At 44.1% G+C, this 72089-nt stretch overlaps 2 protein-coding genes across 4 annotated transcripts in view; both read right to left on the bottom strand.

Annotated features, from left to right (window-relative positions):
- Positions 1-12207: 12207 nt before the first annotated feature.
- Positions 12208-35291, bottom strand: FEM1C (fem-1 homolog C). Its single transcript, XM_045794898.2, has 3 exons — positions 35058-35291; positions 33479-34209; positions 12208-15628 (listed from the first exon to the last, which is right to left on the bottom strand). The coding sequence occupies exons 2-3, from the start codon at positions 34020-34022 to the stop codon at positions 14319-14321; spliced, it is 1854 nt and encodes a 617-aa protein (XP_045650854.1). The 5' UTR covers positions 34023-34209; positions 35058-35291; the 3' UTR covers positions 12208-14318.
- Positions 35292-65953: 30662 nt separating this feature from the next.
- TICAM2 (TIR domain containing adaptor molecule 2) overlaps positions 65954-72089 on the bottom strand; it is a 19900-nt gene continuing 13764 nt past the window's right edge. For all 3 annotated transcript variants that reach the window (XM_045794895.2, XM_045794894.2, XM_045794896.2), the window contains one exon: positions 65954-68595. In XM_045794895.2, the coding sequence (XP_045650851.1) occupies positions 67832-68536 (705 nt within the window). In that variant the 5' untranslated portion in view covers positions 68537-68595 and the 3' untranslated portion in view covers positions 65954-67831. The remainder of the gene's footprint in view (positions 68596-72089) is intronic.

Below are 72089 nucleotides of genomic sequence, written 5' to 3'. Positions count from 1 at the left end.
CTCTCAAATAAATAAATAAAATCAAAAAGAAAGAAAGAAAGAAAGAAAGAAAGAAAGAAAGAAAGAAAGAAAGAGAGAGAGAGAGAGAGAGAGAAAGGAAGGAAGGAAGGAAGGAAGGAAGGAAGGAAGGAAGGAAGAAAGAAAAAGAAAGAAAGAAAGAAAGAAAGAAAGAAAGAAAGAAAGAAAGAAAGAAAGAAAGAAAGAAAGAAAGAGGGGCGCCTGGGTGGCACAGCAGTTGAGCATCTGCCTTCGGCTCAGGGCGTGATCCTGGCGTTATGGGATTGAGCCCCACATCAGGCTCCTCTGCTATGGGCCTGCTTCTTCTTCTCCTACTCCCCTTGCTTGTGTTCCCTCTCTTGCTGGCTGTCTCTATCTCTGTCAAATAAATAAATAAAATCTTTTAAAAAAGAAAGAAAGAAGAAAGAAAGAAAGAAAGAAAGAAAGAAAGAAAGAAAGAAAGAAAGAAAGAAAAAGAAAAACTCTTAAGTTTCAGAAATGAAGAGGGGATTCAAAGCCAGAGACTGAGTGCACAAGCTAATACCAACACGGATGGTTTGGGGGGGGTCTCATGGCTAGGGATCGAGGGTTCCACACCCACAGAAGGCAGCTCCCTGAGTCCCTGTTAGACCCGGAGCTGAAACTGAATTCTGCACATAACGTCAGGAACCCTGGAAGACTAGTCCTTGAGTAGAAGAGACCAAGAAAACCTCAGCCTCCTAGTCCAGAGAGGTAGCAAGGAGGCTTCATTGTGCGTTCATTACTCCACATCAGGTTAAATAGCAAAATGCTCTCGTGTGAAACTAGCTTGAAGCCCACATGCTGTGCACAGGATCCAAATTAATTCCACCCTCTTTGTATAAGGTGCTCGGGCTGAAAACTTAATGTAAAAATGAATTCTGGAACCCCTGGGGCCCTGGTTGCTCTGTAGGGATATTTCCTGGATGCATAGGTCTTGCACCTGAAGAATTACCACCTGCTGAGGACAGCTATAAAAATAAAATTACACCCTTCGGGGCGGGGGGGAAGGAGGCGTCACTGAGAGAGCACCGTACACAGCAGGATTTGCACCCCACGAACTCGAGACACTCTAACGAAAAGGAATCGTGAAGCAGGAATGTTAACACAGTGGTCAGGAGAAACTGAAAAAAGGACCAAGGATACTTGAACAACAGAGAACTTCTAGAAGTAAAAATAGATGCAGTGAAATGTAAAAACTTAATAGTCTGGACAGCAGATGTATCTAGGAGATCTCAGAATTAGTGAAGGGAGAACAGTTCAGGAAAACAAGTCTAGTACAGAGACAGTGAAGAGGTAAGAAAAGAGACAAAGAAGAGATCACAAAAGTCCCACAATAGGTCCCATTGGACTTCCAGAAGGGAAGAAGACAGAGAATGAGGCAGAGTCAACACACAAAGGTACAATGGGTGATAATTTTCCAGAACTGGGGAAAGACAGGAGTCCACAGATTGAAGAATCATAGTGAGTCACAGGCAGGATAAATAAATCCCAACCTAGTCACATCATCCAGAAACTGCAAAATGCTGAAGACACAAAATCTCAAAGTAAATGAGAGAAAAAAAGACCCCAAATCGATCACCCACAGTGGAACAAAGAATGACGGAACTTCTCAGCAACTTTAGAGGCCAGAAGACAATGGAAGAGTGTCTTCAAAATGCTGAGGGGGAACGCTGTCCATAGAAAAGCTGTTCATATACATCTTCAAAGTGTCTTCTGGGATGCCTGGGTGGCTCAGTCGGTTAAGCGTCTCCTTCAGCTCAGGTTATGATCTCAGAGTCCTGGGATCAAGCCCCACGTCCGGCTCCCTGCTCAGTGGGGAGTCTGCTTGTCCCCTTCCCTCTGCCCCTGCTCCTGCTCTCACGCTCTCCTGCGCACACACTCTCTCATAAATACATAAAATCTTTTTTAAAAAAAATAAAAGTGTCTTCTGTACGCTAGGAAGAATTTTTCCCGGAAGGAAAAAAATGGGCTGCAGGTAATGAATAGTGCTGTTTGCAAAACTGGTAAATAAGCATGTTGGAACACAAAGGAAGACAAGAAAATAATTGACATGTATGGGAGGAGTGTTAAATCCCAGGTGGGCCATCCTCTTAGGTGGGCAGAGACCAGAAATTTGAGAGGGAGGGGACAGGAGCGCAGACATCCCAGGACGTGCGGTATTAAGCCGGCATACATGCTGTTTGCATTTTCTAGGGCTGCTGCAGCGATTTACCACAAACCCGGCTTCAAATGACAGCGACTGACCCTCCCACAGTCGTGGCAGGCAGAGTCCAAAAGCAAAGTGTCAAGAGGATTAGTTCCTTCTGGAGGATCCGAGGAGGAATCAATTTCCGTGCCCCCGTCCCAGTTCTGGGTGGCTGCCCCCAGCCCTTGGCGTTCCTTAACCTGCAGCTACAGCCCTCTGATCTCTGCCCTCAATGTCACATCTCCGTGCACGTGGCTCTGACTTCACATGGCTTTCTCCCTTCCTGTCTCTCATAAGGACACTCTTCATTGGATTTAGAGCCCATCCTAATCCAGGATGATCTCATCTTGAAATCCTTGCCCTATAAATGTATCTGCAAAGACCCTTATTCCAAATAAGGTCACCATCTGAGGTTCTGAGCGGACATATAGTTTGGGGTGACAATTCAGTCTGGTATACATGCTTAAAAAATGTAAAAGTAGTCACTAACAAAGTTTAGTTTAATTTTTCTTTTAAGCGGAATGTAAAAATTCTAAACAAATAGAGGGAATAAGAAATAAAGAGAACAAGCTCCCTGAAGGGAGGAAAGGAGACACAAAAACCAAGTGAAAGTATGGTAAAAGAAGACGGTAGAGATCCAAATGAATTAGAAATTACTTTACATGTAAGTAAGTTATGATGCAATTGTTACAAGACAGATTCAGATTAGGTTAAAAATGAAACAAACCCAAACCGACATACACCATTGCTGATGAAAATATTTACAGACTTGGGCAATAGTCTCTTTCCTATCTTCCATAGCTTAGCAGTACTCCATTCTCATTGGACGAATGTCCTGAAATCATTTTTACTTGTGTCAACATTAAGAACAGACTATAGGGGCGCCCAGGTGGCACAGCTGGTTAAGCGTCCGACTCTTGGTTTCAGCTCAGATCGTGATCTCGGGGTCGTGAGATTGAGCCCCGTGTCCAGCTCTGCACTCAGCACGGAGTCTGCGTGAGATTCTCTCTCCCTCTCCCTCTGCCCCCGAAAGCTCTTTCTCTCTCTCCCTCTCTCTCTCAAATCATAAATCATTAAAAAAAAGACTATAAACAGAAGCTACAGAACAGAAAAGAGGAAAAACATTGCTTTCAAACCAAAATTCCCCCATTCTAATCATAGCTAAGAAGTTACTTTTTCTGGATCAGTTTCGAGATCGTTTAAAAGTAGTTTTAGATGGCTTAAAAGACTAACAAAAGGTTAAAGCCGCGAGATGTATTTTTTGATCCCTCATTCATCTTTATTCTTCCTCCAATTCTACATCTTAGTTTAAAAAAAAAAAAAAATTCTCTGAAATTCCAGACTACAGAGAACAGATCTTGTTACCAAACCTGGTAGACTGACTGATTTTCAATAGTGGTGAGCACACTTTCTGAATGCACAGTATGGGCCAGATTTAATGAGTGCAGAATACAAAAAAGGTCACTTGCCTGCACACGCACATATTCAGAGGATAGCTCCTATGATTTTATGTAAGAAAAAGTACACATTTCCAATAAGATATAAAGTACAAATTTTAGCTCCATAATGGTGTCAAAGAGATGAAGAAAATTCAGTTGGTTGCACTATGTACTCTTCCTCTAAACCTCATTTTGATAAAAAGATAAAAGGGCCAGTCCTAACAGCGTGAACTACGCTTTGATGGTGGGGGGGCAGGGAAGGTGCTCAAGGTAATACAGAAGCAATTTCCATTCAAGATCTATCTCAATTTTTATTAAACCTAAAAGTCAGGGGGCGCCTGGGTGGCACAGCGGTTAAGCGTCTGCCTTCGGCTCAGGGCGTGATCCCGGCGTTATGGGATCGAGCCCCACATCAGGCTCCTCCGCTAGGAGCCTGCTTCTTCCTCTCCCACTCCCCCTGCTTGTGTTCCCTCTCTCGCTGGCTGTCTCTCTCTGTCAAATAAATAAATAAAATCTTTAAAAAAACCAAAAAACAAAACAAAAAAACCCCCCTAAAAGTCAGAAAAACCCTCGGCCCTCCAGAACTGTTGAAAATTGGCTTTGTTTGCCTTTCCCCAAAGACGGCTCCCTCTTCAACAGCAGGGCTGTGTTTGGAATGTTCATATCCCTGGCTCACCCTGTCGTGCTTGATGGTCAACACGTTTCCCGAACGTGTGAATTTATGCGATAAATTGCCCCCAAATTTATTTTCCTTCCGCCATAAAGACTCCTTCTCTTAACCTTTCGGTACATTGACAGGCTGGAGGGGTTTAGGTTCTGAGAGTCGGACCCAACAGTGTTCCTTCATGTCGGGGTGCATACACCGTATGCATGGTCGGGACCCCAAGAAAAGCCAGTTAGTGCAGAGCGCCATGTGTTGTGAGGATTGCTAACAATTCTCTTATTTTGGCTTTCAGCACAAGCTGCCTAAGGTGCTGGCGTGTGCAATCACGGAGGATACGATCATTGTAATAAATACTCTTGGAAAGCTCATTAAAAAAAAGACTCTTCCCTCACCTTGCCCCCCACCTACTCCCAACCACCCTCAAACATCACTTCGTTGTTAAGGCCTATTCACATGGCAGGAAGACCAATTTCAGCATCTGGAACTTGCGATTCTATTTCCGTAATCACGACTTCTAAATTGAACGTGAAAAAGCGAGGAAATCAGCAAAAGCAGTGAAAAGATAGTAGAGTCAGATCTGCTGAGCCACCAGCGGAGACAGGGAGAACAGTGTGGGTTGGCAACAGGTTAAACGTTTATATTTCTGCTTTTGTACATTACGTCTCTTCTACATTTCCTTGTTTTTGATGGGGGGGCCACAGCTTTGCAGTCCGACTCTTCCATCACACGCGAGTTTTGTTGAGCAAGAACAGTGTTGCCTTAAGTAACCGTGGAAAATGATCATTTGACTGGATACTGCAAGGCCAAGGATAAAAAGAAATAAAGAAGAAATGTATAGGAGCCCTGTATTCTGGGAGGTCGATCTCTTGCAGGGGTATTGGGTTAGCGTTTCTGAAACCGCTTTAGATGTATTCCAGGGTTGAAAAAAATAAGTAAATAAATTACAGATAATAGGAGTCGGGTTTCTCACGGACGGAGAAAGAAGCTGCAAAGAAGCAAAGGGAGAAAGCTGGGATGAATGCTGGGGTGCTGCAGGAGGAGCTGGAGACAGAAGCATGAACTCAGATTTATTTTCAGCACTGCTGACAGAGACATAACACTAGATACATGTGTGTCCCTGGGTCAATATATATCCAACAAGCACATCCACTCCGGAAAACGGTGTGGAAGTTCCTCAAGACGTTAAAAATAGAGCTACCCTACAGCCCAGCCATTGCACTACCGGGTATTTACCCCAAAGATACAGACGTAGTGAAGAGAAGGGCCATATGCACCCCAATGTTCATGGCAGCATTGTCCACAATAGCTAAATCGCCGAGATGCCCTTCAACAGATGACTGGATAAAGAAGATGTGGTTCATACATACAATGGACTATTACTCAGCCATCAGAAAGGATGAATACCCACCACTTGCATCAACATGGATGGAACTGGAGGGGACTATGCTAAGTGAAATAAGTCAATCAGAGAAAAACAGTTATCATGTAGTTTCACTCATCTGTGGAACATGAGGAATAGCACAGAGGACAGGGGAAACTGAATGCGAAGAAATCAGAGAGGGAGACAAACCATGAGAGACTCTGGACCCCTGGAAACAAACTGAGGGTTTCAGAGGGTAGCGTGTGGGGAAGGGGTAACCGGGTGATGAGTATTAAGGAGGGCGCGTGTTGTGACGAGCACTGGGTGTTCTACACAACTAATGAATCGTTGAACACTACATCAAAGACTAATGATGTACTATATTTCAGCTATTTGAACATAATAAATAAATAAATAAATAAATAAATAAATAAATAAATAAATAAAAGAGAGTCAAGGCAGAGATATGCCCTCTTTAGAAGACAGGAGGACCAGCCTTCTCATTATAACAACCCCGTGGGAGGGGAAATGGAGAATCAAGCCAAAGAGGGGACATAATCCAAAAGATCCACCAGAACATGACTTTCCAACGGGATTATGTGGGTCTATAAACGTGTTATCCTGTATCTGGAAGTTTTCCAGAAGGGTGTTCCCTTAATTTTATTTTTATGTCATCTGTAACCTAAAATAAATTAATAGACAGTAAACATAAAAAACAAAAAAACAATAACAACAACAACAACGACAAAAGAAGAGCATCTGACCACCAAGTCTTAGGTTCTGAATACCATTCCCCAATAAAAGGAACGGGGCTCCTTGGAGACATGGCTGGTTCTAGGGCTGGGGTGGAGAATGCAAGATGAGCCTGGAGTATTTTGTAGTGTCAGAAAATAAGGAAGCCTCAAAAGAAAAAAAAAATCAAAAAGACGTGGCTCGCAATGTCCAAAGCTGGAATGATCTGAGCGATGAAACATTAGTTATAGTATTTGACTGTAACACACAAAAACACATATCCATGAGCCTGTGCTGAAAAATGACTGAATAAGGGAGAAGGGACCAGTTTCCCTTCTACTAAGAATTCTAAATAATAGGGGCACCTGGGTGGTTCAGTTGGTTAAGCATCCAACTCTTGCTCTCAGCTCAGGTCTTGATCTCAGGGTCATGAGTTCAAGCCCTTCGTTGGGCTCCATGATAGGCATGGAGCCTACTTAAAAAAAAAAAAAAAAGAATTCCAAATGATATATGCAGATAGCCCCCTCTGGGAAGTGGAGCTTAATTCCCCTTCTCCTTGAGCAAGACTTGAGCTTAGCCACTCACTTCTAAAAAATAGCATATGGAATAGAAAAATGGTAAGTCTCCAACAGAGAAAGAAATCTGGCAGACACCAGTGTAACCAAATGTTCAAGGTTAATATCACCAGTGCTAAGTCACATCGGCATCATGAACCCTTGATGAGACGTGGTCTATCACCTCTGTGGTATTCTTCCCTAGAAAATCACAATCCCAGGAAAACATGAGAAAGCATCAGACAGGTCCACATTGAAGCACTTTCTATAAAATATCTGACCACTACTCGTGAATCATGTCAAGGTCTAGGGAAACAATTAAAGGTTGAGAAACTGTTATGGACAAAGGAGACATGATGACCAAATGCAACGTGGTATCTTGGATTGGGCCCAGGGACAGAAAAAGGACTTTACTGGAAAAACTGAAATACTAATTAAGTCCGTAGATTTGGCTCTCTGTATTGTACCAATACTAATTTCTTAGCGTTGAAAACTAGATTTTCATAAGCAGGTACTGTGTGTGTCGGGTGTTAATATCAGGGGAAACTACATGAGGAGTTCGCACAGAAATACTTGCATACCACCTTCGCAACTTTTCTGTAAATACAAAATTACTCCAAGATTTTAGAAAGTTTTGTTGGAGTATTCAAAGAAAAATATCCTACAGTTCTCACTAATTTGTACGCGTCATCTGTGAAATAAACAATATTCACAATTCGACTATGTATCAAGACCCTGAGAGGGTGTGGGGGAATATCTCTAATTTTCCCTTAACGCTCCCGTATAAACAGGTCACACTCATTTAAATTCATTCTTGACCTGATTCTATTTTCGGCATCTCCCGAATTGTAGCTACCATCCACTATTTTAAGAATTTACTTGTCCTGAAAGGATTTAAGACTTAAAACGGTACAATAAAGGATCAAAAACACACCTTAGCATTAACTGTGTCTAACCGGGAGGCAAGACGGGTGGTTTTCTTTTTGCTTATTTCCCAAAGCCTTCGATAGTGAGCAGATATCATCATCATCATTTGGCATAGTGCCTGGTACAGCAGAAATCCGATATTATCAACTCAACACGGAACTGGTATGCCAGGTACTATTAAAGAATCAACGTGGGGGTGGTCCCAGAACCGTGCCCCAGCCTCCGGCCATAAAGGACCAGCCGCTCAGGGTGCCCTGTGGACCAGAGGCTCTGGTAGGAGCCAATGATCCTCTGGAAGCCCAGCAACAAGGGAATTTCTGCCTTCTCTCCATCAGACCATCTCTGCAAATGGGTGGGGACTGTTCACGGAAGAGTCTGGGGAGACCTGACGTAGCAGCTCTCCCTGGGGGTCCCCACTGGCTGCTGTCACAGTGTGCCCGTGGGGGAAGCCCCCAAGCCCTGCGACCGCCACCACAGGGACACCACAGTCACCGCTGCCTGGACATTCTGGAGGATGCAGGGTGGGGGGGGGGGGGACTGGCCTGTGTAATGTTAAGGACCATCCAGGTCTCCAAGCAGAGCCTGCTGGGAGGACCCAACACTGGCAGTCTTTTGTGAACACAGGCTGCTAAGTTCTGGAAACACCCACAACCTTGAAGTATCTGCAAGAAACGTCCTCAGAGCAGGTGTCCCTGCAAGAGCCCTGACCCTGGCTGTCCAGCCTCACTATGTTGTCTTTTTATTTTTCCCTAGATGGTCTGCACAGGACTCTTATTTCAAGCTGTGATGTAATTTTTCTCCTTTTGGTTTTTTAATAGTCTCCAGTTGAGCCCTTGTAATGAATATATTAAACACATTTTTTAAAAGAGAATCAGTGTCAGGTATCTGCTAAGTTTTTTTTTAACTTTTAAAATACATTTATTTATTTGAGAGAGAGGGCACATGTGCGGGGGAGGGACAGAGGCAGAGGCAGAGGGAGAGAGATAATCTCAAGCAGGCTCCACGCTCAGCACAGAGCCGGAAAGGGGCTTGATCTCACAACCCTGAGATCATGACCTGAGCCCAAATCAAGACGACGCTTGACCAACTGAGCCATCCAGGGGCCCCCACAGTGCCCACTAAGTTTTAGAACTAAGTATCATCACAAGTGATATTATCATCTACAAAGACATTCAATTAGAAGGATGAAAATATTTTAAAAATATCACTCCTAGAATCAATTAGTCCTGGTTATCTGTTATGTAAACAAGGGAAACCTGCCATTAACAAAGCTATGTATGGTCTTTCGGAAAAGGAAAAGAGTAAATTAATAGATAAGGTTCACATAGATCTAAAATAACCAAGGAGACCTCACGTTACAGGAGACTGATTACTGGGAAGTTTTGCGTATAATTTTTCTGTAACAGACGCAATCATTTTTTTTCCCATTTAAAAATTTTTGGCAAAAATGTCAAATACTTTAAACCACTCCACTCCCTGACTCACACCAAAGTATACAGTGGTTCATAACCACCCAAGATGTTTTAGGGGAACTACTACTCACCAAATCCTTCTTCAATACGAATAGGTCTGAAATGTATCCTTTTGTAAGTTTAAATTTTCAATTTTTTAAGGCAGGGATCTGTATTCACTTTTGAAATCAGACATAAATATTAGATTAGGAAACTAAAACTGAGATAATTCTATTAAGCTGAGTTAATCTTAGGAGAGCAAATCTTAAACGTACCTTTACAATAAAATGTAAGGTAACACGGTGGCACCCTGGAACCAATGATTTTACAACTCCCACAACCCCAAATTACTTAAGAGAGAACATTCTGGAGGGTATCGTGCTAAGTGAAGTCAGTCAGGAAGACAAATACCGTCTGACAACACTTCTCTGTGAAATCTAAACAAAACAGACATTCTTAAAGGCAGAGAACAGACTGGTGGTTGCCGGAGGGGAGGAGAGTGGAGGCAGGCAAAATAGATAAGGGAGATTAAGAAGAAAGAAAAAAAAAAAAGAACATTCTGATAGTACAGAGATGGGAAAAAAGGATAAAAAGTATCTTGAAGAAACAGTATCCTTAGGACATAAGACTTCTTGTTCAAATCCTTAAAAACATAATTTTCTTATCCTTATACATTTGGAAGATTTTTCTCTTCAATACTGGCGGTGGTCAGGGAACAGCCATTGAACCAAGGGTAAGGAAGACTAAGGTTTAAAAGGGTTCCGTCAGAAAGACGACAAAGTTTGTACTTGTTACTGGTAAAGCAGGTTAATGATTCAAGTAGGGAAAGCCTATACAGCTGGATATTTCGATTTACGGCGAGAGTTCAGAAATTATGGCCGGAGCAGTTTCCGGACCTATTAAAACTTCTTTATATTAGGAAACTTACATACAAGAAAAAGGCAAGGACTACCCAGATTTTACGATGTAAAAGTGGTGGACATGAACTGATGAAATTCGCCTTCACAGTAATGTACTTATGACATACTTCCGATACGTAAAACCAAACCAGTTACAATACAAGAGTAAGCCTTCAAAGCAGCCCCTCTCCCATGCAATGAACAACAGAAGTCTTTCTGTATCTTAGTTTCTGTGGTCGTCACTGGAAAAGAAATTAGAACAAACTGTACAAAAACCATCTTTGTTTTTTACATAGAAGTATGAACAAGAAATGCTATCTCTAACAGCTCTAACGGACCATAAATTACCAACTAGGTGTTTTTTGCAACAAGAGCACACTGTCAAAGCATTAAGATGTCATTAGTCAAGTATGAAGAGTTAATATGAGGGGTGCCCGGGGGGCTCAGTGGGTTGAGCACCCGACTTTGTTTGGCTCAGATCATGATCTCAGGGTCATGACATGGAGCCCCAGGAGTCTGGCTCTGTGCTCGGCAGGGGAATCTCCTTGAGATTCTCTCCCTCTCCCTCTGCGCCAGGACCCCCGCTCTCTCTCTCTGATAAAATCTTGAAAGAAGAAGAGTTAACACAAATACGCTTGTATTTGGTGCAAATTTAATTTTATTAAACCTTACAATGAATGTTGTGGCGTATCATTTTCCATTATGTGACAATTTATTGGCTGGCATCTGAACACAGTACTTCTTCTGAAAAATACACAATGGGAAGTGACAAAAGGGAGAAACTAGTTGTTTAGTGATATATGAGGGCAAAAAAAGAAAAAGAAAAAAAAGAAAAGAGAAAAAAGGATGACGACCAATTAGTTTCTTAGGATCTAACTCTAAAATGGTTAAAGTTCCAAGCAACAATAATGCTGCCGCTGTGTGCGAGAATATGGTTATTATCTCATCTGGCCCCCACAACTCTGATAATTACAAGGATCATTTTACCTGTAAAAGTCAACCTAAGGTTTCAGCTGGGTGATAGGATTTTGAAGAGTGACTTTTTCACATATAATTTAAAGAATTTTCCCAAGTCACAGGAGATGGGGGTCTCTAAAATATTATACATTAAGGTAGGCGCTTTACAAGTGAGCAATCACTTAACTTCAGAATCAGAATGGGCACCAAGTTTATTTTTTGCTGATTTGGGTTTTATGCCCTGTCAGGTTTATGGATAAGAAAATGACTCTTCTTTAAAATCTATAATCCACCTGTCTTTATAAAGTAGACTGGTATCTAATCTGAGTAAAATGACCATTTCTTTTCCAGGAATGATCAACAGTGGAACATCTAAAATTCAGCCAGCCTTACAAGGCATTTTTACAGAAACGTAATCAAAATTTTATAAACTCCAGCCAACATCACCTTGCAACAGTGTATAGTTTAGTTCAGTTCGACTCACATGAGTACAATTAGCTCATTAAGTTATTAAAGTACTCGCTTGTGGTTAAAAAAGTAACAAACGGATGTATCTTTTTAATTCAGTCAACAACAATTTTGAGACTACTCTCTGACAAAGGCCTTAACAGTGCCTGAGGTCACGTTTATTAACCAACCCCCTCCAAAATAAAATCGTGGACAATTTTGAGCTATCAGGCCAACTGATTGGTCAGGGGGTGTGGCAAACAGAGAAGCGTGTCCGAACTGAAATAAGGCATTTCAGTTGCTCGAGACTGAAGAACGGTTTTAAGCGATCCATCTTTAGCGGTACAAGAGGCTTTGTGAAGAAACCCTTAGTTCCACTGGAGTTGTGCGGTGTGGGGTCACCTGTCAGGCAGTGTGAGGTGTGCCTTACCAAACGAGCATGTGAGCCCTCTTATAAACCCGCCCAGAAAAGGAGTGGGAAATATTAAATCACTGAAAAATCCAGTTGCTCATCTTTTACCCCCAAACTACTGAGATCTCCTAGTGTCGACTTACTGCACATACAGAGTTTCCCTTTTAAAAAAAAAAAAAGTAGCTCATGCATACGTACCACAAGGTTAGAGGCAAATGATTTCAAAATGTTGATGATCTATTTCTAGAATGTGTGTCTAAATCACAAATTGTTAATATAGGTGGCAGCTCAAATGTTCCACCGAATTTGCCCGTGGTAAATACAGGGTTTAAAGCCTCTTCATCAAAAGGCTGGAGAGCGACCATGACCAGTTACATCCCATTCACCCTTTTCAACGGTGAAATTCAATTCACAACCTAGTAAAATAAGGCTATCTTTAAAAAAAAAAAAAAATTAAACCTCAATTATTTAACCAGAAAGTAAGTCTAATGCTTTTTTATTTACTACTATTCATCACGTGTTTTGTTTGTTTGTTTGTTTGTTTGTTTTTTTGTTTTACTGAATAAAGATGAAATAAACCTAAGGTGATTCTTTGCAGTGATGACACCGTAAAGACCATGACATCAACCCTCAGGATAAAATGCGAGCAAAAACCCAAGTGGATCCAGCTCATTCAACTCACAGGTACACTTGAGTTTTTTTCCTCAAACAAATAAGGAGCTTTTTATTCAGAACAATTTCATTAAGACATTTGCAGGGCAAATGTGCCGTCATAAATTTTATTCTGAGTAACAATAAAGTGCTGAAGGATAATTACCTGAATCTTTTTTAGTACTTTTCACTTAATCTTTTCTTAAAAGAGCCCTTTCTGTGGCATTAGCGAAGCTGTGTGGAAGAAAAAAACCAAACCAAACCAAACCAAAAACAAAACAAAACAAAACAAACCGTAGAGAAAGAAAAGCAGAGCAAAGCTAACTTTCAGTAAGGGGACAGGAAGCACGGCAACCTTCTGTGTTTAACTAGGGTGGCGAATAACTGAGACCAAAGTAATTCATGCAAGTTATCTTGAAAGGTATACTCAAGCTGGAAGAAAGAAAGGACACTGCTACTGACCTTGGATACTAAGGCAGTAAATTGCATACGAAAATACCTTAATTATCCTAAATGCCTAGATCGGGCTCGGCAAGCATCATGCCACTGACATGCTGTAGCTCTTTTTTGTAACTAAAAGTGATCTGCGGTTCGATCGCTGAAGAGTTCAGTGTGACTCATTAAAGCGGTGTGATAAACTTTGAGGTTAAATCGAAGCGAGTTCTCTACACCTAATCACATCATCAGCACAAGCAGGACAACGCTGGCGCAGCATGAAAGGTGGATCACTTTATAAAGATTCTTCCTTTTACTGCATGATATATTAAGATGACAGACCTAAATTTCAACTGGGTTAATGAGTTCGAAGAGATCTGTTTCCCAAATTTAGCACACAATAATTTCCGTGGATTAGAGAGAGAAACCTCAGAAGGTGGCAAAACAAAAAAAACAAAACAAAAAACCCAACAAACAGAAAAGCCTGAGCTCAGGGAGCTAACCTGTAGCTCTGTCATGCTACAAAGAGTACTACTTTCAAAAAATCAACTTTGTAACAAACGTAACAGTGTTTTGAGTCGAAGTTGACCAACTGCTGCATAGAAAAATGTGCTAACATACAACAGTCAAGTTTAAGCCGGTGCATAGAGAAGATAAAGCACTTATGGTAACTGCAAATGGTAACAGGTCCATAAAGGGTATACAGCCTAAGCAGGGGTCCATCAGGGGGTAAAAACCTGTAAGTAGAAATGGTGAGGAAAAAAATCAAGTGGAAAGAGGGAAGAAGCTTGGACAAGAGAAGGAAGCAGCAGGGGAAAAAAAAAAAAAGACCTTCAATTGTATAAAATTCACAAACCAGTCAAGTATAAAGACACCACTGAATAACGGTGAACTCTGCCCCAAACACCCAACAGCAAACAGAACCAGAACAGAGAAGCCTTTGGCAGACAATTTTAGAAATTCGAATAGGACATTACATTTCTCAATAATTCACAAACAATATATTATATGGTATATTTATATTAAATACTGGGAAACCAATCCTGGACAGCTGATGCTTCTAATGCTTTAGCCAATGAGAGCACGAGAATATCAAGCTAAGTGAATGCTGGTGTTCTCACAACAGTGCTCACTGATGAGGCAACTGTCAGCGATCCGTGCTTTCAACAGTGTGACCAGACAGATTATCATCTGTGAAGGGAAACAAAGGTCTCTAGCTTTTCTGGGATATGCCCTTTATAATATATTCTATGATTCACTATGACACGAGCAGCAAGACACTGCAGGGTGGTATGATTTATGGGCTGGATCAAATTTTTAGCAATTTCCTTCTCGTCCAGCAAGTCACTAGCAGTCTGTTTGTGCAAGTTTGTGGCATCGAAATGTGCACCTGATTTAATAAGGAGATTCATGATGTCGGGATGGTTGTTCAGAGCAGCGATGTGCAGGGGGCTGTTGTCGTCGGAGTCTCTGACGTTCACGTCGGCGCCACACTCAATCAGTATGGCTGTGACTTGCAGAGACGGGAATTTACACACGGGGTACCGCCCTACACAGGTAGTATTCTTGTCCACGGCCAGATGAAGAGGGCTGAAGTTGTTCTTCCCCCTCGGATGCAGCTTAAGAAACCTGTAGATAGTCTGCTTTTTGAAATGGTCCTGTTCTAGGGTACACGGAACTTTTTCTAACAAGCAAATCAAGTGCAAAATAATGGAAAGAGCCTTATTTAACTGTAAAGGGTCAGCTGGACACTGAGTTTGTTTGATAGCTCGCTCTATTTCAAGGACACTTTTGCACAGGATGCCCATAAGATCATCAAATGTAACGGTGGTGCCCAGCAGGCCTTTAGCCCTATCCTGGAGCATGAAAGAGAACAGTTCTGCAAAAGATAACAAGCTGCTGGCGGTCATGGGGCTTAAAGGGTCCAAATTGTTCTGCTGCATATCCAAAGCATACTTCCAGAGGTTGATGCATCGTTTGAAATTTCCAGAATCCGCATAGACAGCGCCTCTGTATCTAATATAATAAGAGGTATCAGGATGAGAAGGACCAAGAATACGTTCTCTAATTAAGAGTGCCTGCATTCTCATCTCATCAGGGTCAGCGATAAGACCTTCTAGCTCTTCAGCACTGTTCACCTCCTTGGCATAATCGTAAGCCATTATTAGTGTCTGTGGTACCGGTTTGCTAATTATATTAGTCCTATCACTGTACCTCATGTTCATTGCCTTTTTCCAGTACTTCAAGGCCCCAAGCAGATCTCTCTTTTTGTCTACAAATGTAGCTCCCAGAAGCTCTAGAGCATTGATCCGTTCTGTCTTGCTGGTCTGCGCATGGTGAGTCAGAAAATCCACAATATTTGTGTGACCAGTAACACTTGCTGAGAGAAGGGGAGTCATTCCATAACCATCCTTTTCCATCTTGGCACAATACATAAGCAGCATCTTCATGATGTCCAGACTCCCAGATTCTGCGCAATCATGCAATGCAGTATTACCTTGAGGAGAGGAAAAAAAGAGATAACATGTTTTCAGGGACCAGGAGACAATGGAGTACATGGATGTAGCTTAGGAACCTCACGAAAAGCAGGCCGCTCCAGGCTGACCTTAATGGGACGTACTTTAATCTGAATACAAATGAGAAAAAAAACGATCCTCGGCCCCTAAAACTAGTGTGACACATTGCGGGGCTTAAATAAATACTTGTTAAGTTTGTTGAATAAATGACCAAATTAGGCATGAAAAGATCATCAAAGTCACTAATGAAATTCAAAATGAATCCATAGCCTCTTGAATTTTTTCAGCAGCGTTTTCAAGTGCATATCCTATGACTAAAAAGCGATGAAATGCAATTAACCGGCTATTCAGCTTTGCAGACAGTCACTTAACTTTCTGGGTCAGCTTCCACTTTTATAAGCGAGAACTCTAATCTACGACATCTAAGATTCTCCAGTTTGATTCTACTAGGAGTCAGAAATTATTTTTCCCGTATTTCTGATTGCCAAATGTACTTCAGCTGTCTTAGTCAAAATTCTCGGTGACAAAGTACTTTGCTCAGAAAGCTCCCAGGAGAAAAACAAATCCAGTAAAATGTGAAAAAAAAAATATGTGGGTGGTTCAACTGGAAATTTAAAAGGAGCCATCTGAAGTGTCCTTTCGTAATGGATTATTTCCCATTGTAATTTAACTTTCTAAAACGTTCTCTGAAGACGCACTAAATGTTCCAACGCTGTCGTGATCTTCCCACACGTGGATTCAAGTGGACAAGAGACACTGGCACATCGGGAAAAGCTCACATGCAACACGGGAAGACATTATAACCACGCAGGTATTTTAGCTGCCCAAGTTTAATGCCAAACGTTTCACCACTTATCATAACAGAAATTACCACGTGGACCTTTGATATTTACCTACGGTGTTTACAGAAAATTTCAATAGTGAGTCACTGCAGGCGCGAGCGCAGCGGAGAGTTACTGTCACCGGCCGACACCGGGACCCTTGCAAAGAGCTGCCCGCTCGGGGCCAGCCCTCAGCTGACATGGGAGAACACGTCTGCCTGGTAAACAGTTCAGAACACTTTCCCTCTGTGGTAAGGGGGGCTCACTGTCTGTATGAACAATACAGTTTGTGTGCGAAATAACTGCTTTCCTTCTGGGAGTCTGGAATTTGGGGTATCTCAGGGAAGGGTGCCTACGTGAACAGCATCCAATAAAAACCTGGGGCTCTGAGTCTCCTAATGGGTTTTCCGGGACAGAAACCTCTGTGTCACTTCTTATGAGGGGACAGCATAAAAAAAGCCTGCACACGGACTCCTCTAGGCCCCACCTGTGCCCTTCCCCTTGGGATGCCGCCGCATGTCCTCATCACACCACTGTAATAAACATTAGCCATGATTACCATTACATGCTGACTCACCTCCAGAGACGGGGAAGGCCTTGGGGGACCCCTGACACAGCATGCGTACTAGAAAGCAGTTTAAACCTGAACGCTTCACGTAACAAGTCTGCAACTAAATTTCGAAAGAGCCAGTTACTCCACATTGGGACTTAACTCTCTTCACAGGTTCACCCTGTCTTTGGTCCTCCAGAACACCTACAGGAAGTACATATTATCCGCATACACTGATTCTGACTCAGGATTTCTAAGGTCTATAATGGAACGGTGTCTGAAGGAATGTTCTAGCAATGTGTCTGTAACCAAGCACTGAGAGAGCAAGCCCAGAACTCCTGCCTACTAATACTAATGTTCATTGTTCAAAATAATTTCAAGTAAACACAGCTATCACTAAATGTACTTTTTTTTTAAAGATTTTATTTATTTATTCGACAGAGATAGAGACAGCCAGCGAGAGAGGGAACACAAGCAGGGGGAGTGGGAGAGGAAGAAGCAGGCTCATAGTGGAGGAGCCTGATGTGGGGCTCGATCCTATAATGCTGGGATCACGCCCTGAGCCGAAGGCAGACGCTTAACCGCTGCGCCACCCAGGCGCCCCTACTAAATGTACTTTTTAAAGCTCTTTTAAAATAAGAATCCCTTTTCCTCTAAGAAAGAGACAATATAAGAGAAATGGGAGTCTTCTCCATTCAGTCACATAAAATCAAAAGTAAGAATGCAAGAGAAGCCAGTTTTTTCTTAATTAACCGAACTGCTATATTAGAATACACCAAACACTGAAAAAAATGTTGTTTTTTTAATAAAAAACCTATAGAGTAGTTTCACATCCAGTAATGGCAGAAGTGATATGATCACCCTCCCCGTACTAACTTAAGCTGAAAAATTTCTTTTTAAAAAATCTGTTTGACAGCATGTAAGGAGCTAAAAAAGAGGACAACATCCAGAAGAAGAAAGAAAATCAGAGAAGTCCAGAATTTAGGGACGCTTCCCCCAGTGGCCTCTTCCGATTCTGGAAGCAGCAGCTAAAAAACTGAGTGGAGTTTTTGACAGCTGAGCAGGGCCAGAGGAGGAAACTGGAGTCCCAAACCCACTAAGACAGGAACTCTGAAACCGCCCCCCCAAGTTTGAGTTAGAGCTCTGAAGGGCTGCACCCTAGTACTTAAAGACAAACTACAAACAGACAAGCTATTGGAGGAACCAAAATCCAATTTAAGATCATGTCAATACCGAATTAAAGAAATTCAGGATTGCTAGTGAAAGTAGCCAAAAGCCAAAAGCAAATATTACTTATAGAAATTTACTTACAGAAAATATTATCTAGATATTACCTATTTACTAGGGCTCAAATTATTTTTCATATTCTTTATAGCTAATGTTTGGTATCCAGCCAAAGGAAATGCAACACAAAACCAAAGGAAGTAAGAGCTGATGGAAAAGCCCAACAGAAGATCCAGATCATACAATCATCAGACAGACTTTAAAACAGTAATTATGCTGAGCAAAGTAAGAGAGATTAAAAAACAATTCTGAGAATTAGAAAACTGGAAACTACAAAAAGGAACAAAATGGATGTTCTAGAACTGAAAACCTCAGTGGGTGGCTTTACAAGCAGATTACGCACAGCTGAACAGAGAATGAGTGACTGGAAAATCAGTCAGATGAAAATATACAGGAAGAAGCATGGAGGGAACAGACTGGCAAAGCAGACACAGTGAGAGACAGAGGAACGATGTCAGAAGGTTAACACTCTGAAAGCCAGAATTCTAGAGGAAGAAAATGGGCCCAAAGCAATAGGTGAAAGATAAAGTCTGAGAAATTTCTGAAGCTGGTAAAGTATTAACGTATAAATTTAAGTAAGTTTTACAAACACCAAGAAAGAGAAATACAAAGAGATTCCCCCTGAGGCACACTCCAGCGAAACTGCTGAGCACTCAGGCAAAGAGAAAAATTTTACACCAGAGAACAGGTGGAAAGGACCTGCATAAGAGCAACAGTTCAGCTGATGGCAAAGCTCTCACCAGGAACAGGAAGCTGGAGGACAAGAGAATGGTAGCTTGCAAGCGCTAAAGGAAAATAACTGCCAACGGAGAATTTTACACCCAGAGCAAGAATCAATGTGAATGAAGGACTGTTTCAGGTGAGAACAAAAAGAGAAAACCTAAGGTATTTATTACCGGCAGACGTAGTACTACAGGGTGTTCTCCAGGCAAAAGCAGGATGAGCCGCATGGAAGCAGGGAGATACGGACAAAGCATCCACAAAAGGGGTAAATCTGGGAGAAATACTGACTTTGAAAATAACAAGTGTCTCATAGGGCTTGAAATACATACAGAAGTCAAATGCTTGACAGCAAGAGCATAAAAGTACGGAGGGCAATTGGAATTAAAGTATTCTAAAGATTTTTGCGTTACGTGGACAGAGATAAACTCAGAAATTTATGTTATTCCATTGGGAAGTCAAAGTAGTACAGTAACCACTAAAATAACAGAGGGTATGCATCTCATTACCATATACTCTCTAATACAGAGAAAAAAATGAAATAAGAAAAAATAATTCAAACACAGACCAAACAAAATGAGAGTCAAAGAACACAAACCAGGCAGGACAAATAAAAATCAGAAAGTAGGAGAGTAAAACCTAAATATATCAGCAATTACATTAAATGCAAGCAAACTAAGTGTTCCCATTAAAAGACACAAACTGTCAGACTGGAAACAGAAATATGTAAAACTCAACTACATGCTGCTTAGAGGAGACACAATCTTCAATACAAGATAGAAAGAGGCTGAAGTGAAAAAAATTATACCCTATGCAGAAATGAACCATAAATAAGAAAGGTATCTGATATTAAGATATCAGACCAAGGAGACTTCAAGGCAAAAAGCATGGTTAGAGATAAAGGGAAACATTTTACAAGGATATAAAATCCAAAACAACACCAAGATACAGTATTTCCAAATTTATTTTTACCTAAAAACATAGGTTTGAATTATTTGGAGCAAAAATCGAGAGAACTATGAGGAGAATCAGACAAACCCACCATCACTGGACACTTGGACACACCCTTCCCAGTAGAGAACAAAACACTATGGGTAGAGAAGATTTGAACACAACGAACCCACTTGATTGAGGGAAGTGTATAAAGGAACAGTGGACTCAACATGTATAGAATACCACTTTCTTTCAAGGATACAGAAAAGAATAGACACACTGACCACATTCTGGCCACAAAGAGAGACTCACAGAAAGAGCAAGGGGCAGATATCACTGATTATCTTCTAAGTCCACAATGCAAGTTAGAAATCACACACACACACACACACACCAGCAACAACAACAAGACCACCACCACCACACTAGAAAAATCTATACAGACTTGAAAATTTAAATACATACTGCTAAATAACCTATGGGTCAAAGAAGAAACCCCAATGGAAAAACAGAAAATATTTATAACCGGGTGAAAATGAAAACCTTAAGGAAAAAATCCTGTGGGACGTGGCTGAAACTGTGCTTCAATGTGCACCCTAGAAAAGAAAGGCTTTGAGAAGATGGCTCAGTTTCCATCTCAAGAAACTGAAGGAGAAAAACAGTAAATTAAACCCAGAGAAAGCTGAAGCAAATCATAAAAGCAGACATTAAGGGAGAAGAAAAAGACATCTATACGTTAGCACAGCATTCTTTCCTTTTCCTGAGTGGTATGTATTAGCGGTTGTCCCTTCGTAATCTTATATACGTAACTACGCAAAGCAGAGGAAATACTTATTCTACAAACAGAAAGCAGGGAAACTGGTACTAAAACATAAACCCATGTCTCCCAATCGTCACTGCACTGTACTCTGCATTCCTGGGGTCCTATTTTAAATACTAGTCAGACTAGAATCTGATGAGTAAGTTCTATCTAAGCCAAACCTCATAATGGAACTCCACCGATCACGTTACTTTCCAACTCAAAACCTTTCATGCTTCCTCTAAAGAAACAGCTGAAAACCTTATAGATGGCTTTCAAAATTCTACAACACTGATTTTCAAAGCACCATCTGTGTAAGGCAGGAGGGCAACGGGGAAGAAATCCAGAGTTTCAGGAAACATACGAAGTAAAGCTTAATCTTGGTTAGTGGGAACACACAAGGTACACGATGAGAAATGGATTTTAAAAGACTGAGACATTATTTACCTACCCTACTTGTCTAGCCTCATTTCTCATTGTGTGTGACGGGAATGCTGCACTGTGAATCTCACCAGGAGTTGGCAAACTTTTTCTATAAAGGGCTCGATGGTATTTTTAGGTCTTGCAAACTGTTACGTCTCCACTGTAACCACTCAACGCTGCCATGGCCAGAAGTATCCATTGACAATACAGAAGATGGCCTTTTTCTAACAAAACTCGACTTATGGACACTGAAACAGGGCTTTCAGGGCTTTTTCAGGTGCCATAAGGTAATACTATTCTTCACTCAATTTTTTCCCCAACCATTAAAATATCAAACATGTTAGCTATCAGGCAGTACAAAAACAGGAGGTGGGCAGGCTTTGACCCCTGGGCCCTAGTTTGCCAACACCTTCTCTGAGACATTGCCAATACCTGCCATTCACGTGGCGGAGACCCTACTCACGCGTCCTATCACTCCATCCTAAGTGTCCCTCCCAGCACCGGGGACAGGCTGGCTCACTTCCACCTCCACACCGCTGCTCTTCATTTTTTTGTAATATAATCTTTCTTCTTTCCCGTTTTAACTTCTTGTCCTTCAAGTTTCAACAGCAACTTCAGCTGCCTAAAGAGACCTCCTTGTTTATAACCACACGAACTTGTCATTTTGAGGATGCCTGGTGAATAAATGTGTCACTCGTCCTGGTGGGTATTCCTATTACATGAACTATCATGATATGATGTAATACCTTGTAACAGTACAATGTTACTGCCACACACATCAGTTTTCTTACCTAGACAGTCTATTCCTAAAGGACACAGATCCTATATGATATTTCCTTTATATCCCAAATAGCAGTTAGCACACTGCTACGGTGAGAGTCTTACATTTTTAATACTTGATTATCACAAAAAGTGATTTAAACTTAGCTTCTGGCAATAAGTTTAAAAAGTCAAGCCTTAGGAGAGAGATCGTAACTACTCTAACAAGTTAAGTATATGACTGTCACACTCTCATGCCCTCGAAGCCCTAAAAAAGTGCTTCCGAATTATAGCCTAGAACCTTGACTCAAAAGTTTAAAAAGAGAATCTTCCAAAGCAAACAAACAAAAAGCTTAATTTTAAAGCAACTATAAATTTTGTCTCAGGTCCAAATCTCTATATAGATGTTTTGATAAAGTTGTCGCCAGTCCATATACGACTGTCACCTGCTTTTCTCCCACATCTTGGTCATTTTCTCCCGTTAAGTGACCAAGAGTCTACATGAACTCCACGGATACTACATCCTCATTCTTAATGGCTTTATGGTAGAAGTTCAAGAAAGGAGGCGTGTCCAAGTTCACATAAACACCTCCCTCGTTGAGGGACATCTGCACTGCTTCAGAATTTTCACTATTAAAATTAACGCCTAAAAACCTATGAGGACAGGTAACAGGTGAATGCCAGGGGGTGGGTTCTGGGAGAGGGCTGACTGCAAAGGGGCATGAAGAACTTTCTGTTCTATCTTTATAGTACTGGTGGATAAACTACAGTGTATGTTTACCAAAACTTACACAACTATATACTAAAAAGGATGGATTTTATTGTGTATAAATTATACTCCAATAACTAAACGACAGAAAAATTTACGCCTAATATAAAACAGAATCCCAAGTGTGTGACAGCTTAAGGTACATCTCTATTTCATTCTAAAGGAATCAGACAATCTTTTAAAAGATCCACTTTTATAGTATTCTTTCTGGCACCAGAATTAATTTTGAATTTTAATTTGTATTACTTCTGTACCTAGGCATATAGGACACTTTCCCATGTCTGTTCACAAACTTTATTTTATGGCAAGTCTATTTATGTTGCAGTTTCTGGAATTATCAGTCTGACTTTCTCTATTCATTTTATAAAATGATAATCAGTTATCTGCTATATTTGCTCTATTAACTGTTTCATTCATGAGATATGCTTTCAGGATGAAATGCAAGTTCTTGTGGAAAAAATATAACAAGTTGATTTAGAAAATCAAGTTATTATGTTCTTGTGATCCGTCTGTGCCAAAGACCAATAAAATTACATTTAATTTTTGCTAGGTAACATCAGTGATTTAGACTTTTGGTGCCTAACATCATATACCAAGTACTTACTGAATAGTCACTGAAGCACTTTCCCTCGGTTACGTGCCTCTATGTTTCCACAATATGATGGAAGATTTGGTATCTCTACCTCACCATGTCTTAATTTTGTATCCTCAGAGTGAGAAAGACAATTAAAAATAGAACACAAAGTTCAAAAATAAATACTACCAGGCACCTTCAATGAAATTAAGGATATTTAGCATTGAAATTTAATGAATTCACCTTTAACTAAAGAAGGAAAAGAAAGAAAATAAACACTGTATTATACAATTCTCAGTGTCTGACTCAGAACATGTTCATTTGGAGAAAAAATAAAATTCCTGACACTGAATTCATTATGGAAAATTCTCAGGATTTCTCAAAAGACATACTTGTTAAATGGACATTTCTTAAAAATCAAGCTAATGGTCCATGAAGTCTTAATTCAGTTAAAGTATTTATACAGAAAGTTAAAATAGTATCATCTAAATATATTAATTTTCAACTACGTAACTTAACCTTGAAATAGTGCTAAGAAAATCCGGAAGAATAAAAAGTAGCCATATTCGCTGAGATGCTTCTGGGATGGACACTAAGGGAAGGAAATGACGCAAGTGCACACGCACAAAACCATGGTCTCCAGAGGGGAGGTGGGTGGGGGGTGGGGAAACAGGTGATGGGGATGAAGCAGGGCACTTGTGATGAGCACCAGGTGATGCATGAAAGTGCTGAATCACTATACTGTACACCCGGAACTAATATTACAGTTATGTTTATACTGGAATTAAAATAACAACTTAGTCAAACAACAAACAAACAAAAAACATGGTAGTACTTCTCAAGAAGACCTATCTAAAAGCACCAACCTTAGTTGCTGTTAATTCTAGAGAGACCTGTAGTCTTGTGATAGCAGGCACATAAAAGACAGGGATTCATGTAGGTGCCTAACAAAGGGGTCAAGATTTTCCTAAAATAAGTAATCCCAAAACATACCAGTATTTTGAGTAATAACTAGTTGGAGCCCTAAGACTTCCCTCGCTCCCAACCAGATGTTTGGGTTTGACTAAACAGTAAGTGACTGTTTGCGTGAGATTGTTACCAATCAACTAACGACTTAAATCATACAAGAACTTCAACACAGAATTTATAAATATCTCAATTCGGGTAAGATTACTTAGATTCTCCAGGATCAGAATTAAGTCAGATTCTAAACCACTCCCAATTTCTATTTTTATTGAAACAAAAATGCTCTCACAAGGGCTGTAAAATACTTTACAAATACAAAATGTCTATTACAATTTGAAGTGCTTTTTCTAGAAATATCAATTCAACAGATTCTGCTATTTTGTCAAGTCCTCACACAGCTCAAGTTTTGTGTGTTTTGGTCAAATATAGTTGTGCTTCTCAAACTTTAATGTACACAATCACCGGAGGATGACAGTAAAACACAGATTCTGACTCAACCGATCTGGGGTGGATCCAGGTGAAGCCTAAGCTGCTGGTCTTTGCTACTTCGAGCAGTAAGGAAATCAAGGAGGAACCTTATTTTCTTGTTTGTTATGTAGGTATCTGCCATGAAGCTAAATAGCTAAGAGCTGTATCAAGTAATATGAAAATAAGTTGAAAAGAAGGGTTAGGTCACAGCCCTGTTCTACGCCACACAGAAAACGAAGCTTCACCATTCCTCCTTATGCTAAATGAAAACATTAGATGCCAGAGCTGGAAAAGGGTGCACTCTACAACTAGATTACACTCTTTGACCCACAGAAACGTTCCTGTCTACGTAGTAAAGGGTATCAGTAAACCCTGCAGTGTATTCTTAACAGTTTTCTTGTTTAAGTCAAATCTAAGTGATCTCCAGTTGGATATTTCAAAAATTAGCTTGTAAAATAAAATCCAAGTTGCTGTAACCAATACCATCAGAAGAGCGGAAAAAACAACAATGTAAACTGGTGCAACCGCTGGGGAAAACAGTACGGAGTTTCTTCAGAAAGTTCAAAATAGAAATACCACACAATCCAGTAATTCCACTTCTGAGTATTTACACAAAGAAAACAAAAACACTAATTTGAAAAGATACACGTAACCCCATGTTTATGGCAGCATTATGTACAACCTAAGTACACACTGGATTAATACTCAACTATAAAAAAGAATGAAATCTTGCCATTTGTGACAAATGGATGGGCCAAAAGGTATTATGGTAAATGAAAAAAGTCAGAGAAGCAAAAACAAACACATGGTTTCGCTTATATGTGCAATCTAAAAAACGAAATGAACAACCCAACCAAAACAGAAACTCATAAATATGGAGAACTGGTGGTTTCTAGAGGGAGGGTGTGAGGGAGGACGGTGAAATAGATGAGGGGGATTAATAGGTAAAAACTTCCAGTTATAAAATAAGTCATGAGGATGAAAAGTACAGCATAGGGAATATAGCCAATAAGACTGTAATCACATGGTATGGTGACAGATGGTAACTACACTCATTATGGTGAACACTGCATATGTTTAACTCAAATTACTATGGTGTATACCTGAAACTAATACAATATTGTATGTCAACTATACTTCAATAAAAAGGAAGGAAAAGAAAAGGGAGAGGCATTTTATAATTACTTCAGTTTTTACAAAAAAAAATTAAGTTTGTGACCAGTACTCATTTCACTTGTTCCTCTTATTTTTACTCATATACCCGACTTCCTTTCTGTTACTCTTAACTTCCCTCATTTTCCTAAAAAAAAATTAAATTTACTTAAAAAAAGAAAGTGAAAAAACAATCTACAGCATGGTAGAAAATATTTGCAAATCATGTATCTGATAAAGGACTTGTATTCAGAATACATAAATTACTCTTACAACTCAGTAATAAAACAATAACCCAATTTTAAAACATGCAAACAACATGAAGACACTTCTCCAAAGAAGAAAAACTAATGGCCAACAACCACATGAAGAGATGCTGAACATCACAGCCCTGAAGAAAAAGAAAAATCAAAACCACAATGAGATACCACTTCACACCCACTAAGCTATCTCAAAAAAGAAGAGTAACAACAAAATGTTGGTGAGGGTGTGGAAAAATTGGAACTCTCCTACACTGTTGACAGGAATGTAAAATGGTGCAGCTGAGCTATTCCTTAAAAGGTTACACAGAGAGTTGCCATGTGACCCAGCAATTCCAACCTCCATCTGTGCCCCAGAGAAATGAAAACTTACATCCACACAAGAACTTGTACGTGAATATTCGTATCAAACTTATTCCTAAGAGCCAAAAAGTAGAACCAATCCAAATGCCCACTAACTGATAAATGGATAAATGTGGTCTATCTACACAAGGGGATTATACAATAAAGACTAAAGCAATAAAAAGAAATAAAGTACTAACACGTGCTACAAAATAAATGAGCCTTGAAAACGTCACACTAAGGGAAAGAAGCATATTATGCTTCCATTTATACGAAACGTCCAGAACAGGCAAATGCATAAGGACAGAAAGATTAGTGGTTGCCTAAGGTTACTGCATTCGGGGTGGGAGAGGAGGAGTATTACTGGATATGGGTTTTGGGGGAGGGGGTGATGAAAAGGTGGTTGTGGTGATAGCCACACAACTCTGTGAACATACACTGATTTGAATGCTTAAATGGGTGAATGGTATGTGAATTGTGTCTCAGAGCTGTTTTAAAATCAAAGTACTTGTATTTCTGGTAAAAGTGTACGTTTTGACCTTTAGAAGCAGCAATGAAAGGGTCTCTTACTATAACGGATTTGCTGGAAATGCACAAAAATAATTCTCACCTCTCCTCTTTAGCCTACTGTGCTTGCCATCCATTCTTCTTCAACTTTTGTAGCTGGAACTTGTAAGAGGCCCACTTCCAAAGATGGGGAGGGGCCTGCGATTCAACTGCGGAACACTGCTGATGCCAAGTATTTTATTCCTGGAATAACTAAATGGTACGTGTTAAGGGAAGAAGTGAGAAGGGGTAGAGAGAAACACTTCAGGGAATCTAAGGAGCACTAGAACATTCCTCCCCTTAGGAGTCTTCCCTTAGCCATGTATATTCTAACACCTGAGATACTCAAGGACAGGAGTCCAAAGAAAAGGAATCAGAACAGGATCAAATACAAACTGTGCCAAGGATACCATGTGCCTTCCCTTCATTAATTCTTTGTATAAGGCACTGAGTTTGGAGCATACAGAAATTTAACAACAGAGGCCCTTGAAGCTCACAACAAAGTTGATCGCTAAGAACATCTGCATCCAGAGGTAAGATCAATTCTTACGACTCAAGGGGAAATCAGAAAGTGCCTGGGAGATGGGTGTTGACATCTAGTGGAATTTTAAGACTAAGAGGAACTGAGCTAAGGGATCAGGACTAAAGCAACCCAATATTAGTGTAATTGGGTGAAAATTACACAATGTCAAAGCATCAACATTATAATTGAGACTTCATTAAAATTCCCTTTCCGGCCGTGCTTCCCCAAGCATGGGGGAAAAAGGGAAGACAGATGTTTCTCGCAGATTTGCCCCCGAGTGATTTCTTTACCTGGGCCTTTCCCCACCTCTATCTTCCATCACATACGTTCTTGATGTCTCAACAGACCTCAGGGAGGGAACCACTCGTACCCAGTGGTCAGTAAGTGAAACAGCCTCTGTCTTAAGTTTGTGCGGCTGAAAGGGCAGGAGAGTTCAGGATCTACTTATTTTCTCCAACTTCAGTTCAAAATCCAATCTCCAGGCCTAGAAGAACACGGTGGATACTTCCCCACTGCACTCAATCTATACACTTCCTACCCTGGGGACACGGAGAAGTGTGCCAGGGGACCCAAGAGGGAAAAGACAAACGTGCGCAACACCTTGCAGGAGCAACCTGATGAGGCGGCATTAAAATGGTAATGAATTCAACCAGTAAGTCATTTAAGCATCACTATTAAATCAAAACAAACACAGATATTCCACAGACGGGAGAGAAGTTCTAAGTCCCTCTCTCTAATTCTTCTCGAAAAGTAGGTGTGCGGAGGTTGACCAGCAGCCGAGAAAAACAGAATGAACCACTTCTGCTTCCCACACGCACAGTCCTCAAGTACAATGAAAGAGCCAACCAACAGGACAAGAGTCATTTTCCTTGTCCCTGATCTTAACACCAACCGCTCATAATTTACAGAGGAGATTTTCTTACCTCTGAATTTACGGTGGGTTTAAAAAAAAAAAAAAATGGATTTTTTTTCACATTTTCTTGACTGAAATATATCTATACCCAAAAAAGCCTATACTATGGGAGACAACGAATATAACATGCCTGGGGTTTGCTTTAGACAACTGCAGAAAACAAAAGGAGAGGAGAGAGAAATAGATTTTTTAAACTCTGGCAAATGTGGATAACTGCTGAAGCGAGGTGGTAAGTACACGGTGGTTCAAGTCACATTCTTCTCTCCACTTACGCAAAAATTAGAAAATTTCCATAATGAAAAGGCTAAGAAAACTGCCGGAACTAGCTCTCTCTCAAACACTTGTAAGGCCAGCTATACTTAGGAACCTACATGAATTTCTCGAATTTCTGAACCCCTAGAGTTCTACCTGTGCTGCTCATTTTTCACAATTACAGCCTTAATTTCTTACTTCATATCTTCACGTAAGGATTTATTTCCGTAGTGAAAGAACAACAAAACAGTCCTTGCCATCAAGGAGCTTACAATCCTTTCTCCCTTAAATCCAACCTATTTCATTCAACGAACTCATTTACCAAATACCTACTATGGGCCAGACACTCTCAACACATGCATACAAACACCAGGTCCCTAGCCTTGAAGAGCTCACAATGTAATAGAATTAGAATGCAGTTAGGTGGGTCCCCCCACCCTCCCACCCCCTGCCGTCAGAAAAAAAAAAAAAAACCCCAGTTATTTCTCAGCTGAAAACTTTCACTAGCTTACCTCTATATAAAGAACCAAACTCCTTTGTCAATGTCCTTTATAATCTAGCCCTGAGTGCCCTGTGGTCCAAATGTGCCTACTTTTCCACTTCCTGGACCCTCCGAGCATATTTCTCAACGTGCCTTTCCTTATGCCACTTCCTAAGCCTTTCAAACTGCATCAAATGCACTCTACAGATCTGAACCTTGACAATCCTTTCAAGGCCCAGCTCAATGTCTCCATGAAGACCACACTCCTAAAATCCATCAGTGGAGATCCACACTATTCCTTCAGCAGGTAACAAATGCGAGGTCCTCTATCTTCCCATAGGCTCCACAATGTCCAACACAGTCTCCTGCCTACAGAAAATGCACCGGGATTCTCTTATTACCAATTTACCTAATTACCTTTGGGTACTTAAAAAGATCAACCCATGCGGGAGGATAGCCTGTCCTCTTAGGGCCAGTCTCCCCAGCCCCAACTCAGAGAACCTCTTCTACTGCTCTGTAGTACTCAAATCACTGCCCAGTGGCGTCTGGGTATAAAAGCTTAAGAGCTAAAGTAACTTTACTGTAGATCCTATTCTGAATCCAACAAGAACGTTAAAAAAGAAAGAAAGAAAGAAAGAAAAGAAAAAAAAAGAAAAGAAAAGAAAAAGGGAAAATAAAGGACGCCAAAGATGAGCGTAACCATGAAGTGCTGAAATCCATGTGGTAGCTCTGAGATGGGCTTGTCTAATCACTTCTGATGTGGGGTCTACGGTTTTAAACCGCCATCCACTCTCCTGCTTCAAAAATCAACTGCTGTGTTAAACTGGAGAAGAATTCCCAAATATCTCAAAGTGTTTCTCCTCTTTGTGAATGCCACGGGAAAAGAAAGAACCCACGGTCCCCTCAGGTAACCAGTTGGTTGGGGAAAAAGTATTTCCAAAAATCAAACCCGAGAAAGCACGGCTGCTGCACTTAGCATTCTGTGGTGTAATATCTGCGTATGAACCTGTCTCTCTGATCAAACCATGAGCTCAAGAGCAGTGTAACAGCCTGGTACATGGAGGGACTCAGTAAGTGCTCTCTCAATTAGGGAATGAACTCCACCTTTGGTTAAAACCTGTTCAAAATGCCAACAGCCTATTAAAAAGTCACGGGGAAAAAAAAAAGTTCAATAGTATATGCAAATGCCAACTGCCTGTTAAAAAGTAATGGAATGTGGTGTGGAAGTCCTGTGCGTTTGGTATTTAAGCAGACAAAGCATAATCTACTGGGGTTTTCTTTCTTCACAACCATTTCCAACAGCTGACACGTACCTTTTCCTAAGAAACGTCTCCATTTTATCCCTAACCTCATCACTCTTTTCTACTTCTGGGATAGGACAAAAAGGGGGGGGGGGATTCTTTCTTGATGCTCTGTCAGATAGATCCTTCGCCAGTATTCCTGCCTCAGTTTCAAATGGTTCCTGCTTTTTTATTACGCGTTAACCCATAAAAAAAATCTAGAGTCAGTGAAAGAGTGATTATCAAGGAATGGAAGCTTCGGGATCAGAGTGCATATACACCTTAATCTGCCCCCAATTTAATTAAGAGTCACTGTCGAAATTAAAAGGGACCATAACAGGTAAGAGCACTGCCCACAAAATGATATATACACTTATATATTTATATAAATACTTATATAAATATATCCAACATATATTTGTATATAAAATTGAGAATATCTGAAAACAATTTTTGGTATAAAACCGTGTTCTCCTGTTACGTGTAATTTTTTTTGAAAGGCACAAGTACTAGATACTGACACAGGTGGTGGGGGTGGGGTGGAACGACTCTAGCATTTGACCAAAAACAACTCTAGAATTAGATCATTTGACCACATCCTCACATACAAGGCTGTACGATGATGGCGATAAAGGGAATATTCTTCTGAAAATGCAAAGGTAATCAAGTTAGATACCATTCAGTTCATTACGGGAAAATGCTCACAAAAATATGAGCTACTTACAGTACAGTTCTCTCACACATCCTATCTCCAAGTATATAAAGCAACTTTGAAAACCATAAGGGAGACAGTACCACTACTCATCTCTCCAATGACCTAAGAGTTTAAAACAACTTCACTTAAATATGTAAGTTCGACAATCTGTACGTTATTAGGCTAATGAATAAAAAGCCCAAAAGAAAGACACAAAAAAAAATCCAACAAACCTATACAAGCAGCCGTACCTTTTAACACTTTCTCTGCTAGTCATGATTTCAAAGCATTCCCAATAGTAACGTGGTCACGTAAACAGTAACTGTTCTCTTAAAACAGGCATTCTTTAAAGGAATAAATGTTTAAAACAAACAAAAATGTCACGTTGTCCTCTAAACCAACATCCCACCTCAAAGAAATAATCAGGAACAAATGAAAAAATGTCTAAGAAAGAATGTCTGTCTTGTTTTTTCTCCCACTGAAAAGCCAGAAGCAACAGAAAACTCCATTAGGAGAGTGTGCAGTTATTGAAATTAAAAGGCTCTAATTAATGCCATTAAAGATATTACTGATTAAGCTTAAAAAAGTTTATAGAAGGGCATATAAAATAAAACTACATACATGTATCTATATAATAAGTTCAAACATATCTTTGAAATGATTATCTCTAAGTGACATTTTGTGAGATTTTTACATTTTCTCTGAAGAAAAAATTTACAGAAAATCACAATAAGCCTGCATCATTTTATAGCAAGCCTTTAAAAAAAAAGGATCATACTAATTTCAGTAAATTCTGTCCAATAACTACGTTATTGTCCCATAATGGTGTGGTTTAGCCTCTCTGAAAGGCAATCCGACACCATCACAATGATAAACACATACTTTGAGCAATCCCATTTAGAGGTATCTATCCTACAGCTATTCTCACCCAAGTGTGCAAAGACACACTTTTGTTCAAGAATATTAACAGAAGCTTTGCTTACACTGGATGTGACCTAACTGTCCATCAATAGGGCCTAGATAAATTATGTAGATTCATACAATGAAATACTGTGCCCCCGCTAAACAGAATGAGGCAGCTCTGTGTGCTGGAGTTGAATGACATCCAAGATAATTTAAGGTTTAAAAAAAAAAAAAAAACACAACACTATGTATCAACTAACAGAAGGGAAAGGGGGAGGAAGAGACATAGACAAGTGTACCTGTCTTTGCACAGACCATCTCCAGGACACACAACACCTCGTAAACAGCACTTGTATACCTAGTGGCTGCCAGTGGGTTGGAGGTCTAGAAATCGGAGGTGGTAAGATTTTTCACTGTAAACACTGCCAATCGATTCGTGTTGTTTGAATATTTTGTTTTTGTTTTTCACCATATAGGTAGGCTACTTTTAAGTTTTACCAGTTTTTTTTTTTTAACGGGGCAGTGAATTACTTTGCTGTCCTATAAATAAATAGGAAGGAAAAAAAGGTTTCCAAGTATCAAAATATGCCATCAAGACAGCTGTTTTTAAAAGTTTCAAAAAAAAATTCTCAACTATCATTTGCTGCTTGAGGCTTATTACAATCCCTGAAAATTACACACAACAGTAAACCTGAGCTCTTCTTTGGGACAAAGGTGTTTACACTGTTGCTAGCCAACAAATCCGCGCGTCTGTCTCACCTAGTCCTTGTTTTGCTCTCAGGACTGTAGCAGTTTTTAAAATCTCTTTTCTCTCTTGCTATATTTAATACATCTTCTATGTGAGAGGATTTTCTATTGGCCACACAATAAACAGAGAAGAAGGCAACAGATTTTCTCCCTTTCCACTGATATTAATCCTTCCAGGTCAGTGTGGCCTGGCCTTCCCCGACAGAATAACAAATGAAATGCCTGGCTAAGACACATAAGACAATGACTCACTAAATATAGTAGTTTCTACTCCACCGGTGTTCTTCCAAAAAAAAAAAAAAAAATCAAAGCTAAGAAAAATACATTACACTGAAGTATATTCTCAAGTGGATTAAAGGCAAGCCTAAGGGCTCAGATCAACGGCCACTAACATCCCCTGTAATTCTGGGGAACCCAGGGATTGGAAGGTACTCCCACTAAGAGTCAGCAAATGCTCCTTAACATCGTGACGGAGGTCTTTTTATCACTCTTGTTCAGTGTATTTTCAAATACCAGAGAAACGACCAACAAGGCTATGCTGGAAGGGACACCTCATCAAAACAGGTCTGTCGATGTTGGCTGACTCAGCAGCCACTGTTTATAGTTAGGCATCAGACTTCCTGAAAATAATGGCAAACACTCAGAAAGCCGAAATGAAGAAGCTGAACTCACCTTTAACACTTTTTCTATTCACATCTGCCCCCTTTTCAAGTAAATACTGCGCAATCTCTTTGTGTCCTTTGTAACACGAAATCATCAAGCACGTATGCCCATGTCGGTTGGATACTTCCAGATCAGCCTTGTGTTCCACGAGGTACTTCACTATTTCCAAATGGCCATCGAAACAGGCAGCTCGAAGAGGCGTGGAATTGGTTAAAGTTGTGTTGTTGACAGATGCTCCATGATTTAACAAAGACTGCACCACCTTCAGATGTCCCGCGGCAGAGGCGGCCCACAACGGGGGCGCCCCCTCGATGGTTTCGCCATCAAAATTGACGGAGCCCCCCACTTCTATGGAGGCACTGCACTGCTCTAGGAGGAACTCCACCATGTCAAGGTGCCCGTACCTGGCGGCCATCAGCAGTGGCGTGGCTCCGTTTGTTTTTTCAGAGATCAAGGAGGAAACCTCCTCTTTGGATTTGCTTGCCAACAACTTGGTGAGAAGCCGGAGTTTGCCATCCCGAGCTGCGTTAAAGACTGCGGTCTTTAGATCCATTTATGTCCAGTCGAGAGGCTGCGCTTTCTTTATCCTTCAAAGCAAAGCTCCAGCTTAACTCTATCGGCACAGGCAAGAGTTACAGGAACCAAAGTTCAGTGTTAATCGCTGCACCCCAAACGCATATAAAACCACGGAGAGTCTGTTGTCTTACCGCCTTCCAACATCTGACAACCAGAGCACCAAACTAGAAGAAGGAAAAGGAAAAGTAGCAGTTTTGAATTTTCCAGGGGTAAAGGCGAAAACACTATGCAGGTTTATCTTCATTTCTACTTCTAGGCGGCGGGGGCTGGAGGGGGGGCTGTGCATACCTTAGGGACTACTCAAGCCACCCTAACACGGTGGGAAAGAATACAAAAAGGTGCACACCGACCCAAATGTTTTGGGGGCAGGCAGTTTCTTTTCTACATTCGGTAAATTGAAACAGTACAGGCAACCAGTTTTCTCGCCTCCTAACCGGCCAAGCTTTGTTCTAGTTTTTGCTTTGCACACGCCCAGGGAGAGTACAACCGAAAGAGGCAAGAGACGCGGGTCCAGAAATGTTTCTCTCACATCTGCAGAGGAGAGCGAGCCAAGGGCGCGAGGCTCAAGGCCTCGCGGTGGCCAGAATGGGTTTCGAGAAGGAACAAAAAGGTCGGACACAACAAACCGCGGCCAGCTAACGCCAAAGCCCTCGCCCTCAAGGTTCTCTTTCCTTGAAAACTACTCGAGGCTCTCAGGAAATCCGGCCGCCTTCTAGAGAACTTCGCCCGCCCCATTTTGATACCCCCTCCCCCCTACCAGGGATCGCAGGTTCCTCAGACCACCGTCGCCCCTCCATAACCTTCACCTCCACCTTCCCCAGACCCGGGCGGCTCCTCCCCGAGCTCCCCCGACCCCCGCCCGCCGGGCCGCGGAGCCTGGGGCCTCCAGCCCGCCGCCCGCCGCCCGCCTTCCGCTGCCGGGGGCGCCCTCCTTCCCCTTCCCGCCCGGGCCTCCCCGCGGGCGCCTCAGGCCGCAGCCCGGGCTCCGGCAGGTCCCCGCCGCCGCCACTACCTGCCCGGGGGCTGGTCCTCTCCGCCGCCACTGGCCGCTCGGGCTCGGGCCGCCCCCCTTAAATTGAAACCGTTGTCCGCGCCGCCAGCCGGGCCGGCCTGTTCCGCCTGCAGCCGCACAGCTCCTCCATGCCCCGCGCCCCACAGGAATGAATCCGGCCGCGCCGTTCGCCCCGCCCCGCCACGCCGAGCCGCCTCCCGCCCTCCCAGTCTGCGCAGGCTACAGCAGCTGCAGCGGATGCCGCGGCGGATGGTGTAATGGGCTGCGGGCCGGGGGCCGGACAAGCCTGAGCGAGGTTTCACATCACTGACGCGGCAGCCGCGCCATTGGGCCGGGGGAGGGCGGCGGCTGCCGCGAGCAACCGCGTAGGGGCGGGGCGGGGCCGCAGGGGGCGGGGCCGCGAGCCCAGCGGAGGACGCACCGGCGTGAGGCACGCCGGGGGGGCGGGGCGCCACGAGGGGGCGGGGGCACGCCGCGCCGCGGGGTCCGGGGTCCGGGGTCCGTGGGGGTGGTGCGAGTGTCTCACGGGCATCTCGGCTCCGGTTTCCACGCGCTCGTTTTGGGAGGCTGGTTTGCGGGACTTTCGAGTCCCACGGCCAGAACTTCCAGAAGGGTGGTGGCTGTTATTGCTTTCTCCCACCCATAAACGCTCTCGCACTACCCTCTTCTCTCCGTTTGGTGGAAATACACCGAGCTCTTAGATCTCAGAAAAACAAAAAAAAACACTAGAAACAGAAATTTGAGAAAAAGATTCGTTTGGGGGGCTGCCAATCATAACTTGTTCTTTTTTTTAAATAAGAAGCCTAAAAAATAAGAATTTACTAAAAGCGGTAAAATTTCAAAGCAGTGTAAGTCAACAAGGTCGAGCTCCTACTCTTTGAACAATAAAACCAGGAAATGAAAGAAAGCTAAAAAGTTAATATGAATGAAGGGTATATCACACAGCAGGAAGAAAACTTTATCAAATTTATGACGTTAAGCTATGGGATGTATCAAAGCAGCTTGAAGAAGAGTGTAAGCATGTTTGGGGAATGACACCCCTAGCGAATCGTGATGAGAAAATAAGTGTTTGAAAAACTGATCATCAGTCTCTTGAATGCTTTATTTTGGGTAACTTAGACTCGCACCCAATTCCTTGGGTACCACTGCGGGTAAGAGAATATTAGATTAGACATATTATCTGACCCCAGCCTCACAAAGGTAACCATTATTTTAAAAGTCAGACATTTCACACACACAAATCGCAACTTCATTTTTGCTTATTGACTTACAGTGTTGTCCAGAAATTTTTGTAGTTTTGTAGCTGATGTAGTTTTGCATAACTGAAGTCCTAATTTTCATACAACTACATATTTTGCTTTTTCCTCTTACCGTACTGTAAAGATTTCTCATGTTTTTACAGTCGTAATAATCATTATAATCATTTTTTATTTAGGTAGTCAGTATTATACAGGCTCCACCTCGGTACCCCAAAATTGAACTTCAGCATTGAGAAGAAAATATAGAACAGAATATAAAGGAACAGGGCAGCCATCTTTAACAATCAACCAACCCAGAGGACTAGCTGATTTATCCTTAGTGTGCAAGTCACAGTTCTATACTCCCAAGGTACATACAGAAGCCACTTAGCGTCCCAACCAAGACCTAGCCTGAGCTGACTTGTGTCTCTTACCACATCCAATAAGATGATGAAAGTGACCGGCGAACTGAGACGTGCACCCCCCGGGGCACTTTCAAGGGCTAGGTGCACACTTAAGATCATTTTAAGACCACTTATTTCTGAATCTTCAACTTGCATCTATATTACTTCCGGAAACTGATTTGCTAGTTTAAAGAATGCAGTCAACGTGTCTCCCTGTTTCCTTTCCCAACTGTAATCACCATAGCCGTATATTTTCCAAATTGCAAAAAAGGGGGGGCATAACTCTCATTCACTGAGAATCTTAAAAGGGTGCATTATTCCAGGGTGTAAAAACTTCAGGGAATCTTTGTCAGTTTTTTTTTTTTTTATTTATAAATTTAAAATACTGGGCTGTATTGAGAAAGTATATACTGGGCTGTGTAACAAATTCTTCTGCAGGTCATATGATTTCCAAATAATGGCCTTCAATAAAGAATGACCTTAATATCACTAAATGAGTGTATAAATTAGAAGGAGTTCAAAGAACTGAAAAGTTCAAAACACCTTAAACCCCATCTACTTATTAATGATACAAACAGAATTTACAAAAATGAAAAACAGGAAACACTGCTGCTAAATTATATCTCTTTCTGGTAAGAAGTAGTATTCAACAACAAATACACAATTATAAAAAAAATACTTATGTCTAATAATTTAAAAACTTTGTAATATATTTTGTATTATTTTGGATACTTGATTATTACTAATAAATATGATATCTCAATCTAGAAGAAAATGTTGCAGCACTTACAGTCTTTCAGCCACAGGAAAATTAAAAAATTAAATCTAAATGTATATATCTTTTCATTGCCGAGAAATCTAATAGGGTGATAGGAAAAATACATTCCAAAACAGAAATACATGAAATTGGGATATAATCCTGAGGGGTGACAATGTGGAATGGAGTTCTAGTGTAAAGAGAGAAATGAACTAGCTAAAATACACTGTAGGTACAGAAGAGGCTTTTCAATATTTTTAAAATGGCGAGTAGTAGGCATAATTGCTATGGTGTTTAGATTTTATTGGATTCATTTAAGAGAGTGACTATTCCATTTTAAAATGTCACTGTTTACAGTATGCAGGAAATTGCTTCCTTCACAACTACTTAAACTTATGATGAAAATTTTAAATGTTAACCTAAAAATATGCAAGAGGGTAAACAGTATTTCATGTAGTAAGCAAAAATGTTTGAGGACCACAAATTTTACTCATCAATCCCTGTTGGAAGTTGTTTCCACTTCTAAAGAGTTTGGCAATACTTGTTCTTCTAATTTTTTTTTTTTTTTTTTTTTTTTAGTTTTTACTTTTCTTATAGAACCTCAACTAAAATTCCTCATTTTTTTTCTTAAATGGTCTTACATTCTTTTTCAAAACACCTGCCTCCTGTCAGCCCTCTCTGAATGGAAGGAAAAGGTTTTTGTTTGGCGGGGTTGGTTGGATAGGGATTGGTTAGGTTGCTAAGGTTTTGGATTCTGTTTTTTTTTTTTTTAAAGATTTTATTTATTTATTTGACAGAGATAGAGACAGCCAGCGAGAGAGGGAACACAAGCAGGGGGAGTGGGAGAGGAAGAAGCAGGCTCATAGCGGAGGAGCCTGATGTGGGGCTCGATCCCACAACGCCGGGATCACGCCCTGAGCCGAAGGCAGACGCTTAACCACTGTGCCACCCAGGCGTCCCTGGATTCTGGTTTAATCAGCAATTACTGTCTTCCTAAAAGCCTCAGAATGCTCTGGGGGGCTATGTAACAAGAAGAATGGTGGACTCAAATTTTAAGGCTCCTCCAGATGGTGCAGGTGCGAACTGCACCCACGCACTGATTCCTTGGCCTTGCTGGACACCCAGCACTTTACACGTGCCTGTGAGGCCCCCAGGACCCTGGGAGCCCAGAGACAGTACCACCCCACGCCTGAAAGGGTGATGGAGACCAACTGGACTAGCAGAGAGAGGGCACCCTTATTACCAGAACAACATACATTTTCAAGCGTGTACGTTTTCTTCTTTTCCTGTATTGCTTTGGGATAAATTTCCAGGATTTGGATTATGGAACTTCTTTTTGGCTTCTCATATATATTGTCATTCCACTTTCCCAAAGAGTTAGGCCAATCAGCTATACTAGCAGCAAAGGAGTGTGCTGAATTCACCAAACCGTGCACCCACCTGAGATCACATGGTTTTAAATTCTTGCTAGAATGTGTAAAATGATGCATCAAATTTTCCCAAATTTGCCTGGCCACCCTTGTGATTTTGGGGTCCACATAATTTCCTGTAATTAGCAGGGTATTCTTTCTACAGTTTTCCTTCTGGGGATTTTTTTCGTACGTGTATTAGTTTTTCATGATCGCTACACGCAACCTGGGGCTCGAGCTCATGACCCCAAGATCAAGAGCTGCACGCTCCACTGACTGAGCCAGGCAGGCGCCCCTCTTCTGGGGATTTTCAAATGTTTACTTCTTGCTGGCCTCTGCTTAAACCAGAAACCTCAATGAAACATTCTGCCTGCACGGTTTTGGTGGTCTTCATTCATTTCATCTGATTCGGGTGAATGAAAAAATACCTTTTGTTTTTAGTAACTAACTGGGCAGCAGTTTAATTCAGAAAAGCATGAAAGGAACCTGCTTTAATGGATAAAAAAGTAGCACAAAAATAGCACGTAGGCTCCCCACGCCATTTAGAATCGCCTTTCTCGTATGAGAAACCTGTTTCATCGACACCCATAATTTGTTTAACCAAGGTGCGAAATGTTTTGATTGTTATAAATCCATTCATCGTGGGCATCGTTATTGGGTCCCATCGTGTACTCTGTTAGATGCTGAGTGAATATATGATCCCTGCTTTCAAAGAATTCATGGTCTGTGGGAGAAATGTAGCTATAAACAGATCAGAGTGAAATATGTATGTAAACAACCACGAGGGCCCAAAGGATGGCGCTGCCAAGGCTCCTTGGGCGAGTCCGGGAAGGAGGTGTGGTTAAACTGGATCCAGAAGAATGAGTGGGAGTAGGCCCAGCCGAAAGGCAGTGGGAGGAGGGAGGGAGCCCAATGGAGAAAGCGCGCGGGGGGGGGGGGGGGGGGGGGCTGGCAAGACACAGGCAGATGGCCCCTCCCTTCTTCCCCACACGCCCCGCCCCCAGACACAGGGCGGAACCCTAAGCAACCTTCTGAATGCGCAAAGCCCCCACCCCCCTCCCTCAAAGTGCATCATAACTCACCATTCCTTACCTGTGCAACTCCAACAGAATTCCCATTCTCTAGGTCGGCCGCCCTCTTAGAGGCTGCAGGAGCTCGGCCGGGTGGAAGTCATCTACCTGAAGCAAGAATCCAAGTACATCCAGGGGGTACTCACCTTTTGCAAAGGAAACTCGTGAGCTCTGATGAATCCCACAATCACTGAAGGAATGCAGAGCAGAATTTTAGCAGGGAGATCTCTGGATCCCCCCCCCCCACCCCGTGCGTTTTGGCCTAGCCTCTCTTTCCTTCCCTGAACAATGCCAAATGAGGAGGCAGCAACTCGATCACCAAATTCTGATCATCGTCTCTTGGCACAGTCTCCCTCGCTGGTACAGGGCCATCATCTTACTCATCACATTATCACAAGCTAGAAATCTCGCGTCGTTGTAAGAATATCTGTTTCTTTCCTCTGTCATCCCATTTCCTGAAGTTGTCAGAGCCCTGACTCCAGCTCTCTAGGAGCAATAGACGAGAAAGATCCTGAAAATTCTCGAGAGTTGGTTTCCACCCCTGATACATCCCAACCCAGCCCACGCAACAACGTCCAGCACTCCTGACACAGAAGCCCCAATTTCTCCAAGAGGTGAGGATGTAATGGGTCACTCAGAGCTGGAAATCTGTTCTGCGGATCTTGAAGAGCTTAAGAGAGGCTCCCAGGTAACAGAGTCCAGATGACAGAGGCCAGAGTCACCCCAGATATGAGGCCACTGTCAGGAGCACAGTCCTGTGAGCACATCAAGAGCAGCTGTCAATGGTCCCTGTGTGTTCATGACCTTTGTCTCGGCCCTTCTTCCTGCCCTGACCTCTGTCCCTGCCCCTGACTGGCTGCCCACGGCTGTGTGGGTGGCCATTAATCAACCACGAATAGCTGCTTCCTCACCAGTAATTCGCTGGCCTCAGCCCCAGTCTGGTGGCCGAGTCTAGTAATTACCCACCCTGAGTATTTATCCATCTCGTCTTTTTTTCTTTTTTCAGATTTCGGCATTTTCATTTCTTTTGAGTATCTGAATGCGTCCCTTTGTGCGAGCTAGGAAGCAGAATTAAACTCAGGTGGGCTGGTCCTCTAGGGAACCAGACCGAGTCTTGTCATCTTCAGCAGAATGACTTCCTAATGCAAGGTGCTAACAATGGGCTTCTACACTCTAAATAATAACCACTAATCTACATTTTTTTTCCTTAGGAAGCAGCCAAAAGTCCAGTCCTTCATGGCAGGATATACAGAACATCTTGATTTACAAAGAACAGAATGACCCAAATGATATGTTGGCTAATTTTCAGGTGGACCAGTTGCACGCTGACCAAGGACTGGTGAACAGAGGAAGTGTTTACCTTTGGGAAACTCGCTCCGAGGTTGAAAAAAGTCCTAGCTGCTGTTAATAAGAGAGCAGGTAAAAAATACTACGGTTGCACCCGCACTGACACTTGATTTTGCCGAGGTCTTCCACCAGAACACAGAGTTAGTGATGAGTACGGTGGGGGAGATGCTTAGATTGTTCTCAAAATAAATGACTAGTAACAGGAAATGTGACCCATTGAATTCTTCCATTTGCCACCAGAACAAACTCACCACGAGGACGATGTAAAAGAAGTGGTGAACTCTAGGGGGCGCCTGGGTGGCACAGTGGGTTAAGAGCCCAACTCTTGATTTGGGCTCGGGTCTCAAGACCACATCTCTCCCAGACTTCTTACAGCCGCATCCAGGCCATCGTGAGTGAGCCGAATGGGGGCGGGGGAGGGCGGATTTCATCCAGTCCTCAGAAGATGAAAAACCCATCTCTACTTCCTGCAGCAGAATGGGCCTCGACATTATTGTTTCCTAGAATATGGTGCACAGAGCTTAAGAATACGGACCACCTAGGAAAGTCATTGAGGGGGCAGAGGCTTGGCACACATTCTTGGAAATTCAGATTCACTAGCTTCGATGTGAAACACAAGAGTCTGCGTTTTTTAACAAGTCCAACGGATGACTCTTTCGAGCTCTAAGCTGGAGAACATGGGCTTATGGGTTCTCGTCCACCAACTTTGGAAACAGAACGTGACCTCACCAGTGTGTGTCCCAGCCCGGTTTCTTCCAATTACCTTAATGTCTGCTCAATAGGACTCACTGGACAGAAAACCCAGGACCGTCATTAGCCAAGAGCAAATTCAGCCCAGGCCCAAGGATGTTGGCAGTATGCCTGACAGATGACCCCACCGATGCTGTAAGAATTGCTTATTGGGCAATTTACCAACCTGGTTTACACCCTGATGAGCCACAGTGAGAAATCCTGGTGTTGAATTCTGTCGCTGCCCAGACTGACGTCACATAGGCTGGGTTCGTGTCAGTTGCGAACATGTGAGACTCCACCCAATGTCTTAGGAACCACACTTTAGTAGAGAGGGAGGAGTCAGACCACTTCTAATCCAGTAGCCCACCTAGGTCCCCTACTGCCACCCCACCCTGGGTCTAGGGCATGCCTCCCCCTTCTCCCAGCCCTGGGAACAAAGTCACCACTCCTGCCCGTAAGCCCCTGCATGGTCATCTGGTGCCTTACTTCACAAAGAGCCTTGAAAGTGAATTTGGCTCTCACCACCCTCCCCCCTTGGGTGTTTTCACCATCCTGCCTCAGTTCCAGACTCCACTTCAAAGCTGCCTTCTCCCACACCCACTGAAGCACCCTGACACAGGAGCTCCCGGGCGCCTCCTTGGGCACTCAGCTGGAAGGCCCCCTACCCCCCATGCGTTGGGATGAATCATTAGTAATGACTCTCTTTCTCTGCCAAGGTGACAGAGGGTGGCTGCCATACCTCCCAGGTGCTCACGGCTCTAGAAACCACAGGCCGCCATCTGTCCTACTGGTGGAACCTGCTATGTCCTAGTGCAGAATTCTGTAAGATGGTTCTCCCTGAGGATCAGCCCCCCTCGTTTCCCATCCCTGTGACTTCCTGAGCATCTAGGGACCCTGTCCTCTGATTCTGGGTCTGCCACCCCATCTTTAGGTCCTTCCTGCAAGGAAGGCCCTAACATGGTTCCCTGCTGACCTCGCTCTGAAGAGGCCAGTGCTACAACAGAGTCACTTTCCCTGACCCCTTCCACTTGCTCCTGGCTTCTTTCTCCAGCCACCAGCTGGTAGTTCCCACGTGAACTTGTGCCGACCCCAACCCTGAACTCAACCCTGACGCCGAGGATTCTGTTCCTTTGACGCTGGCTGAAGCCACTCATGAACACACCTTCCAACTCCCAATACTTCTGATTAGAAACGCTCTGGCCACTGGCTGCCTGAATTGTTAACCAAAGCTGCTGTGTTTGCTCATAACAGTGGCTCCTGTCTGGCCCTTCTACTGGCAGTGTTCCCTGCAACGAAGCTAGTTCTTCAAAGCCTGGCCCACACTGGTAGGGAGGCGCCAAGCTAAGTCGCAGCCTCTCTTCCTGCCCTGGATGGCCAGAGGAGCCTACTGTTCTTACAATCCAATCTTGGGTTATGGCTCCTGGTCAGAAGGGGAAAAGGCCCTAAGTGTCAGTTCGTGAGTTCCGCGCTCTTGCAGAGTGCCCTTGAGGAACTGTCTGAAGACGACGTTGGTGGTAGACCTGTGTTATAGATGGAAGGTTCTCTCCTCGAGAAGTGTAGATTGCATCCTCAGGAGCAAGCTAGCAGATGTGTCCTTGAAGCTGAGTGCTGCTGTTTATCCATCCTACTTGGGCTCATGACAATCAGTCCATTTTCTAGAATTCATTGTATTTCGGCTACATCAGTTTACTATTTTCTTTTACTTTATTATTTGACCTGGGGCTCTCCCAAGGCTTTTGGACAGGCTTCAATTCCTTAGTCTAGAGCACCCAGTCCAAGAACACCCACACACCCCTCACCTTCTAGGTCTTTCCCTATTGAAAGTAACCCTCTGATTGGTCATTCGTGGAGCATAGGTATATTCTGCCCATCCATTCATTCATTGCTTCACTTGGTCTCTTTGTCTCTCAATGTGTATTTTTTGCTGATATGCACTATGCCCAGCGACGAGACCTGAAACATATAAGCAAGATCACGTCCTACAGGTCCTCCTGGAGCATTGGGAGCGTCTTGCGTGGGCTGGGGGAGGCTGGGAGTAGAGCTTTCCAGAGGCAGTGACGGTTGGTGCTGTCACAGAGAAAGAGGTGAAGAAATTTCCAGTAAGAATGAAAGACTCAGAGGCAAGAGAGGGCCTGGCTGCTGAGGAACTGACAGAAGTTCCGTGTGGCTGGGAAACAACCCAGACAGGCGAGTGGTGAGAAATGAAGGTGAAGTCTGGAAGGAGTCAGGGCTTGAAGCAGCCTAGGAAGCCACACAAGAGAAGCTGGACTTGACGCTGTGGCCATGCAACTTCCCTGAGCAGGCCGGGCAGGGCACCGTTTGGCCTCTGCTAGCCTAAGTCCTGCCAGGTAACCATCGACTTCTGCTTCTACTGAGAGAAAGCTGGACGTGATGCGAAAAACACCTGGCCAAGTCGCTGGCTCCACAGCCAAGGGGCTGTCCCAGACCCAAGTCTTTCACCCAGATCTCAAAGTCTCCTTTCCGGATCAGCGAGTCGGAAAGCCTGAGTTGTCCAGATCCACTTCCCTCTCAAACAACAACACGCAGATAAACAAGCCCACACCCGATCTCTAATCCACGACAACACAACACGTAGATAAACAAGTCCACGCCCAAACTCTAATCCAGTGCATCTGTCTATTCGGTAGGTTCTGGGGCTAGAATCCCGTATTATTCCTGCCCAGAAATTCTGCCTCTTCGGACCTTAGAATAAACAACAATATCCAGGGTGTGGGTTTTGGGGGGTAGAACCAGCAGACTGGGTCCCCGAGTTGGGATCACGTAACTCACCGCTGAGGCTGAGTCTGTTTCTACATCAGGCAGAAACTCAGCCTCTGCCCTGGTTCCCAGACCGACCGAACCCGACGCGGGGCAGGCGGACCCCAAGCCCCTTCACCTACTCATCAGAAGGGAAGCCTCAAGCTCAAGAAGGGGATGTGTGAGCCGAGACCTGAAAGGAGGCGTGGAATGCAGCCACATGCAGCGGCAGGAGAAGAGGTTCCAGGAATATGGAATCAGGTGTCCGTTTCTCAGTTTCCTTTGTCGCTAAGGAGTACTAGAAGCTCTGCCTCGGACAATAACAGGGAGCATTTATTTCTCATTTCTCTGTGTAAGGGGCTGGCAGAAAACCTGGAGGCTGGTCGCTTTATTGATCTTCCTAACGCTGGAACCATTGGGACACAGATGGGGAAACTGAGGGATGGAGAGATAGGGTAACTTGGAAATCACGTGGGCAGTCGGCCAGCAGCAGGTGGAGTCAGTATCCCGACAGCCTCACTGCAGAACCCAAGCTCTTGACCGTGGACCACGGTGCTCCCGCTCACGCTGACCCTGAACTAGCCTCTCTGTCCTGCTACCTCTTTTGTGTTGGGCTTCAGCCCATTCGAGTAGGATTTCATTCATTTGCTATTGAAAGATTTTTGAACAGCAGGAACAACTAAACATAATGTATACAAACGGCGATACGCACTTAGGAAGGAGAAACACGGGATGTCTGCGAGCGAGTGCGACAGGGGCCTGACGTATCTCAGGGGTCAGGGTGGGCTGCCCTGAGGAAAGGACATTTGACGAGAAAGCTGGAGGAACAACAGCCATCCAGTGGGAATGAGCAGAGCAGGGAGAAAGAGTGGTTGGGGGGTGGGAGGAGGAGAAAACATCATGGATTAAAGGCCTGTTGCCAAGTTAAAAAGAAAAGATCTGGGTGTTATACGCAACCAATGAATTACTGAACAACCACATCTGAAACTAGGTACGTACTGTGTGTTGGTTAATTGAATTCAAGTTTAAAAAAAAAGAAAGAAAAAAAAGAAAAAGAGCTCCAGGCACTCGTGAAAGTCAAACATGAGTGGGACGTCATGGAGGAGAGAGTCTGGATGGGTCAAGCCGTAGGAGTAGGCAAAGCCAGTCCGCCATCCATCTCTCTCCACCCTGAGCAAGTGTCCAGACAGACTCATGATGGAGGCAAAGTAGGTCTCGCCGGGCAGAGAATTAACCTGGTGATGCACGTGGTCCTGGTGCTTCCTGGGGTGGTCCTGTTAACCCTCGCAGACAGAGGCGTTCCTCCCCTAACTCCCTACAATGGCTCTTGCCTCCTTCAGCTCATGCTCCCCTCCACTGCCCAGAGAGGAACACATGAAGATCGTGCTTCCCCTCTGTGCTCAGGGCCTTCTCGCGGCTCCTAGGGAGAAGGCTACAAATGGCCATGTGGTTTACAAGGTCCTCCAGGATCTGGCCTCCACTTGCCCCATGTGCTCGGTTCTTAACCATTCTCCCCCTCCAAGCCTTCCTACCCGCCATCTTGGTATCGTGACCCTGCCTCTCGGACACACCCTTGCTCAGCACTTGGCTTCAGGCTTCACACACAACCCTTTGCGAGGGAATGTCTACATCACCATGCTGCCTGTAGGCCTCTTAATTGTCCTCCGTACTTTCTCTACCTGGAAAGGCTAATTTGGAGCATGTAGTCCCAGACGTGTTCCTTGCTGCTGTCGGGCCTTCATCACTGTCTGCTCATCTGTGCGTTCCATGGGCCTATGCCCCATCTCCTGCTGTTACCTGGTGCCGAACAGCAATGCCGGGAACACAGGACACATGCAACGACTCTTTGCCCAGTTTCTCTTGTGATGCTGTGTGCTCTGGGAGGTGGAGGGGAGAGGACGTTAGAAGAACAAAGAATTTCTGTAACAGTGTCTCTGTAACATTAGTGCTGTTCATGGAGTCCGGTTTCTCCTCCTCATCAAGAAATTTGCATGAATGGGGACGCCTGGGGGGCTCAGTGGGGTAAGCGTCTGCCTTCAGCTCAGGTCATGATCCCAGGGTCCTGGGATCGAGTCCCGCATCCGGCTCCCTGCTCAGCGGGGAGCCTGCTTCTCCCTCTGCCTGCCACTCCCCCTGCTTGTGCTCTCTCTCTCTCAAATAAATCTTTTTTAAAATAAATAAGAATTTGCATGAATGAAGAATTTTGAGAACGATTCCTCTGACGAGAACAGAGGTCATTTCTAGAAGGCCTTCTAAGACTCTGTGCTCTCCTTGCCTCTGGGCCCTAATTGTGTCCCTGCCACATTTTTAGGACATTCCTAAGGCTACCGAGTTTGGGGACTTGGCACACCTGCCGGATGACAAGAACACAGGCTTCAGGCAGACAGTTCAGTTCAACACCCACGTACGGCCCGTACTGGGTGCGAAATAAGACAGAGTCCTCTCCTCGGGACCTGACAGTCTGGTGTGGGTGACAGACATGTTAAGAGGTCATTTGAATTTCATGGACAAGCTATGAAGGAAAGTATACAGAGCACTGCACAGGCAAACCTCTTGACTAATCGTGTGTCCTTAGGCCAAATAGCAATAGCTCTTGGAGCCTCAGTTTCCTGAACTGCACAACAGCATGAAAGTTCCTACTGCCCAGGGATTGCTTTGAGAACTGAGCTAGATAACATTTGTAAGACACTCAATATGGGGTTTTGCATCCAGGAGGAACTCTATAAAGAGTATCCATTAGATTATCCTAATAAGGCCAGACCCGGAGTTCTCGTCCTGTCCGTACCAGCTGAATCTCTGCACGTCTCCGACCACACACCGAATCTTCACAGAACCTTACACACTGCTGTAATTGCAACAATAACCCACTGTCATGCTTACCCCTGTTCACGGGAGAAACCCAACTAGAAATGACGATTATATTAGCACCAATCCACGACTGCTCCTCCAGAAATGCCCCAGAGAACATTCTGTGCTGACGGTGGGCCCAGACCATTGTTTCATTCTGTGAAGAACGAAATGTCCACATTATCGCTGTCATGTGTCCGCCTCCCCTGTCCTCTCCTCACTCTGTCCACTAGTCCATTTTCTGCTCTGTTGCTAACGTGATCTCTGGTCTGCTGTTCCAACACCATTATCCCCTCTCCTCTATCCAGAAATCTCAAAGACTCCCTCTGAATCAGAAGCACATTCGTGATTGTGTTCTAGGTTTCATTTACGAGGTGGTCCTTTCCTCTACTCTGTCTCCTTCAGATCATTGAAGATCCTTCCTTTTTGCCTGTCTCAGCCTTCTCGTGACTTTGTCCAAGGGCCCCACTCAAGACAGCTTTGCGTGGAAGTGCTCACCAACGTTACAGGATTTTAAATTAACTCCACTGCCGAAATGGCCCCCTAAGAGCTTTCTGTGTGCTGGACGCTGTGCCCAGAGTAGGTCTTGGTGATTTCTTATTTTATATTAAGAAGTTAACCACCCAAACGCAAATGGATTCAGTTGGCTTTTTCTTACTGATGAGTTTGACTATTCTAGAGAAGCCCTGGCTTAAGGAAATGTGAGTGGACTTTGTTTAAAGCCTTGATTGTAAACCTTTTTTTTTAAATTCTTTGCTTTCCTCGTGTTTTGTTCTTGAGATAATCGTCTATCAGATGATCATTCCCGACAGATGCTCCTTCCTTCGAGAAGTCATCGTCTTATGAGTGTGAGCTCACTGCTGGGGGAATGACTCACAACCTGACATGTGGTGGTTAACAGCTCCGGGCTTAAAAACTGGGGAACCATTTTATTAGCTTTATAAACATTCGGGTCGTATTATGCTTATCACTGTATCATGTGTTCCTATGGATCGGCCATAAATTCCCCAAGATACCTGAAACGTCGGCTACACAAAAAATCCCATCATTGCTATGGAAGGCAACAGTCTAAGAATGACCTCCAATGACCCTCACCCAACCGGCAGAACCAAGAGTCAGGAGGGAAGGGGCGCCTGGGTAGCGCAGTTGTTAAGCGTCTGCCTTCGGCTCAGGGCGTGATCCCGGCGTTCCAGGATTGAGTCCCACATCGGGCTCCTCCGCTATGAGCCTGCTTCTTCCTTTCCCACTCCCCCTGCTTGTGTTCCCTCTCTCACTGGCTGTCTCTCTGTCACATAAATAAATAAAATCTTAAAAAAAAAAAAAGAGTCAGGAGGGAAAAACCAAGAGCCTGGAGAGTGAGACAAAGAGTCAGGGAAGATTACTTCCAACTCTTGAAACCCAAGGAAGTTGGCCCCGTTGGATATCAAAACTGCTTTAGACTGGGGCGCCTGGGTGGCTCAGTCGGTTAAGCATCTGCCTTTGGCTCAGGTCATGATCTCAGGGTCCTGGGATCGAGCCCCGAGTTGGGCTCCCTGCTCTTCACCGAGTCTGTTTCTCCCTCTCCCTCTGCCCCCCCCCCCACCGTGCTCATGTGCTCTCTCTCTCTCTCTAATAAATAAAAATCTTTTTTAAAAAAACTGCTTTAGACTAATAGTTCCTATGTGCCTTTATTTACCCCCTTGTTGAATGGATATGCCTGTCACTGTCATCTCCTGCCCGTGCTGCCACTGGGGCATGTGGGGGGCAGATAACTTGTCTAATTTCACAGATCCACAAATATAAAGGAATAATGCTCAGAACTAATGACATCCAGGAGGTTCATCAGCATCTGATTCAGATGACGACATTTTGGACTTCTGAGCTGACCATTTGGGGCTGAGATTTGGGACTTTGAACTGACACTATAAAGGAATAAATCCCCCAGAAACCTCTGCAGGAGGTGCGTGTATTTTGCCTGTGGGACAGACGTGAATGCTTGGGGGTCAGAGGGAGAACTGAAGTAGTCAGAGAGTGGGCAGAGGGGAGGGACAAAGGCAGAGGGAGAAGCAGGCTTCGTGCTGAGCAAGGAGCCCGATGTGGGACTCGATTCCAGGACCCTGGGATCCTGACCTGAGCTGAAGGCAGACGCTTCACCGACTGAGCCACCCAGGCGCCCCAAAACTAACACAATTCTTAAATACGCATTGCCTCTGCTCGGTCTAAGTTTGCCTTTGGAGAACTTTTGGAGAAGTCAGTTATTACTCAAATCATCCATTGCTCATTGTCCTGAAGTTATGATGACTCGACAGCTAATAATCACATACCCCCGCATCCAAACCCAATCAAATCACACATTTCCAAGTGCCTGAAATCCCCCAGAGAAATTCTAATTGGTTATAATAATCCCAGCAGTGGAACTGAACGGAATCAGAATTCTATAGGTGAGAAGTTTCCTGAAGGACTTGAGTGACAGCAGAATGTGGTGGGCCACCACTAGTTGATGCCAACAGAAGAGCGGGTGGCAGGCACCTCAAGTCACGTGGGTGCAGGAGGCAGGCAGGAGGTATGGCCAAGAGAAGAGGTTTCAAGGATCCAGAGCCCCAGGTAAGATATTAGGGAAATAAAGGATCAGGAACGTGAGCAAAAAGCCTGCAAAACCAGTCAGGAACCAGCCTGTGAAGACTGGGACTCCAGACTCAGGCTCTCACCAGAAGGTCCAGGAAGCCACCCCGGGCAGTAGCCACAGGAGGAGACCTCACCCTGGGTCACCCCGGAGTGATCTCATCATGGTGAAAGGTTAGACTTGAAAGCAGGAACATACAGCCCACGGAGATGGGAGTTTCAAGAGATAGAAATTTACAAGAGAGTGAAGGTTTTTCAAGTGTGGTCCCCGGATCAGCAGACTCAGCACCCCCTGGGAACTCGCTGGAAACGTACATTCTCCAGGGCTATCTGCAACCAAAGGAATCAGAAACTCTCGGGTGTAGGGCTCAGCAACTGGCATTTTAATGCGCCCACTGGGGCATTCTGATGCGCAATAAGGTTTGAGAACCATGCATCGGTGTCTTCACCCGTACATTCCACTGACCTTCTCCTTGAGGTCCGCAGAGCCAAGCCATTAGCCTCGCTTCCTCGATGTTCCCACTAAAGCCTTTCTGTCGGGACACACGGAAGGGGAAGGCAGCAGTCAAATGCTATTCATTGCGCTTTTCATCTTGAGCATATCCTAAAGCAGACTATTGTTGAGCTGGATGCATGCATATTAATTCAAGACGGGTTTATAGGGGATCATAAATTATTACTGCAGGAACAAGTCTAAGCGGAATATGATCCAGGAGAGAAGGGGGGAAAAATGAACAATTAGCAACTTAATCACGGCCAGGCACAAAATGGAAAAGTAAAGCAACGCGAAAGCTCGAAGATAATCCTCACCCTTGAGACCTCTTGCATGAAAAACAAAAAGATTTTATAATGTGGGTGCTTAGTTTCTCTGAATGAAGAAAATGGTTCTTGCAACAAAAATGAAATAAGAAAACGCTGCCTAAGTTAAAACCACATATATTAATAGTGCTGTAAGCGTGTGAGAGGAAGTTTTGTGCCCGTTTTGCAAACATCTATTCAGCAATCATCTATTCCCTTTATTATCCAAGTACTATCTCAAAATTTTGGTTTCCGGAAATGACATTTATTAAATGTTTTTATTAAGGGTCTCCTTGAATAGTTCCTATGTGATGTATTTCCCAATTGCAATCCAGAATTGAATTGCAGCTTTTGTTGTCATTATTACTCCTATGGTTTCATGGTTTACTATCTGTTTGCAAGTGGCCATGTGGCTCTAAAATATTTCTAGAACTGGGCACCTGGGTGGCTCAGTCGGTTAAGCGTCTGCCTTCGGCTCAGGTCATGATCCCAGGGTCCTGGGATCGAGCCCCATATCCCATGCTGAGCAGGGAGCCTGCTTCTCCCTCTATCTGCTGTTCCCCCTGCATGTGCTCTCTCCCTGACAAATAAATAAATTAAATCTTTAAAAAATAAAATAAAATACTTCTAGACTTGAGAACTGAATTCACAACAACTGAAGCTCATCTGTGACTTATAATACCACTCCCTGCATGTTAATTAACAAGTTAGTACCATGATCTTCTGTCACCTCTTGTTAAATATATAAACAAGAATAAACACAAAGAGAAACCAAAGACAGTCAAAGGATTTTCCGAAAGGTAACACCGGATTTTTTTTTTTTTAAACCAGGAATGACAAATGAGATTTGATTGCCAAAAACTAAGTGTGGTTGAATAACACGCATAGGAAGAATACCTTTTTTATCTTTCGTACCAGGGTGAGGGATATGGCCAGTCTATACCCTTCTAAGCAAAGATCTTCCCGCTCTTGGTGGGGTACTTGCAGCCTAACCTCCTTAAATCAGCCCAAGAGAATTCTAGAATCTCCCAACAACATGAACCATTAATAGAAACCACAGCATTTTGCTCCCTTTATGTTAAAGCACCATCACCTTACTGCCTTTCATTCCGAATTTCAAAACACGGCATTACGCAGAGGATGGCATGTGTCTTCTGTGGTTGCACCTGGCACTGAGAAAAAACACAGCAATGACAGCCCCTGACATTCGGAAGCCTGCCTTACACAGGCTACTCCCCTACGAGACATAAATCAACTCACAGAACACCACTGCAGCTCACGTCACTCTAAGATCATGAGAGAGTGAGGGCAAAATAAGGCCCTTCCGTAATTCTGTCCAAGCAGAGACAAAAAACAAAGTCAGTGTGTCACTCTGAAAACACCAAACATCTCCCCACTTGGCTAAGCTGGACTGACTGCTACTTATTAGTCAAGGGCAACTTTACCCTTGTTTTAACCTCCCCTCTCCATAGATAAGATTGATTGATTCCCAACTATAGAACTGGCCCTGCTTTCTTGTAGCATCTGACCGAGAACAAACCCCCGCCCTTTTTTAGATTCCCCACCCCCTGCAAATTCCTGACCCCGAATCCCAATCCTATTACAGGTTCTTTCTTTTTTTTCTTTTTTAAAAGACTTTATTTATTTGAGAGAGAGACAGAGCCAGTGAGAGAGAGCACGAGCAGCGGGCAGGGTGTGGGGGGCGCAGAAGGACCAGCAGGCTCCCCGTTGAGCGGGGAACCCGATGCTTGGGGGGGGCTGGATCCCAGAACCCCAAGATCGTGACCTGAGCTGAAGGCAGACGCTTACCCGACTGAGCCACCCAGGCTCCCCTAACAGGTTCTTTCCAATACCCTTTTACTGAATGAAAAGCTCCATCATTCCCTAAGAGGTATGCTCTCCCTCTCTGCAGCGGGCAATAAGTCCAAGCTAACTACAGGGGCATTTGTTTCCCTCATAAACAACAGAAATTTATTTCTTACGGTTCCGGAGACTAGAAGTCAGAGATGGGGGTGGCAGCACGGTGGGACTTGGGGGAGAGCTCTCTTCTGAGTTGGAGACTGCTGACCTCTCGCTATATCCTAACACGGCAGAGAGTACAGCTACAGGTGCGTTCCTGACGGTCCGTTAGGATGTCCATAATCCTTTAATGCCAATCACAGAATGAGTCTGGAAGGCAATTAATGATTGATGCAGTGACTCATCTAATAGTTCCATACTCCCTGCCAATTCACCTAGCTGTGACTTTGCGCTGCTCAATCCCTTAAGAACTCAGATAGTATGGACTCTGCTTTATACATTACAAACACGCTTAGATTTGGTCAACTTAGGTATTAAAAAAGAAAGAAGAGGGACACCTGGGTGGCTCAGTTGGTGAAGCGTTTGCCTTTGGCTCAGGTCATGATCCCAGGGTCCTGGGATCGAGTCCCGCATTGGGCTCCCTGCTCAGCGGGGAGTCTGCTTCTCCCTCTGCCTGCTGCTCTCCCTGCTTGTGCTCTCTCTCTCTGACAAATAAATAAATCTTAAAAAAAAAAAAAAGAGAAAACTCCATATTATACTAATGATCAAATGCTACAAAATAAAAATTATGCTAACTTTGACCAAAAAGATTATAATAGCCTCTGTGACTGAGCCTTACTATATGCAAATATTATACTAAGTGCTTCATACACTTTAGCTCCTCTAAAACTCAATAAATATGCAGTATCTAAGAGTAACAGAATGCCCAAGTAAAAGTGGCTTAAAAAATGTAGAAAATGTATTATTCACGGTGTTCACAGCGCTCCCTGATGTTCTTGGCTCGAGGATATCAAGGACTGCTTTGCTTTCTGTCTTTTCTGGAGCTCTCCTCAGTGTGTCAATGGGACCCCTCTTTGGACCACAAGCTGGCTACAGTAGCATTGGGCTTTGCACCGCATGGAATGAAAGGGGAGGGGCAGAAGGAGAGGGAGAGAGAGAATCCCAAGCAGGCTCCATGCCCAGCGTGGAGCCCAACACAGGGCTCAATCCCACCAGCCTGAGATCATGGTCTGAGCTGAAATCAAGAGTCAGACACTTGACCAGCTGAGCCACCCAAGTGTGCCCCTCGCTTTAATTTGCATTAGAGAAGAACTGTTCCTCCCACTGAGTCGCGTTGGTCAGGATTTGGTCATGTGCCCAGACGCTAGTTGCAAGGGGGCCATTGAGAAGAGGAATATCTAGAGTTTTCAGCCTCAGTTAATCGGAGGTGGGCTCCATCAGCAAGGGAGAGAGAGGTAGCAGCTCTCAGGTAGGAAGGGGCAGCATTGTTCACAGGTGTTGTAATTACCTCCATTTTATAGAAGAGTTAAGTTCAAGCTTCAGGAGGTGAAGTGATGGACCCACAGCTACCCGGATAGAACATGCATTGCCAGAATTCGAATCTAGCTCTGTAGCATTTCAAAGCCCTCATTCTTTACGGGCTGGGACGCCATGTCAGACAGACCCAGGTCTGTTGCTCAACTTTGCGTCTTTTCGTTGGTGACTTCGTACTACGATTACGGTCCTGACCTACTCCATTGGCTGTGGTGAAGAGTAAGTAGATAACGTGCGAAGTGCTGAGCACAGCGCCTGGCCCTGTGATCACCATCGTCTTCATCATCAGTCGGCAGCATTATTACCGAAGTGCACCGAGGATACCACCCCACCGGGTGAAATTTCTAGGTGGTTGTTCAAAGTCCAGGAGGTCCTCCTCCGTCTTCCACAGGACCTGGTACGTGGCATTTACTGTTACTGTGGCCATACATCTCCTTGGCTTGTGTCTTTCACTCATATGAACACTCCTTGAGAACAAAGACCACACCTTACTTATCTTTCTATTTTCAGCCTCTTGCACAATGTTTGGTGTGTGGTATGTGCTCCATAAAAGATTTTGAATGGTGGTGAGGGTAGGAATGCTCTGTATTACAACAACTGGAAACTAGGAGTCCTATTTCTCAACCTTAGAAAAATCATCACTTCCCAGAAAAATATGTGATTGCAAATATCTTACACAGGGACGTCTAAATGACAGGCTCAGCACTGAATGAAACTGCATATGTTCGGAGAAAACAATTTTGTGAAGATTTTGTTTATTTATTTGAGAGAGAGAGCATGAATGGGGAGGAGAGAGAGAAGCAGGCTCCCTGACAGCAAGGAGCCCGATGCAGGGCTCGATCCCAGGATCCTGAGATCATAACCTGAGCTGATGGCAGACGCTTAACCAACTGAGTCACCCAGGGGCCCTTTTTTCTTAATTCAGAGAATTTTTTATCCTCCTGAATTCATAAACGGAAAGGCTACTATTATACAAATCTTCTTTCATTTCAAACCTTGATGTATGTTCATTGATTAAAATTTATAGTGGTACGTCAACAAAATTTCAGCTCAAAGCGGTCTTTCAAGCGTCCAGAAAAAAAAGCCATGTGTATGATACATTTGACGTTCTTAGAAAAATTAGGAAGAACATTTAAACACTCAGCAATAAAATACTTGGGGACGAAGAGGAAAACTCATTCTAGAACTATTTCAGATAAAACCAAACTTAAGAGAGACGTTCATTTCTGAAAGTTGCCTTCCAGTTCTCCCGTTTCCCTGTATCTGAGGATAGTAACGGTAATTCCTCAGCACAGGTGAGGAGCCCACAGCTGACAACACTCACCCTGAGAGCGCGGAGACGCGCTGTGGGAAGCAGATGCCGCTCTGCGTGCAATAGGTATTTCAGAGGTAGGGAAAATGCGGCAGCCATATTGGCGTCCTCCCTGGCTCATGTTCCACCTCGAAAGCACAGCATTAGCCTTTTTCTCTTCTTGTTGATTTGTGGATGGTTAAAACTGTCTTTGGACAGTAAAACTCTAACAATCATTGATTTTTCTTTCTTTGTTGTTTTGTTTTGTAAGAAATACACGGGCAGGCTACCGGCAAATAAAATCGTCTCAGGGTTCCTCTTCCTTTTAATAATGCACGTTTACTTTTACTACGGTGTTTCCTGAACAAATGGTTTCCTGTCAGCCACCATATTTAAAGCGATGATTCGTATGTGGCAGCCATTAATGAATGGCACCATGATCTCAATAAGAGTTCCTTCAGGAAGGGCAGGTATGTCATAAATAAAATGGAGGGACATTGAGCACTTTGTAGGCTGCTCTGACTTCAGAAACTATTTTTCAATCACCGATATGCCTCCCATGACTGTTATCAACCACAACCTTGTTACGCAAGCAAATTGTTCCATGAACAATGCCATCATGTATAAAAGTATACTGCCTCTTGTAGAAAAGTTGGAAAATACAACAAAACACCAAGAAAAAGATTAAAATTACCCACCATCCAACCTTGTAGGTGGCTCATGCTAACATTTTGGTTTACTAAACTCTTGTCTTTTTTCAAAGTATATATAATATATACACCATCAACTTCTTCCCCCCCCCCCAGTCAACTTTTTAAAGCCAATTAGAGCCATACTAAATATACTTTGGCTTTTTGCTTTTTCACTTAAAATTATAACTGGGGTTTTTATGTTAATAAATATTTATGAGAAGAAAAAATTTTGAATCGCGGAATGGTACTTCAAGATAAGAATTACCATAATTTAGTCAAACATCTACTGCTGTGCATTTACATAATTTCCAATTTTTGTTATCATAAAAATACTATAATAAGTGTTTTTACACTTAGTATATACAACGTTTCCTATAGATCTATAATTATTTACTTGCTTTGGAACACAATTATTAGGATTGGAATTTTTAAGTTTTTTAACACATATATATATTTTTATTTTTTATCCATTTTTTTTTTAGAGAGAGAGCGAGTGAGCTGGGGGGAGAGGAGAAGGGAAAGAGAATCTTCAGCAGGCTTCATGCTCAGTGCTGAGCTCAACACAGGGCTTGATCTCACGACCCTGAGATCGTAACCTGAGACAAAATCAAGAGTTGGACGCATAACCCACTGAGCCACCCAGGCACCTCTTAGTACATATTTTTAAATTTAAAATGATTACTATTAATTTTAGAGATACAATCACAAAAAACAGATTTGAAAAGTTTTTCCCAAGTCCTAAAGTAAAAATTTTTGGTGCACTAGTCCAAGACCTGCTTTAAACTCTGACACATGCGATGCATACAGAACCTTGGCATTTTTGTTAAAAGCTCCCAGGATGGTACATCCATGTTGCCCTTTGGCATAAGATGTACTTCAAGGGGAAGACACACATCTTCAACATATCACATCTCCATAAACTAAGCTGTAAATGTAATGTGGTCCTCATAAAAGTAACAAAAGGATTTTTGCAGGATTATAAGCATATTTTAAGATTAATCTATTAAAATTAATGTTTCACACTCCCAGGAAAGAGTAAACATCGCAAGTAGAGGAGAAGAAAATTCTGAAAATGAAGAGCAGTGAGGGTGGATTAGGTTTCTCAGATGTTAAAGCATATTTTAAAGTGACAATAATTAAAACAGTGTGATGGGTATACATGAATAACTTGACAGATTAACAGCAAACACTGTGGAGTCTAGGAATAGGCCCAAATACATCTAGGAGCACTCAATAGGTGAAGGGATGGCATTTAAAACTATCGGAGAAGGTAGGGCGCTTGGCTGGCTCAGTGGGTGGAGCGTGCGACTCTTGACCTCCGGGTTGCAGGTTCAAGCCCCATGGTGGGTGCAGAGATGACTTACAAACAAAATATTTAAAAAATGAATAATCAAAATAAATAAAACTACCAGGGAAAGATGGTCACAAAAGATGTAACTGGAGTAAAGGTTATTACACCAACATTTCACACCTTACACCAAAATAAATTCCACAAGGGTCAAAGACTTCAATGTGAATGATAAACCCATAAAGGGACTAGGAGAAACCAGATGATAATGTTATTTTATTTATTTAATTTTTAAAGATTTAATTTTAAGTAATCTCTACACCCAATGTGGGGCTCAAACTTAAAACCCCCAGATCAAGAGTCACATGCTTTTCCAACCGAGCCAGGCTGGAGCCCAAGGAAGATAATTTTAATAATCTTCACATGGGGAAGTTCTTCCTAAGAATGAAAACAAACAAACAAACAAACAAACCCTAGGTAAGGAAAACTCAGGGAAAAAAATAAAGGAATAAATAAAGGAAAAAAGTGATAAATTCTATTACTTACAAATAAAAAGTGTTTACATGGGGAAAAAACTACCCTAAGCAAAGTCAAAACCTACACTGAGAAAAATTTTTTTCAACTTCAATCACAGACAAGGGCTAATTTATCCAACCCATGAAGAGCTTCTATAAATCGGTATGAAAGACCAATAATCCAATAGAAACTTGGGCAAAGGGTGTATACAGATGGTTCACAAAAAAGGGATTGCCCAGACTCTTACATATGAAAAGATGTTTAACCACACCTTTTTAAAAAAGTACAATTAACACTTCAATAAGATCGTATTTTTTGAGATGCTATTTTGTTTTTACCTATTAGATTGGCAAAGATCGAAAAGTTTGTTGACCTTCTCAGAAGGACCTGGGGAAACACACCCTCTCATATAATGCTGGTGGAAATACAGATGATGCAGTCTTGTGAAGAGCTCTTCGGCAGCATCTATAAAGATTTCACGTGCACATGCTCATTAACTCAATGAGCCTACTACTAGGCTTTTTATCTTACCGATATACCCATCCATACACGTGCAAAATTTCGTATGTATAAGCTTGTCATAGCGTCAGAATAGCTAGAGACTAGAAAAAATCTAAAAGCTCATAAATAGGGACTGGCTAAAATCAATTCTGATACACTGAAACAATGAAATATTAGACAGTCGATAAAAAGAGCGAAATGCGGAAGCTCTTCCTGGATCGATATGGGATGGCTTCTGAGATGGACTGACTGATAGGTATGGACTGATATATGTGTAATATACGTAGATATGTACATGTGTTGATGGTGTATGCACAGCGTGTCTTTGATTAGTTGGGTCGGAAATGGCAACTGGATTGCTTCACACTACTGTTTGAATTTCGAAGCATTCGAATGTATTATCTACTTTAAAAATTAAATGGAACTAAAGTAAACTTTTTAAGTTGAGCAGGTCTTTGTGACCACAGAAAATAGCTTGGGTCCTAATGAGGCAGCCCAAGAAGGAATAAAAGAACTATCTCGGCAAGAGGAAAATGACCAGGACCCATTGTTCCCCTAAGTCCCCAACTGTCAGGCAGGCTGAGTGATCCGCTCCCCATGTCAACCGTGTCGCAGGGCAATGACCAGCGCCTGAATGTCCCTGGCAGCTGAGAGCAGGGGTAGGGTTGCCCTCACTTTCTTCTCCTGTCACTAGCTCTGGAGAACCTACTAGAGCACACACTTAGCCTGACCCGTGCACGAACGGCTGGGAGCCTTCCAGACCTTTAGCAAATACAAAATCCAGTGAAACAAAGAAAGTATTAGAGTCCCCGGGGTCAGCGACTACTGATCCTTCTGTCACCTCCCGCTTGAGAGCACGGCCCCGTAGCTCTGTCTTGGCTCTGCTCCAATGAATGGATGTCGGGACTGCATCAGCCACCAGACGTGGCAGCATGGATGAGGCCCACAACGGGGGAGGGGGGCTCATCTTGACATCTTTTTTTTTTTTTTTTTAAGTTAAAAGCAATAAATCTGTTCTTGTTTAAGTGGCAGATGGATTGTTCCTTGGCTTTTGGCAAACTTTTCAGAGAAAAGTGAACCCATATGGTCTGGAGGGGAAAAAAAAAAATAGGGCAACAACGAAGATCTGGCTGTCACTGCTTCGCTAATCACTTAGCAGTCGGCCAGAAGTCACGGGCCGGATCGGGAGGAAAGTGACTTCCTGGAAAGCCGCACCCACCCTGTCTTCAGCCCTTCGCCTGGGTTGACTCATTTACCTTTCACAGCAGCCCTAAGACGTGAACTTAGGTAACGTGGCCTCACAGGGTGCCCTGTCATCAAAACGTATGGCATCCTAGGTCAAAGGAATTCTATCTATAGTATCATCTACTCATGAAAAATAATTTGTGTTACAACTAGCCCCTCCTGAAACTCACAGATCATAGCGTATGTGAACGTCTGTATTTGTTCCCTTAGTCAAAGTTTCGTGACGCTGTGAAACCACCTTGTCTTCCTAAAGGTACACAGAAATGACCCACGGCTCTGTGTATCCAGGAGCACTGCAACGATGATGTTCCTGAAATAAAGGCAATGTCCACTCACCCAGCTCCGCTCGTTCTTCTTCCTCCCTCTACATTAGTGTTTCATCTACCATCAGCAACCTCTAGTGCGCGCGAAGAAAGCAAGTTTAAGACAAAGCAAAACGAAACAGGGGTCCTAAGCAAAACTGAGGACACAGTTTCAGCCGAATGAAGACAGAAAACTGAAAACATTAGGAAAGACGGCTCCGCGGCGTCAGGACACGCATTTCCTGACTCCCAGTCGTGAGTTATTCACAGCAGGCAAAGACGGCTAAAAATAGGGCAACCTCACCACACACAGACACCAGGGTTTAACTTAGAAATTGCTATGTTGTTTTTTTTTTTTTCTTGCACCACTGACCTCTCCTAAGATTCTCCACCGCGAGAAAGCAGGCAGATCCACTGAGAAAGAGCATTACGGAGCCTAAAAACCACCAGGCTTAGGAGCCAGACCGTGGGACGTTCTAATGACTCCATCATCTCCCAGCCTGTGATCCTGGGGCTTAGGACTCATGTCTCCAGCTTCGGTTTCCTGGGACTCATAGGGCACACGATCAGACTAAGCATCTAGAAACCACGGAATATTACACATGATGTAAAGTTCGGTGCCCGACACAGGAGGTGATAAAAAATGAAACCTATTATTACCAGCAGATATTTTTCTAAATTATCTGTCAACACTTTCTCTCTTTTTTTTTTCGTTCCTCAAATCGTTGTATGTGTAAAGACATTCCTACAGCACTGAACATGACTGCAAGTGTGGGCTAACTGAAAAAAAAAATGATTAGCTATTTCAAACATAGAGAAAAACACAGAAAATAACATACCATCACCTATGTGTGTATCCATTAAGAAAGAGTGCCGTCTTGCCTTGCGTGTTTTAACACCTCATATAAACGGTTATCAGATGGCCCATATTATTTTATAGCTGGATGCACCCTCCCCAGCGTTGTGACTTGGGGACTTCACACATGTTGATAGATGCAGCTTTGTTAAGTTATTTTAAATGCTCTAGTCCATTGTAAGTACTTACCATAATGGATTTCTGAATTCTCCCACTGCTGGAGATTTAAATTGCTTCCAGTCTTTCACTAGCACAAAGAATGTTGCAACAGACGTCCTCCTTATACGTGCTTCTTCCAACACCTGCCGGAGACTTTCTCTAGAGTACAACGCCACAGCTCCAGGGGCAAGGTCACTAGGTTCACGAGATAGCCCCATTTTCAACATCACTCCCTGCTGCCAGACTGTGTTCCAAAGGGCTAGAGCATTTTATTGTTGCAGCTTACGGGGGTGGGGGGTTGTTTGCTTTTCATTCTTTATTGAGCTGTATCTTACACACCATAAAAATCTACCCACGTAAAGCGTACAACTCAGCAGCCTTGGTATATCTGCACAATTGTGCAACCATCACCACAATGTAATTCCAGATTCATGTTTTTATTTATAAGTAGAGTTAGGAAATCTGTAAAGCTGGTTACGCATCCTGGCCAACCGTGGCCACAAAAATCCCCTGGGAGGAGCTAGTGGGTCGAGATTTCCTTGTTTTAAACCTGTGGTTTGAGGAGATAGCTGGCAGGGATGTTCCTAATTAGATTATGGGGGAGAAAAAAAAAAAACCCTCTTTAAATGCAGGTTCCTGTTGTCTGCTAAAAAAAGCATTCCTATTTATTCACCTCGAGTAAAGTGACTCAGAGCTAACTCTATTTGAAGACAAGGAGAAGAGTACGATTCCAAATGAAGGCGTTATTCACCACCCCCGACCCCCCCCCCCAACAATTCTTGCTCATGCCAGGAAGGGAAGGAGGTGTGAACTGAGTATGGATGTTGGAGTAAACAGTTGTGAAAGCTAGTGCACTGGCAAAGAGAGCAACTCTCTCTTATGTCTCCCCACAGCTTCACTCGTGGAGCTTTGGATCAAATAATTTTCCTATGCCTGGAGTTACGCATTAATGGCACATTCAAGCACTCTTTACTCCAACTCATGCTTCACGTATTAACGACGCGGATGGCCAAGCAGGTCTCAGACTACACATTTCTCTAAGAACATTGTTCTCAGGCAGCCACGGAAAGTCCGAAAATGAAAGCTTCTCTCTCCTCGCGGCATCCCGTAGGAAACCTCAGGTTCAAGGACAACATCCATTCTCTCTCGCTGGTTCATTCCTGTTCGTCCCTGGCTTAAGGAGGTCCATTTTCAGATGCTCTGGTTTCACTCCACCAAGCGCTTGGCAGCTTTCTGAAATTTCCTCCTTGCCCTTCTGACCTTCCCGCAAGCACAGAGGGACAGTCACGTTCTGGGACGGCCCAGCAGCAGGTGGCGGAAGACCGGGCTACGTGCAGGAGGAGAGCCAGGGACACGGGACCGGCCACCACCCAGGGCAGCTGTGGCCGCGGCTGCTCACACGCCCTGCCTGGGCCAGTCCCAGCCCAGTCCTGGGTCCGCAGACTTGACCTGAAGTCCCAAAGAGCCGGACCCCACCGTGAAGAGTGACTTGTGGTCTCTGAACCTGCACGAGACAGTGCCTCTGAACTGGGAACTGGATCTACGCTGAGCCACCCCACATCCACGCAGCTGGGGTCCCAGCTCGGACTTCTCCATGACAGTCAGTGCAAATCACCGTGGCCTCTCTCTTGGGGGGGTCTTGCGCGGAGGGAGATGGTTTGGCAACATTTCGTCCGCATGTGAATTTAGTCTTTACTAGTGGAGACGAAGTGATTGGCTGTTTCAGGCTTTCTGGAACGATGTCCAACCTCAGCAACCTGCCCTGGGGTGTCGGAGCCAGCTTCAGTCCCCAAGAGGACGCAAGGAAGCTGTCCTGACTCCTGTCAACCAGTTGTTCGGATCCTCTTCCTACACACCGAGGCCGGAGGCCCTTGGGAGAGGTCGGGGTGCCCTCCAAGGCTCCGTACCAACGAAGACTCAAGTGGGGAACAGCTCTGACCGCAACTGCGAGGCGTTGAGCCCAGACAGCCTCCTTGAACTCAGGGTAGAAGTCCTTGGTCAGGACAGGAAGTAGCAAAGCAGAGGCGTGCTTTCCTTGCTCACCCCCCCCCCCCCCCCCCCCCCCGGCCACGCTCCACCCACCCCAAGGGAGAGGAGTCTAAGCCTCACCCCGCCCGCCCGCCGGTACTCACAAACGAGGCAAAAATCATCAGGGAGTTCCTGAGCCCCAGAAGGGAGCGTAGCTGAATGGGCACCCGCCTCAAATTCAAATGTACAGGAAATGTATCCACCACTAGGGAGTGTTAGGAGCAAGAGAACACGGCGGGGGGGCGGGGGGGGGCAGGCAGGCGGGCGGGCCCTGGGCCCTTCCCCTGAACTGGCTTCGGGGCTGGCACTACCCAACTCTGCTTTCCTGCTCTTCTGGCGGATGGCCCTACTCCCCCCACCCGCTCTGGCCTTGGGGCCCCCACTCCCCCCTCCTGCCCACACCAGCGTGTCCACAGCCACACTCACCATCAACAGCTCACACACCCCTGCGGTCAGGGGCTCCTCTGCGTTTGGGACGGGACCTGTACTGCACGTGGAGACAAGGCCCACTTTCTTTAAAATCTGTTCCCTGCAAGTTGCCAGGGTGCCTAAAGTAGGGCTGGGGGCAATCTATCTGCACTCTCCCCCCTCCCATCTTACTATAGTAGCAGGGCTAAGGGGGAGGTACTTCTCCTGCACTTCACCCACGCGTTAGTTCATTTCATCCTCAAAATAATCCCACCAGCCAGGTATTCTTAGCTCTGCTTTTAGATGAGGACACTGAGACCAGGAAGGTGAGGGGTCTCACTTAAGTTCACAATTTATCAAGGGCAAAGGTGGTGTTCAAACCCGAGGGGTCTGACTCCACAGCAGTGGTGTTTTAGGGAGTAGGGGAGGGGAAGAGGAGGAGGGGTCTGCCGGGTGCAGGGGGAGGGAAATTTAAAAGAAATAAAAAAACCGGGGCGCCCGGGGTGGCACCGTCGGTTAAGCGTCTGACTCTTGGTTTCGGCTTAGGTCGTGCTCTCAGGGTTGTGGGATCGAGCCCCGCATTGGGGCATGGAGCCAGCATGGAGTCTGCTTGGGATTCTCTTTCTCCTTCTGCCTCTCCCCCCTGCTGTTTCTCTCTCTCTGAAATAAATAAATCCATCAAAAAAAAAAAAAAAGTAAAACCAACTAGAAGTCAGACGGCTCTTTATCATCACCACATATAAGCCATTTTCAATAATGCAGCACTGATACACTTTTCCTCACTTGGGTGGCCCGGTCCCACCATCTTCTGAGGCTGAGGCTCCCCCAGCTGTAGAGATGGGGCCTGACACCACAGCAGCCAGGGTACAATGCTGAGGGGGCGCAACTGGGACACTGAGGACAGCAGGACCAGAGGATGAAAAGAACCTGGGTTTTTCTGTTTATTACTGTGGTAAAATAAACCTAAAATTAACCATTTTAAGCATACAGTTCAGTGGCAGTAAGAACATTCCCAATGTTGTACGTCACCACCATCCATTTCCAGAACCTTCCCATCACCCCAAACAAAAGCTCTATAGCCATTAAACATGACTCCCTCGTCTTCCCTCCCTCCAACCCCGGGGTCACCTCTGTTCTTCCTGTGGCTCTGAATTCACCTGATCCAGGTACCTCATAGGGTAGAATCATATATATAGCATTTGTGTTTGGCTTTTGTGTCTGTGTTGTTTTTTTCCCCACTTCATGTGTTTTCAAGTTCATCTAATGTTGGAGCATGTCTCAGAATTTTATTTCTTTTTAAGGTAGAATAACATCTCCTTGTTTATAAGAACTTGGGGTGATTTTGTTTGTTTGTTTTTAAAGATTTTATTTATTTATTGGACAGAGGAAGAGAGCACAAGCAGGGGGAGCAGCAGGCAGAGGGAGAAGCAGGCTCCCTGCTGAGCAAGGAGCCCAATGCAGGACTTGATCCCAGGACCCTGGGACCATGACCTGAGCCGAAATCAAGAGTTGGATGCTTAACCAACTGAACCACCCAGGCGCCCAAGAACTTGGGTTTTTAATGACAACTCAGAGACACCAAACCTTAGGGGACCTCTTGTTACCTTATGGTGTGGGTCATGTGGCACTGGGTTTTCTGTTTCCTGCGGCTGGAAGAATCCTAACCAACCTGTTAGGCATAACCCAGGTTCTTGTGTGAAGTTCCAGGTGAGCAATGAGGCCCAGAGAGCCCTCCACACGGAAGCTCTCCAGTGTGTGGCAGAATGCTATAGAATTTCCGTGTGTGTGTGTGTGTGTGTGCACGCACATGCACGTGTGTAAATCTAATCTATACATACGTGTACAAACACAAACATACAACTAAGGCCACACCTTGACTTCTTGTCATCTTGGTTATTTTCCTTTTTACAGCAGTTAATTTCAACATACACAGTTATTCAGGACTTCACATTTTTCTTCATCACCAAAAATCTATTTCACTCCAGGGGCGCCTGGGTGGCACAGCGGTTAAGCATCTGCCTTCGGCTCAGGGCGTGATCTCAGCGTTATGGGATCGAGTCCCACATCTGGCTCCTCTGCTATCTGCTATGAGCCTGCTTCTTCCTCTCCCACTCCCCCTGCTTGTGTTCCCTCTCTCGCTGGCTGTCTCTATCTCTGTCAAATAAATAAATAAAATCTTTAAAAAAAAAATCTCACTCCAGATTGAAGGAGACACTGTGCCTGGTGCTGTATGGAGGAGTACAGATTAATGGCTTTTTTTCAAATTACTTTTCCATAGTCTTCCCTGGAGCTGGAAACAATCAAGTGTAGTCAAGGGTAATGAATAAAAACATTTATTTAAAAAACACCATCCAGCATCCCTAGCTCCCGCGTTGGTAGTAAGCAGGAAAGGTGAGTTAATGTTTTTTTACTGTATGAAATCGGAGATATACAAAGAAGCCACATGATTAAAAAAAGAAAAGTATTATTTAAACTGAAAAAGAAAAAGAAAAGGGAGTAGTGAGATACTATGACAAAAAGGGACTTTAAGTAAAGAAAATGTCACCGCGCAATGAAAACAATCTCTTCTTCAAGGAGTACCAGTAAGGGAGGAGGTTTGACTTACTCGCAGGATTCTGGGAAAAGTTCCTCGTGGAACATTCGGTCATGGCTATGAAGAGGTGGATGCAGAAAGATGTGAGCAGACCCCAGGACTAGGAGACACCGAGAGAGAAAAATCAGGCAGAACGTCTTTGCTCAACAATCCCTACAAAAAATGTATTTTAAAAGAATCTGAGTAAGCAAGTATTGTAATTCGGTTGGGACTATAAAAGTGTAACAGAGAGCAGAGCAAATCAATTATGCTGTCAACACATTAGCATAGCCTCTCATTGGGAGCCTAGCTCGAGCCTCCTTGCAACTTATTACACATCACATTACAAAATTGTTTTTGTTTTTTTTTTGCTTGTTCTCTTTTCTGGTGCCTAGTTGTTCACATTCTGAGAGAGGACAAAAGCCCTTTGGAGCTCCATCAATTCAAGCCTTTGATTTCACAGATAAAGGAGGGGAAGGTCACACTGAGCCCCAGCGGCAGAGACTGGACGGGAACCAGGTCTCCTGATCCCTCACTGGGCGCTTTCCTCCTTACGACATGACACGACCCGCACTCCACCCTGTGTGTCTCCCCCGCCCCCCCATCTGTCCCTGATGGCTCCCCTTCGGCCTCAGCGGGGGCAGGAGGGCGTGAGGGGAAGGAACAGGGCCGTGTGGGCCTCTGCTGTGTGCTGTGAGTGTGGGCCACGGAAGAGGAGGCCACAGAACGCATCTCCTACTTCCATCCTAAGTCTGCGAATAATCTACGACGTACACACACGCCCACGTGCACGCACACGGTCAGGCTGCTCTGATCACCGAGTGCGAATTACTTCCTGCGAGTGAGAGGAATTTTTAAAGGCTGCCCTAAGAGAGCTGACGGCGAACACAGAGCCAGGGACACATGCACTGTCCAGACACCATGCACATAAAGCCCTAGTTACAGATGACGTCACAAGAGCCTGAGGCTCCAGGGGACCTCACGACACGGCTCCCCGGAGCCCCCTAACCGCAACGCCATCAAATGCATGGCTAGTCCGTGGTGGCACTGCCTCCAAATCCCCCAATTCCAGCAGAAAGAAAAACACAGCTGATTGACCTCTTGTAAAACACCCCACCACTCTCGCATCGGCTTTTAATTTCGTATTTATCATTACTCAACAGGCTAAGTGTTCCCGTGGGGCTCTCCGTATTTCTGGGCGACGCTAGGAGTCACGCTCTGCTGCGACATCTCTGAGAGGGGCTTCCCGAGGAAGGGTGGTCAGATCTCCCGGGGACCTCCTCTCGCGCGTGTCCTTTGCCAACACAATGGAAGTGTCATCGTCTTTGTAAAACGACTCTCAGGAAGTCCAAGTTCAAGGATATGAGCTAAGGCTACCCCACGTGATACGCATGGACCGGGACAACCGTGAGACGAACGTTCTTGAAACTCGGACAATCTCACGTTTATCTGAATATCGAAAAGCACCTCAAGTCTATGCGGTGTCCTGCAGAAACGTATCTTGCTTGAGCTCCCGGGTTTCTGTAAAATTCTGTAAACTTCTTGCCAGAAATGTGCTTTCTCAAGCGGACACGAGCGGTCGGCTTCGCCGGACAGAGCCAGGCGCGTGCTGTGGGCTCCGTCTCAGGAGATGACCTGCCTTCGCATGCTGCTTCTCGTCTCCTTCCACAGAGACTGCTGGATCTGATACACGGACTCCTGAAAGATTCTTTCGACTTGGGTGGGAAAGCCACGACTCTCTTCCTCCAGGGCGTTGATGGTTCGCAGAGCGAAGGGGGTCCTCTCGCGGGGCAGGGGGTTGTTGAGGGGCCGCATGGGGATGACCGAGTTGTACTTGTGCTGCCTGTTCACCGAGTTCATGAGCGACGTGTAGAACTGGAACTTGCACCAGGTGTCTCTCAGGAAGTTCTCGGTCAGGAGCAAGATGGTCCACGCTGACCCGTTCACCGCGTCGTCCAAGTTCTGCAAATGCTGCCGGCCGCAGGGCATCTCGGCAAAGACGATCCCGGGCTTGATGCCGAAGTCATTCTGCAGCACATTCTGGACCCTGAGCGCCTCGTCGGTGTCGTCCTCCGCGTGCAGGATCACGAACTTGAGGAACACCTCGTCCTCTTCCTCCTCTGACGTGTCTCCCCGGTCCTCGGCTCCCTCGCCCTCCCCGGTGGGCGCCAGGGCCGTGGGGCTAGGCTCGGCCAGATCGCTCAGGGGGAGGTCATCGGGCTTCTTGGAAGCGGACTCCTGGCGCCTCTGACTCATTTCCACCCCGGGACTCTTTCCCCAGGACAGAGAGAGAGGGCAGGGGTCTATTTTAGACTTCCCAACACCCATCACAAATATCCGAGGCAGAAGAGGTGAGCGTTACTTCTTTCTCAACATTTCTTTTCATTCTACAAAGAGAAGAAATAACAAAGCAGACAAGTGTTGTAAATGTCATCCAAACGTGACAAACGGAAAAAAAATTTTTTTCATTCAACCCGAAAGCCTCAAAGAGATTGTAATATAGAGGTCCTAAGAAAGAAATGCCAATCGGATCTTGGGGAAAGGAAATCCCTCGTCTTCTGTGAGCTTCGCGAGAACTACCACGGGTGGTCAAGGGGGAGCTGAACAGAGAGTCAGTTTAATGTAACAGGAGACATTCGGAAATCTAACACGGTATTCTGTGAGCGCTAGAAGCCTCCAGAATACAGCCAACTTCTTTGGTATTTGAGGGAGACGAGACGGTACCACGCCAGTCTGTCCATATGGAGTTTAAATCCAACTTCTTCATTACCAAGTTATTGTGTAAACCAGAAACAGGAAAAGTCGAGAGCGACAGAATACTCAAATATTAAATATACAACTTACTTCTGTATCAAACACAAACACAAAACAGAAGACAAATACCAAGATGACGAGCTGACATCTCGACGAAGTCAGCACAAAGAGAAGACCTGAAACGTCGAATGAAATGACGTCGGGGGTTCAATGGCTCGGAGCTCTTCTCCGTGTCAGGGGTCAGGCACGTGTTGGGGCCGGTGGGGTGATTACGGTAAGGGTTGTGAAAAGTAAGGAATATCTTTTTTTAGCTAATCCTGGGAATGCTTCAGGAAACTGAGTACTCACCTCGGGAAAAATTAACTTCTGGGTTTGGGAGTGAAATCTGGAAACAAAGGCTACTGATCTTCTCCAGTGAAATCAACAAAGAATCATTATAGTCTATCTCCATTCTGCTCTTTTATTTCATAGATTTATTTATTTTTGAGAGAGAGGGAGAGAGAGCACGAGCAGGGAGGGGCAGAGGGAGAGGGAGAGAATCCCTAACAGGCTCCCCGCTGAGTGGGGCTCCATCTCACGACCCCCAGATTATGGCCCAAACTGAAATCAAGAGTCGAACGCCTAACTGACTGAGCCACCCGGGCGCCCTGCCTTCTGTTATTTTAAAAATTTTCAAGTCAGAGTGGAAGAATGAGATCAGCTGCAAAAGAAAAGTGCTTCACAGGAATCTAGTTCAAACAAATCTTCAGGGGCGCCTGGGTGGCTCAGCCGTTAAGTGTCTGCCTTCGGCTCAGGGCGTGATCCTGGCGTTCTGGGATCGAGCCCCACATCGGGCTCCTCCGCTGGGAGCCTGCTTCTTCCTCTCCCACTCCCCTGCTTGTGTTCCCTCTCTCATTGGCTGTCTCTCTCTCTGTCAAATAAATAAAATCTTTAAAAAAAAAAAATCTTCAGATGACGCTGGCAATGTTGTTAACAGAACCCCAAAGAGGCAGTTTCAAGAGGGATTCTTCATCAAAGGGTAGAAGATTTAGAACAGATAAAGACAGGTTTCATATGTCCAAAAAAAAAGGGGGGGGCTCTATTCCAGAGGTTTTTAAATTTATTGTTCATGAACAAAGAGTAGAGTTCAAGGCAAGAATTTAATTAGGCTGATGACCATCAAGCCATAGATAACACAGCTTACATGCACCACAATAATTCGAGGTTAGAAGAAACCGCTCAGCAAAAAATGGTGAAGAACTGGGATGGGAAGAAAAGACAATGAAAAACACAGAGAACGTCTTTCGGATGTTCCCGAGGCGTGAAAGGGTTTGCTACTGCCTCTGCACAGTGAGGGGACTGCTGGCCAGCGCCGGGAATCCATGACGTCTGTACCTCCGATTCCACTCCACAGTGCAACACAACAGCTTCCAAGAGCTACGTTACAGCAGAGCTCTACAGCAGTAACACGTACATCCCATAACAAAACCGCATGAGCTCGGACTCTCGTCACTGGTTAGGATTCTCTGCTGACTCTCCTGTGTCACGAAAAAAGGTGTTATCCTGCAAAGCTGCAGAAAGCAGCTTCTCCTGTATAAAAAAAATAATAATAATGTTGAGCGATGTATGGAATTGTTGAATCGCTATGTCGTACGCTGGCAACTGACACAACACTGTATGTCAACGATAGAACGATTTCAAAAAAATGGTGAAAGCGTTCAGGAGACACGATTTACAGTGTCAGTTACAACGACCTTCACTTATTTGTTGAGATAAGTTTGTGAAACCAACTTAAGACCAGCACCTTCATCACTGGCTGCTGCAGGTAAGTACGCGTGCAGTACGACAACAGAGAGTCATAAAAAGGGTCCCAAACTACTGGGGTAAAAATGATGTGTCAAGCCAGACTCACGAAATCTCTTCCCATGAACGCAAAGAAAAAAAGGAAAGAATTGCAACTTTAGGTCTCATTTTTCTTAAACACTGGTCAGCAAAAAAGAGCAAATGCCTCTGGAAATCTATGACGGTGCTGTTCCCACGCCCTCCCGAGCCCTCCTCCTCAGCCCAGAGAGGAGAGAGTGAGCGACAAACTTCACTATAAGCTTCTCATGTGGAGGCAGAGAGTGAGGAGCCAGCCACGGGGAAGAGACGTGGAAAGCTGTGACCTGGAGGGCGGCCTCTGGGAGCACCACAGTGGTTCCTAGATGGGCAAATGGTCTCCATCCGGGACTGGGGCCTCAAGGCTGGAAGGACGGGCGAGGACTGTGGTCTTGCTGAGCCACTGACGCCGTCTACCACAGGCCTTTCCCACAACACAAGGCAGGCATGGAAGGCTGACGGAAGCAGGCCAGGAAGCCTCTGGAAGGTCCCCTCCCCGTCGGGGACAGGTAGATGCAGGGCAAAAACGCGTTCCTCCCCTCTGTGAAATGGGAGAAGCGTGAAGGCAGCTGCTAGGGAGAGGCACACGAGGTCACTGGTCACAGAAATGAAGACGTCTGGGTATACATTTTTTCGTTTACTTTTTAAGAAAAGGTAGTGGCTGAAATACCTAATGACTTTGAAAGCGTTTATACTGGAAACTCACACTTCCATCCGTGTCTTCCCCATCCCGCCTGTTGCCCCCATGGCCTCCTACTGGTGACCACTTTCATTAGTGTCTTCTAGATCCTTCCACTGTTTATGAAAGATTTCTTTCCTTTTCATAAAAAAGTATCGTTTATATATATGTATGTGTAAAAAACACACACCCCTACTGCAAAACAGCAGGAGACAGAGATACATTGCTTTTCCCTTTAATACTCTAAGCTCAAAAGAGTTTTCCACAGTAGTGATAACTTCTTCCCTTTTCTTTGCCACAAAATCTTCCACCACGTGATTGTACTATAATTGTTCCCTGTTCTCGACTATGTGAGCTGTTCCCAGTCTGCTACTATTACGAACAATGCTGCAGAGAACAGCTTTGTGTAACAGTCATTTCATAGGTGTGCAAGTTCACGTCCAGAATAACTTCCCCAAATGGGATTTTTACGTTAAAGGACAAATGCATTTGTAATAATGACAGATTTGGCCAAATTACTCTAAGATTGAAACCTGAGTGTGTGTATGCTTTGAACTTGATAAAATGGTATCCCTACCTCCACCCTTTGCC

Source organism: Ursus americanus, chromosome 5 (genome assembly GCF_024610735.1).
Source record: "Ursus americanus isolate L20-20 chromosome 5, mUrsAme1.1.p, whole genome shotgun sequence".
Lineage (NCBI taxonomy): Eukaryota > Metazoa > Chordata > Mammalia > Carnivora > Ursidae > Ursus > Ursus americanus.
Note: the sequence above shows the minus strand (reverse complement) of the source record. Positions and strands in the feature narration are given on the sequence as shown.

What these genes read in the sequence shown, in the direction of transcription:
- FEM1C (XM_045794898.2), bottom strand. Translation starts at nt 34,022, where the DNA reads ATGGATCTAAAGACCGCAGTCTTTAACGCAGCTCGGGATGGCAAACTC. An exon ending in GAATAGAAAAAGTGTTAAAG is followed by an intron (nt 15,629 to 33,478) that starts GTGAGTTCAGCT and finishes CCTCTCCTCAAG; the next exon opens with GTAATACTGCATTGCATGAT.